This window comes from Lolium rigidum, chromosome 2, assembly GCF_022539505.1.
Source record: "Lolium rigidum isolate FL_2022 chromosome 2, APGP_CSIRO_Lrig_0.1, whole genome shotgun sequence".
NCBI classification, from domain to species: domain Eukaryota; kingdom Viridiplantae; phylum Streptophyta; class Magnoliopsida; order Poales; family Poaceae; genus Lolium; species Lolium rigidum.
In genome coordinates, this window is record NC_061509.1 from 8668470 (window position 1) to 8739147 (window position 70678).

At 45.8% G+C, this 70678-nt stretch overlaps 6 protein-coding genes and 1 pseudogene across 8 annotated transcripts; 1 reads left to right on the top strand and 6 right to left on the bottom strand.

Moving 5' to 3' along the window:
* The first annotated feature begins 10682 nt into the window (after positions 1-10682).
* LOC124689183 lies at positions 10683-15234 on the top strand. The gene is made up of 12 exons (XM_047222750.1): positions 10683-10753; positions 10844-10976; positions 11455-11541; positions 11659-11775; positions 11871-12065; positions 12185-12388; positions 12468-12955; positions 13527-13626; positions 13862-13921; positions 14009-14101; positions 14181-14300; positions 14473-15234. Exons 1-12 carry the CDS (start codon positions 10683-10685, stop codon positions 14821-14823), a joined length of 2019 nt encoding a protein of 672 aa, XP_047078706.1. The 3' UTR covers positions 14824-15234.
* A 1007-nt stretch (positions 15235-16241) lies between these two features.
* LOC124689184 (DNA (cytosine-5)-methyltransferase DRM2-like) lies at positions 16242-21448 on the bottom strand. The gene is made up of 7 exons (XM_047222751.1): positions 21323-21448; positions 21115-21220; positions 20986-21032; positions 20740-20892; positions 19977-20076; positions 19841-19896; positions 16242-17456 (listed from the first exon to the last, which is right to left on the bottom strand). Exons 1-7 carry the CDS (start codon positions 21446-21448, stop codon positions 16242-16244), a joined length of 1803 nt encoding a protein of 600 aa, XP_047078707.1.
* Positions 21449-25442: 3994 nt separating this feature from the next.
* On the bottom strand, positions 25443-28681 carry LOC124691247 (tyrosine-sulfated glycopeptide receptor 1-like). 3 transcript variants are annotated; one of them, XM_047224520.1, is made up of 2 exons: positions 26513-28681; positions 25443-26416 (listed from the first exon to the last, which is right to left on the bottom strand). In XM_047224520.1, the coding sequence occupies exons 1-2, from the start codon at positions 28617-28619 to the stop codon at positions 25464-25466; spliced, it is 3060 nt and encodes a 1019-aa protein (XP_047080476.1). In that variant the 5' UTR covers positions 28620-28681; the 3' UTR covers positions 25443-25463. The 3 variants fall into 3 exon arrangements, with proteins under 3 accessions (XP_047080476.1, XP_047080474.1, XP_047080475.1); XM_047224518.1 differs by having other exon boundaries at positions 25443-26135; positions 26199-28681; XM_047224519.1 differs by having other exon boundaries at positions 25443-25759; positions 25829-28681.
* Positions 28682-34953: 6272 nt separating this feature from the next.
* LOC124689186 (tyrosine-sulfated glycopeptide receptor 1-like) lies at positions 34954-38228 on the bottom strand. The gene has a single exon (XM_047222752.1). The coding sequence runs from the start codon at positions 38226-38228 to the stop codon at positions 35031-35033; it is 3198 nt and encodes a 1065-aa protein (XP_047078708.1). The 3' UTR covers positions 34954-35030.
* Positions 38229-40211: 1983 nt separating this feature from the next.
* Positions 40212-43586, bottom strand: LOC124691250 (tyrosine-sulfated glycopeptide receptor 1-like). Its single transcript, XM_047224522.1, has one exon. The coding sequence runs from the start codon at positions 43524-43526 to the stop codon at positions 40374-40376; it is 3153 nt and encodes a 1050-aa protein (XP_047080478.1). The 5' UTR covers positions 43527-43586; the 3' UTR covers positions 40212-40373.
* Positions 43587-54076: 10490 nt separating this feature from the next.
* Positions 54077-57678, bottom strand: LOC124691248 (tyrosine-sulfated glycopeptide receptor 1-like). Its single transcript, XM_047224521.1, has one exon. The coding sequence runs from the start codon at positions 57411-57413 to the stop codon at positions 54258-54260; it is 3156 nt and encodes a 1051-aa protein (XP_047080477.1). The 5' UTR covers positions 57414-57678; the 3' UTR covers positions 54077-54257.
* A 10458-nt stretch (positions 57679-68136) lies between these two features.
* The window catches only part of LOC124689187, a 10351-nt pseudogene continuing 7809 nt past the window's right edge, over positions 68137-70678 (bottom strand).

Genomic DNA, 70678 nt, shown 5'->3' on the forward strand with positions numbered 1-70678 from the left:
CTCAAAAACGAGAAAAAAAAAAAAGTTTTGACATGCACCACGGAGGGACCAAAATCGTCGGCCATGGTACACCAGCAACCACGGCGCGACTTCAACTTCGTCGGCCATGGCAACTTTTCTTGTAGTGTAGGTTCGCTAGAATCTCAAATGAATCGGTAATACATTTCTCAAATGAATCGGGTTACATACACTGATTCCTGTTACGGAGAACTTGCACAAAGATTGCAACTATGTGCACAGTGTAATATATGTAACTAAAAACTAAAAGAGATGTAAACTCGTGTTAGATAGCCATGAGCAGATATGGAGAACTATTAAATATGCAAAAACCATGAATCAGTCATGAAATTTTGATCAAGAAACAAAGGGGACACCTTCAAATGTTACTGAGCAGAGCTCTGCTCCGAGATTTTCCCTTGACAGTTGCTATTCAATAAAAGTATACGCTGTTAGATTCAGCAATGACGAAGCCGACGTTCTGGCAAATATCGGGTCACAGTGCTTACCAATACCACCTGACGTGTTTTGGGAGGAGATAAGCGAGAGATCAACTAAGGCGAAGAAAACACCGAAGCAGACGAAGAAAAAAGAGAAGTCTGAGTAAGACTTGGGGGCTCCAGTAGGTTCAGAAGCAAACACATCGGAAGATGAGGAGGAACCGCACGAAGTTACGATGGTACAAGTTCCTTGAATGCAGGTTTTTGTGGCATATATCTTGAGGAAAGAGATACCCGGAGATCCGGTGGAGGCAAGACGAGTCATCCGACGATCTAAATCTTTATTGTGGTTAAGGGAGAATTGTACAAACGAAATATATCAGGAGTGTTGCAAAGGTGCGTCACACCCGAGGAAGGAAGAGTTATACTGAAGGATGTGCACGCAGGAATATGCAGCCACTGAAGGATGACATCGATATTGCAAACTTGAAACTCCGTGACATATTCAAGGTCTTATTGTATTCTTTTATTTTAACTTACTATCGCATAGGACTAAACTACGATTTGATGCGGGCGCATCTTGAACCATCTCTGGAGGAACTACTATGGTTTGCTAGTTGGTACCATATCTAATTGCACTTTGTCAATCTTAAAGTTACGTGTTGAAGTTGATAGGTTTGTGCATATATGCATTTTAAATCATTACCGTGGCATCCGATATCCCTGTTGGTACAATCCAAGATCATCAATCAGCATAACAAGCAATTTTTTTTTCCACACGATCCACCAAGTTATCAGAGAGATAACAAAAAATACAACAGCATTCAGCAAAAGTAAAAAAGCAAGGGGGAGAGAGCGCCGCCTAATACTAACATTCAGAGAGTTTTAGTTACAGTCGAGACAGACCACAGAATAAACCTCCAACATAAGGCAGAGGAGGGGTAAGTATCAAGCTAGAACAGAGACACGCAAAACACGAGCAATTTTTTTTCCAAAAAAAGCTTGCTGCTATCATCTTCGGCGAAGACTTACAGCATAAGGGCATCTCCAACCGGGCGACCCATCCCGCGCCCGCGCGTCCGGATGGGTCCAGCCGGACAAAAATCCGGCCCAACGCGGGGACGCACCGCAAAAGCGGACGGCCGCGGCGTCCGGAACGACGCAAACATTGGGCCGGGTTTGCGTGGCCGCGGATGGCACGCGGCGTCCTCGCGTGTCCGCGCTGTCCGCGTGGCTGGCCCACCTGTCGGTGCCCCAGTTCTATTAAATGTGGACTGGGGAAGGGGACTGTCCCTATCCAGTCCCCACTTTCGACTCCGGCCGCACGCGCGAGCTCGAAGCTTCCGCGCCGCCATGGCCCCGAAGCGCGAGTTCTCGCCATCCGCCAACGACCACGAGGCCGGCAGCAGCCGGACAGTCGCGCCGGCGCCGTTCGCCATGGGGCCGCCGGCGACGCCCAGACGCGACCGGATCTACGTCACCGTAGCGGTGGCGCAGATGTTCTGGGACGCCGGCGTCCCAATGCCGTGGGGGACGTGCACCTCCCCCACGGCTGGCACCTGAGCCCAGATCGGGTTCCGGTGCCGCCCATCCCGGGCTCCGGCCGCACCCGCTACGCCGAGATCCGGAGGCGCCGCGCTCAACTGCCGGCGGACCTCCAGCAGGACCCCGCGTACGGCGACGGAAGTCCCAACTGGGACTTGTGGTTCGAGGTGGAGCACGACGCGCGCCGGCGCACGTGCTTCACATCCGCGACGGCGCGGCCTCGCGCGCAGCCGCGCACACCTGCTAGGCGGGCTGGCCGCCGCCCCGGCGGCCTCTACATCAACGAGCCCGCGCCCCAGCCCCAGCCACAGCCGCAGCCCCAGGAGGAGGAGGACGACCCGGAGCTGCAGGCGGCGCTCGCGGGGCTTTTGTTTCGTCGAAGAGAAAATGAGCGAGAGGAGTTCTTACTGTAAATATTGATGGTATTGAATTGTCAAATTTGGGTCGCAAATGCGTTGCCGCGGACATAGCCGGTCAGCACGCGTGTCCACGTCCTTTGCCCTCGGGCCCGCTTAGCAGTGACTCGCCTGTTTGGCTTCTGCAAGCCAGTACTGACAGACGGCGTCGCTGTGGACTTCATTGCACCGCGTTAATGGGGTTGCCTCGTCTTCCGTGCGCCGCAGGGCGACCTCGACGAGCTGGCCAAATGGCCGCACCTCGCCGAGACGCTGCGCGCCTCCGCGCTGGAGGAGGCGGCCAGGAAGGCCCAGGAGGACGCCCAGGCGGAGGCGTGGGCCTTCCTCGAGCTGGCGCGCCGTCAGGAGGAGGCTACGCGTCAGGCGGCGCTCCGGGAGGAGGAGGAGCGCCGGGCCGCACGCCTGGCGGAGGAGGAGCGCCTGGCCACGCTCCGGCTACAGGCGGAGCTGCAGGCCGCAGCGGAGGAGCAGCTCCAGGAGTCCGTGATGGCGTGTATTTCACACGTTCGTTGGGCAACCCCAAGAGGAAGGTATGATGAGCACAGCAGCAAGTTTTCCCTCAGAAAGAAACCAAGGTTTATCGAACCAGGAGGAGCCAAGAAGCACGTTGAAGGTTGATGGCGGCGGGATGTAGTGCGGCGCAACACCGAGATTCCGGCGCCAACGTGGAACCCGCACAACACAACCAAACTACTTTGCCCCAACGAAACAAGTGAGGTTGTCAATCTCACCGGCTTGCTGTAACAAAGGATTAACCGTATTGTGTGGAAGATGATTGTTTGCAGAAAACAAGTAGAACAAGTATTGCAGTAGATTGTATTTCAAGTAAAGAGAATTGGACCGGGGTCCACAGCTCACTAGAGGTGTCTCTCCCATAAGACGAACAGCATGTTGGGTGAACAAATTACAGCTTGGGCAATTGACAAATAAAGAGAGCATGACAATGCACATACATATCATGATGAGTATAGTGAGATTTAATTGGGCATTACGACAAAGTACATAGACCGCCATCCAACCGCATCTATGCCTAAAAAGTCCACCTTCGAGTTATCATCCGAACCCCTCCAGCATTAAGTTGCAAGCAACAGACAATTGCATTAAGTATGGTGCGTAATGTAATCAACAACTACATCCTTAGACATAGCATCAATGTTTTATCCCTAGTGGCAACAAGCACAACACAACCTTAGAACTTTCTCGTCACCGTCCTGGTGTCAATGCGGCATGAACCCACTATCGAGCATAAGTACTCCCTCTTGGAGTTACAAGCATCTACTTGGCCGAGCATCTACTAGTAACGGAGAGCATGCAAGATCATAAACAACACATAAGCATAACTTTGATAATCAACATAACAAGTATTCTCTATTCATCGGATCCCAACAAACGCAACATATAGAATTACATATAGATGATCTTGATCATGATAGGCAGCTCACAAGATCCGACAATGATAGCACAATGGGGAGAAGACAACCATCTAGCTACCGCTATGGACCCATAGTCCAGGGGTAGACTACTCACTCATCACTCCGTGAGGCGACCATGGCGGTGTAGAGTCCTCCGGGAGATGATTCCCCTCTCCGGCAGGGTGCCGGAGGCGATCTCCAGGATCCCCCGAGATGGGATCGGCGGCGACGGCGTCTCGCAATGTTTTCCGTATCGTGGCTCTCGGTATCGGGGGTTTCGTCACGGAGGCTATTTGTAGGCGGAAGGGCAAGTCGAGAGGCGGCACGGGGGCCCAAACCACAGGCCGGCGCGGCCGGGGGTGGGGCCGCGCCGCCCTAGGGTTTGGCCACCCCGTGGCCCCTCTTCGTCTCGTCTTCGGTCTTCCGGAAGCTTCGTGAGAAAATAGGCCTCTCGGGCTTTTATTTCGTCCAATTCCGAGAATATTTCTTTACTAGGATTTCTGAAACCAAAAACAGCAGAAAACAAAGAATCGGCACTTCGGCATCTTGTTAATAGGTTAGTTCCGTAAAATGCACGAATATGATATAAAGTGTGCATAAAACATGTAGATAACATCAATAATGTGGCATGGAACACAAGAAATTATCGATACGTTGGAGACGTATCAGCATCCCCAAGCTTAGTTCTCGCTCGTCCCGAGCAGGTAAAACGATAACAAAGATAATTTCTGGAGTGACATGCCATCATAATCTTGATCATACTATTTGTAAAGCATATGTAGTGAGTGCAGCGATCAAAACAATGTGTATGACATGAGTAAACAAGTGAATCATAAAGCAAAGACTTTTTATGAATAGCACTTCAAGACAAGCATCAATAAGTCTTGCATAAGAGTTAACTCATAAAGCAATAATTCAAAGTAAAGGTATTGAAGCAACACAAAAGAAGATTAAGTTTCAGCGGTTGCTTTCAACTTGTAACATGTATATCTCATGGATATTGTCAATATAGAGTAATATAATAAGTGCAATAAGCGAATATGTAGGAATCAATGCACAGTTCACACAAGTGTTTGCTTCTTGAGGTGGAGAGAAATAGGTGAACTGACTCAACATTGAAAGTAAAAGAATGGTCCTCATAGAGGAAAAGCATCGATTGCTATATTTGTGCTAGAGCTTTGATTTTGAAAACATGAAACAATTTTGTCAACGGTAGTAATAAAGCATATGCATCATGTAAATTATATCTTATAAGTTGCAAGCCTCATGCATAGTGTACTAATAGTGCCCGCACCTTGTCCTAATTAGCTTGGACTACCTGGATTATCACCGCAATACATATGCTTTAACCAAGTATCACAAAGGGGTACCTCTATGCCGCATGTACAAAGGTCTAAGGAGAAAGCTCGCATTTGGATTTCTCGCTTTTGATTATTCTCAACTTAGACATCCATACCGGGACAACATAGACAACAGATAATGGACTCCTCTTTTAATGCTTTAAGCATTCAACAACAATTAATTCTTTTCTCATTAGAGATTTGAGGATGTTTGTCCAAAACTGAAACTTCCACCATGGAACATGGCTTTAGTTAGCGGCCCAATGTTCTTCTCTCACAATATGCATGCTCAAACCATTCAACTCAGTGTAGATCGCCCTTACTTCGGACATGACGAACATGCATAGCAACTCACATGAAATTCAACAATGAGTTGATGGCGTTCCCCAGCAAACATGGTTATCGCACAACAAGCAACTTAATAAGAGATAAAGTGCATAATTACATATTCAATACCACAATAGTTTTTAAGCTATTTGTCCCATGAGCTATATATTGCAAAGGTGAATGATGGAATTTTAAAGGTAGCACTCAAGCAATTTACTTTGGAATGGCTGGAAAATACCATGTAGTAGGTAGGTATGGTGGACACAAATGGCATAGTGGTTGGCTCAAGTATTTTGGATGCATGAGAAGTATTCCCTCTCGATACAAGGTTTAGGCTAGCAAGGCTTGTTAGAAACAAACACAAGGATGAACGGGTGCAGCAAAACTCACATAAAAGACATATTGAAAGCATTATAAGACTCTACACCGTCTTCCTTGTTGTTCAAACTCAATACTAGAAATTATCTAGACCTTAGAGAAACCAATTATGCAAACCAAATTTTAGCATGCTCTATGTATTTCTTCATTAATGGGTGCAAAGTATATGATGCAAGAGCTTAAACATGAGCACAACAATTGCCAAGTATCACATTACCCAAGACATTATAGCAATTACTACATGTATCATTTTCCAATTCCAACCATATAACAATTTAACGAAGGAGAAACTTCGCCATGAATACTATGAGTAGAAACCAAGGACATATTTGTCCATATGCTACAGCGGAGTGTGTATCTCTCCCATAAAGTGAATGCTAGGATCCATTTTATTCAAACAAAACAAAAACAAAAACAAACCGACGCTCCAAGAAAAAGCACATAAGATGTGGCCGAATAAAAATGTAGTTTCAGGGGAGGAACCTGATAATTTGTCGATGAAGAAGGGGATGCCTTGGGCATCCCCAAGCTTAGACGCTTGAGTCTTCTTGATATATGCAGGGGTGAACCACCGGGTGCATCCCCAAGCTTAGAGCTTTCACTCTCCTTGATCATGTTGCATCATACTCCTCTCTTGATCCTTGAAAACTTCCTCCACACCAAACTCGAAACAACTCATTAGAGGGTTAGTGCACAATATAAATTGACATATTCAGAGGTGACACAATCATTCTTAACACTTCTGGACATTGCATAATGCTACTGGACATTAGTGGATCAAAGAAATTCATCCAACATAGCGAAAGAGGCAATGCGAAATAAAAGGCAGAATCTGTCAAAACAGAACAGTTCGTATTGACGAATTTTAAAATGGCACCAGACTTTCTCAAATGAAAATGCTCAAATTCAATGAATGTTGCGTACATATCTGAGGATCATGCACGTAAATTGGCATAATTTTCTGAGCTTCCTGCAGGGCAGTGGGCTCAGATTCGTGACAGCAAAGAAATCTGGAACTGCGCAGTAATCCAAATCTAGTACTTACTTTTCTATCAACGGCTTAACTTGGCACAACAAAACTCAAAACTAAGATAAGGAGAGGTTGCTACAGTAGTAAACAACTTCCAAGACACAAAATAAAAACAAAGTACTGTAGGTAAAAAAACATGGGTTGTCTCCCATAAGCGCTTTTCTTTAACGCCTTTCAGCCTAGGCGCGAAAGTGTGTATCAAGTATTATCGAAGGGTGGTACTTCTACAGCGGGGTGTGGGCTTTTCTCAACCAGGCATATTATATTAGATACATAAGTTTCAGCATCTCCCTTTTCATTAGTCTTAGGCGTGCTACTCTCATCAAACAAATTTTCAGGAACAAGCCAAGCATAGTTATTTTCTAGTGCATCATTCATAGCTAGGAGCTTACATGGTATTGGTGCTTTGATCTCCCCTCCATCATCAATATTATTAGTGTATCTTATTCTATCCATATCCATCTTTTCAAGGAGACTAACAAAATTAGTAGGAGAACCAAGCATATTAAATTTAGCAAACACCTTTCTAGCTTCTCTTGCTAGACCACCAAATTCTCTAAGAAGGGTTTCTAATACAAAATCTTTCTTTTCCCCTTCTTCCATATCACCAAGTGTGAAAAACATGTGTTGGATTATAGGATTAAGATTAACAAATTTAGTTTCCAACAAGCGAACTAAATGCGCAGCAGCAATTTCATAAGTAGGCGCAAGATCTACCAAGTGTCTATCTTCAAAATTTTCAATGGTACTAACGTGGTTGAAGAATTCTTCTATATTATTTCTCCCAACTATAGACCCACGTCCTACCGGTATGTTCTTTGTGGTAAAATCAAAAGGAAACATGATGAAATAAGTAAAGTAAATGCAAGTAAACTAATTTTTTTTTTGTGTTTTCGATATAGCAAACAAGATAGCAAATAAAGTAAAACTAGCAACTAATTTTTTTGTATTTTGATTTAGTGCAGCAAACAAAGTAGTAAATAAAATAAAGCAAGACAAAAACAAAGTAAAGAGATTGAGAAGTGGAGACTCCCCTTGCAGCGTGTCTTGATCTCCCCGGCAACGGCGCCGTGAAAATATGCTTGATGGCGTGTATTTCACACGTTCGTTGGGCAACCCCAAGAGGAAGGTATGATGAGCACAGCAGCAAGTTTTCCCTCGGAAAGAAACCAAGGTTTATCGAACCAGGAGGAGCCAAGAAGCACGTTGAAGGTTGATGGCGGCGGGATGTAGTGCGGCGCAACACCGGAGATTCCGGCGCCAACGTGGAACCTGCACAACACAACCAAACTACTTTGCCCCAACGAAACGAGTGAGGTTGTCAATCTCACCGGCTTGCTGTAACAAAGGATTAACCGTATTGTGTGGAAGATGATTGTTTGCAGAAAACGAGTAGAACAAGTATTGCAGTAGATTGTATTTCAAGTAAAGAGAATTGGACCGGGGTCCACAGTTCACTAGAGGTGTCTCTCCCATAAGACGAACAGGCATGTTGGGTGAACAAATTACAGTTGGGCAATTGACAAATAAAGAGAGCATGACAATGCACATACATATCATGATGAGTATAGTGAGATTTAATTGGGCATTACGACAAAGTACATAGACCGCCATCCAACCGCATCTATGCCTAAAAAGTCCACCTTCAGGTTATCATCCGAACCCCTCCGATATTAAGTTGCAAGCAACGGACAATTGCATTAAGTATGGTGCGTAATGTAATCAACAACTACATCCTTAGACATAGCATCAATGTTTTATCCCTAGTGGCAACAACACAACACAACCTTAGAACTTTCTCATCATCTGTCCCGGGTGTCAATGCGGGCATGAACCCACTATCGAGCATAAGTACTCCCTCTTGGAGTTACAAGCATCTACTTGGCCGAGCATCTACTAGTAACGGAGAGCATGCAAGATCATAAACAACACATAAGCATAACTTTGATAATCAACATAACAAGTATTCTCTATTCATCGGATCCCAACAAACGCAACATATAGAATTACATATAGATGATCTTGATCATGATAGGCAGCTCACAAGATCCGACAATGATAGCACAATGGGGAGAAGACAACCATCTAGCTACTGCTATGGACCCATAGTCCGGGGGTAGACTACTCACTCATCACTCCGGAGGCGACCATGGCGGTGTAGAGTCCTCCGGGAGATGATTCCCCTCTCCGGCGAGGGTGCCGGAGGCGATCTCCGGGATCCCCCGAGATGGGATCGGCGGCGACGGCGTCTCGTAATGTTTTCCGTATCGTGGCTCTCGGTGCCGGGGGTTTCGTCACGGAGGCTATTTGTAGGCGGAAGGGCAAGTCGAGAGGCGGCACGGGGGCCCAAACCACGGGCCGGCGCGGCCGAGGGTGGGGCCGCGCCGCCCTAGGGTTTGGCCACCCCGTGGCCCCTCTTCGTCTCGTCTTCGGTCTTCCGGAAGCTTCGTGAGAAAATAGGCCTCCGGGCTTTTATTTCGTCCAATTCCGAGAATATTTCTTTACTAGGATTTCGAAACCAAAAACAGCAGAAAACAACAAGCGGCACTTCGGCATCTTGTTAATAGGTTAGTTCCAGAAAATGCACGAATATGATATAAAGTGTGCATAAAACATGTAGATAACATCAATAATGTGGCATGGAACACAAGAAATTATCGATACGTTGGAGACGTATCAGTCCGCGCGGAGGGCACGACTGCGCAGGCCGGCGAGCCCGCCGAACCCGCAGTCCGCCTGGGAAAGGGCGCAGTGGGAGCCCTGGCCGGAGTCGCCGGTGCCCTCCGGCGTGTCGAGCCGGAACAGCGCGTCGCCGCCGGGGGGCGTCGTCGTCCCGACGATGACGAGTAGTACTGGGAGTAGTACTACCGGCGGCCACCGTGCTCGCAAACCCTGTCTAGGGTTTTTTAGTTTTTTAGTTTAAAGCCCATATAGGGCTTTCTTTTGTGTACAAATTGCCCAAAATAAGGCTAAGTTTAATTAACCACTACTTTAATGTTATTTTTGGCTGTTTTCCTTTTTTATTTTTATTTTTGTTATTTTAATTACATATGCGGTGCGTCCGCGCGTTGGGCGCAGCGTGCGACCCAAACGGACACGCGGACGCGGGCCGCTATCCGGGTGTCCGTTCGGCCACCCAAACGGCCCAAAACGGACGCCCAGCGCGTCCGTTTGGGTCGCGCGGTTGGAGATGCGCTAACAAGCAAATGAAAGGAGACACCACAAACCCATGCCATTGTTCGCAGCATCCCATGCATTGTCGAAAGAGCAGAAACAACAATCATATCGAAATAATGCGGCTCGCAACATTGGTGCTCACCTCACCCCCTTATTCAAAATGTTCATGCACCATTGCACACAACAAGCATACAAGTACAACAGATATATATAGAGGATGACCACGAAGATTGAGTTCACCATCAAAATTAGTAGGAGCACATGGCACCATGATTATGAGAGGTTGACCGTTGCAAAGCTGCGAACCGCACGCCCGCAGGTCATCATAGTCCCCATTCGTCACACCGGCGCCCCCAGTCGTCACCTTTCCTCCCCACCGTACTGCGCTCCCACTCGCCGCCCACTCCTCCCTCCCAAAGAAAGTCCACGCTTCCCTCCCTCCCTCGCTTGCCGCGCTCCCGCACCGCACGCCGCACGCCATAAAGCCCTTGTCGCGCCGCGCGCCCACCCAGCCCAGCAATGCAGCGCCGCCGCCGCGCCACGGAGCTCCAGCTCCAACCCGCGAGCTAGGGCCGCCGGTCCCGTTCTTTGAGGAGCCAGCTACCGTGGTGCCCCGCCCCATGCCGTGCGCGAGGGCCGAGGACGCGCTCCCATCCGCCGCCGCCGCCCCCGACATGGTCTCCGCCTCAGTGTGCGTGTCGATTGATTCATCGAGCCGCCACCGGAAAGCTGTTTCTGTCCCCCGCTCTTCCTGAACCCCCCCTTTTCTGTCGCGTTTCAGGGGCGGCCTGATCCAGAAGGTGGTCGGCGGACGCAGGTCGACGGACTCAGCGCGGACGCTGCAGCGCGCGCCGCACGTGCTGCCGCCCGAGGACGAAGCGCCGGCACCGGCGCCGGCGGCCAGCTGCTCCGGGGTTAGCTCCACCTCTCCATAGTCCATAGTACCTAGTACCGTCTCAGCGCCTAATCACGGCCTACATACAGAGATCACATTATTTCGGTTTGTCTGGATGGGTGTGGGGGAAAAGGCTAAATTCTTGGTAGAGAAAAGCGAAACCTCAGCACCTAATCGCTGTCCTCTTGCGGTGGTGCCGTAGCGACCAGGGCGGTCCATGGTCCATGATCCATGGGGGGTTCATTCAACTGCCCCGTACCACATCATTTGTCTCTACTTTCAATTAATTACCTGACTCAGGCCGTATCTGTCTGGTCAACCGCCAATCTTGTTGCTTAGTAGCGCTTCCTGGTTTGCCTTATCTCCTTCTAGATTGGATTAGTTGGTAACATCATTGTCTTGACTCTTGAGTGAATTGTTGGTTAGTGCTTCATCGACACCTTCATCTCTTCTCTGGATTGGGTTGGTTAATAGCATTGTCTTTGTTCTTGCTGTAGGATGATGGTAAGGGAAGTCGCAGTGGGAGGAGAGAGGAGAGCCGCAAGGGCAGGATGCGGAGCTACCGGTTGGAGCTCGAGCAGGAAGTGAGTGATCACTCTTCTCTTCTCATCTCCTGGGCTGTTTCATTTTTCGACGGTACGGCACCGGTGCTTGGACGCGCCATTTCTGTTCTCATCCTGTAAAAAATAACAATTGTGCAGGTCAAGAAGCTGCAGAGGCAGCTCGAAGAAGAGATCGAGTTGCACGTGGCGCTGGCGGACGCCGTCACGCAGAACGCGGCGCCTGCGTTGAAGTCGTCTTCGAAGATCCCACATGAGGTGCAGCAGCTGCAAGTTTCTTTGTTTCATGCTGTCATTTCCCAGCCAGCCAGTGCATTTACTGATCTTGTTTGTTTTAACCTTCAATTATGCAGACACATGAGCTACTCATCAACATTGCCTCCCTGGAGAGCGCCGTCTCCAACCTCGAGAAGGAGTTAAATGATCTGTATTACCAGCTTTGTCACGAAAGGAATGAAAGGCTGCTTGCCGAAAATAATCCAGGATGCTTGCCACCTGCATGCCCAGATGACCGGTCGTTGTCAACTTGCACGTGTACATGGGAAGAAGTAAGTTTTATCTGACAAAATTGTCTCAAGGATGGTGCATTTTATCTGATACAGGAGATTTTTTTTTTTACTTGAGATGCAGGGGATTCTAACAGTATCTTTTTTGTATTTCTCATCAGCACATATCATCATTAAGGGATTTGAAGTATGGAGGATCCGAGTCAATGAGATCAATGCAAGAAGATTTGTTCACTGAACTTGACTATGAGCAGGGCCCTGGAGAAGAGTCTGAAGATGGACAAATGGTTTCCCTAAACAGGCTGCTAGAGAAACACCGGGATATCTCCTTAAATGGACTGCTGGAAAAGCACCGGGATGAAGAGGTCCTTTTCATGCCTCTTTGTGTTTTCTCATACCTATCAGTACAGTAATAGTATCCAGGATTAATTTATGTTTCTGCAGATGCAAGAATCGTGCTCGGTGGAAAAGCATGGCAAAGAGGATGAGAAGGTCAATGCTCTATCATTTGAACAGTCCATTCAAAAGATAACTAGCATGAAAGGAGGGAATCTTTGGAACTATCCAAATCAGCTCTCAGAGGAGATGGTGCGATGCATGAGAAACATTTTCCTCCGTTTATCGGAATCCGCCAAGAGACCAGCAAAGACATCTTCTGATTGTTCATCCTCATCAGCAGAGCGGCTATCTGGCTCTACATTGGCGTCCTTCTCAGATTCATCCATATTACCCTCCATGCTTCGGAGTTCCTCAGTTGACTCAAACCACAATGATGTGATGATGAATCAAGCCAAAAACTTGGATCCTTATAAAGTTAATGGAAAGGGAACCCGGAGAGATATTGGAAACTATTGTTCAGCAGCTGAAGTATCTTGGATGTCGGTTGGAAAGGAGCAACTTGAATATGCATCTGAAGCTCTAAAGAAGTTCAGGTTTGCTGCTGCAACCTCTGCTACAGTTACGAATCTTGCTGTACATATGTTGTGTACTTACGAATATCACTACTGATTTCTGAAAAAATAGATCATCGAAGAAAAAATATGAATCAATGAATGTTAGTACATGGAACTAGTAGCATACGATCCACATTGTAATTGCATTTTACTGTTGATGCCCTAGGTAAATTTACAGAATAATTGACTGGGATGAATAGGATACTCCATGTTATCTAAAGATTGCTGGGAACAAACCAAGGCTGATTGTTATGATTTTCGGCACCACAAGAATTCCCTGTGGGCATACGATTTGCTTACATCTGAATGTGTTAGCAACCATACTTTTGCATCTCCATTTATTTGATTTATCCTCCATTCATAATCCCCAGATTTTGCTGAAGTGCTAGTGTTAGTACACCTTAGAAATAGAAGAATTCCAACATCTCACACGAAACTTCTTTTTTTGCGACAGTTTCCTAGTTAGTGTTATTTCTGGAGCATGTTTAAGTTCTTATTGTTTACACTGAATGGATTTGCTAAAGCATGTAGTCTTACAAATGCTTTGCAGATTTCTCGTGGAGCAGCTATCGAAGGTTAACCCTAATTGTCTGAACTCTGAGGAGCGGCTAGCCTTTTGGATTAACTTATATAATGCCTTGATAATGCATGTAAGTAACAGTTGTTGTTTGAGTCTTGAAAGGCTGGTTCTAATTTCAAAGAATTTCGACATTTCCCTGATTTTATATATCTGCTTCGGTATTTCCCATATTTCATTAGAAAATAGGACCATTCTGTTCTGGTATTTCCATTCGACATCTTTCTTCATGAAAAACCTTTAATTTTCTTTAACTCTATATCCCTTGCATCTTGAACCTTGTGCACTAACAATTTGGTGGCTACCAGTCATACCTAGCATATGGAGTTCCCCGGAATGACATCAAGCTTTTTTCTCTAATGCAAAAGGTTTGTCCAGTATCTACTCTCAGCTGAACGAAATGTATGCCATCTTTCTTCAGCGAGGCTGTCAGTGAAAACGTGTTAGTGATGCAGGCCTGTTACACAGTTGGTGGGCAGTCGTTTAGCGCAGCTGAAATAGAGTTTGTGATTCTGAAAATGAAGACTCCGGTGCACCGCCCCCAACTTGTATAACTTTTTTCTTGATCCATTTCTTCACCCTTAGTTTGATTACATGTCTCTTATTGCTGTCCCAACCTTTTTTCAGTCTTTGATGTTGGCTCTTCATAAGTTCAAAGTTTCTGAGGGGCACAAGAAGTATTCAATCGATGAAGCCGAGCCCCTTTTGCTGTTTGGACTCAGTTGTGGAATGTTCTCTTCACCAGCGGTAAGTACATGTGATTGTCATGATTATCTGGAAACATGTGTATATTGTATAGTGTCCAGAAAGATATGGCACCTGACACTTTTTTGCTAAACCTATTGGTACCACCCTCCTTTAAACATCTACGTTGTCTTAACCGATTAATAATCATAAAATATAATCTGCTGTCATGCAGGTAAGAATTTTTACAGCAGAAAATGTCAGGAATGAGCTGCTGGAATCATTGAGAGACTACATCCAGGCATCTGTCGGTATAAGTGACCGAGGGAAACTACTAATCCCGAAGTTACTGCAGAGCTACGCCAAGGGGGCCGTCGAAGACTCTCTGTTCACGGACTGGATCTGTCATCACCTCTCCCCTGACCAAGTTGCAGTCATCCGGGACTCCTCTTCCTCACAGAGGAAGCAGCGGCTCCTCGGTGCACGCAGTTTTACCGTGGTTGCATTCGACTCAAAGTTCCGGTATCTCTTCTTGCCTGACAGCAGCAGCAGCCCCCACAAGCCACAACCCAAACAGGCTTCCTGAGCTAATCCTACCAGCTGAGCGTGTCTAGCCCACATTGGGTAAGTTATTTGTATATGATGTAAATTTTGGGGAGAAAAAGTATACGACACGACAAAGCTCAGAAGCCGCTACAGAGAGGATATTTTGTTTGCGAAACTGGATTATCATCTCCACGGTGCCCGAAAGAATGCTATGCTGGACCTCATTGTGTTCAGTACTGCATGGTGTTCAGTACTACCTTTCATACCGGAGACAATATTTTAGTCTCCCTTCTCTCATATATTTCTCTCTTGTAAAGTTATTTTGTGCTGGTCAATCGATTTGTAAGTTGGCAGTAATAAACTGTGTGATGAGAAAGTTCCTTTTCCCCACTGAAATGTGGCCATAGCTGGAGTGAAATGAATACTGGATGCGTGCAACTCCTACTGATACTGAATGCAGTCAGATTCGTGCAGAACAGAACAATATTGAATAATTGTCAGTAATTTACAATGTCAGCAACTTGTGAACTGGATGGGTTTGATCCTCTGGGCATAGGCACATAGGCATGGTCTCCAAAACATCTTTGACCACAAATTATACTCCAGGTAGAAGGTGTTCTCCCCTGGCTTAATTGAAGCCAAAAGCGAAAACATCGTTTGGAAACATCCGTGCCATATAGAGTACGTGGACTAGGTAGCAAAATAAAAGGAAACAACAACATCCTCAAGTAACATGAATGATCAGACTAAATCTACTTCCAGACAACAGCAGTTTTTCAAAAGCTCCTGTGAGAGTGCCTAGGATAATCAGCTTGCAGGCTTCTGGTTGTCTGTCGACGAGCTCCAGGTCCAGATACACTTGACCACTGATTTATATTAAATATTACCTCCGTTCCAAAATGTAGTAAATTTATCTTTTCAAAACATACTATATTTCGGAACACAGGTAACATAGTTATATATAACTCAATGAAACTTTTTTTTATCTGTTTAACTCAATGAAACTTGGCTATAAATGACATGTTTCATTGTAGACAACAGCAGTTTTGTACATGAATGATCAGACTAAAGTTACTTCCAGAGAACATCAGTTTTTCAAAAGTGTCAGTGAGAGAATGCCCAGGATAATCAGGTTGCAGGCTTCAGGTTGTCTGTTGGCGAGCTCCAGGCTCACATACTACTTTCCCTAAGTGCCAGGGGACTTCTTCATTGGTCTTGCACAATAGAAGTTCCCTTCTTGGATGCCGCCACAAATTCTCTGAAGTTTTTATCATGATCCGGGCATCAAAGCTCTACAGAAAACAAATACACGTTCACGTCGAAAGTATGAGAAGAGCAAAATTATGAGAACGCAACTGTGTTCACTGGAATGCAGCAGCTAGAGTTATCCAAAAGGACGCAGCAGTAACACAGTATATGTAAGGCAACAGTTTTATTGTGGAGATTACCTTGAGAGAATCAGTAGCGTGTGTCGCCTTCCTCACGCATGGTCGCCATTACGGACTTGACAACACCCAAAATCCTGAAGTATTGGAAGAACAGACAACTCTCCTTGCCCTGTAAACCAACGCGGTGGTGTCGGTTGCTGCCCGCAAGGTTGTTGCATGGGCTGCCCCCGATCACCAAGTCGAAACCACCCAATCTTCTAGTATGATATTCGATCTCTTCCTTGCTCAAATTCTCCACATCATCAAACTCAATCAACGTTCCCTGCTGCTCAGTCTGACCCCACCAAGCTTTCAAAATTCTTCTGTTTACCTCCGATTTCTCAACAGAGACAACCGCCTTTAGGCGTATCCCAAGCCTCTGGAGAGCTACCTCTGCTCCTCCAATTCCACTGAAGAGGGACAACACAGTCATGCCATTAGGAAACATCCTTTTGAGCACCGATAAATGATAAGTGACGGTGTCAATCTGGAAAGAGTTGCCAAGAGATTTGTACTGGTCGGTCTTGCTGACTCCTCTTGTGTGGTTGACTGGGAAACCAAGCAGTTTCTCCATCTCATCCGCTTCCAGAGGAACAGCTATGTTTTTTCCAGTCCACACTAGATTCCATTTCTTGCACTGGTAAATAACCCTTTTCTGAACGCTTGGAGGTGGTGGGCTGCTTAAGGTTGCAAGGTCACGGTGAATCCACTCTGTCACCGTTGCAGGTGCCTTCACAGTTTGCAAGCAGTTGAACTTCCTTCTCGAATCCCATTTAGGCCACCACTTCTCATAATGGGGGAAGGTCTCAAGTATAGTCTGTGGTGGGAGGGGGAGACGAAGTCTGTTCTCGATCGGGAGATTGTGGATATAACCTCTCTTCCTAGCGGTTGCACAGATATATTGTGAGTCCACAAATTCTGGTTCAATTCCATACAGAGTATCCGAAATTCTCCTCCATGTGTCTTTAGGAGCCTGGGCCACGTTTTCGTAGTAGAAGAACGGGCGTCCTTTTGCTTCGTCGGGAAGCCTTCTGTTAACTGGCGGTAGCCTATGCCTGTCATTAGGCAGACTAAACCCTTTCATGGGATTAGGAAGGCGCATAGAGTTCACCTGGCTACCATCCAAGCGGCGGCGGGGTTGGCTTCCTTGTGCTCGACCTCCGTATAGCTTCCTCTTGTTCTTGCTCTCCTCCATGACTTTTGCTTTTTCTCTCCCTCCGAAGGAGTCAAAGCACCTGTTAGTAGCCTACAAAAATTATACATATTAAAAGCGTACATGACAGGCAACCATGAAAAAATATAGAAAGACTACAAAATCCCACAAAAAGGAAAAAAAAAAAAACTGGCTGTCGATATGTGTATCCTATCATAACCATCAGATTTTCGTAAATGTAGACCCTGTTAGATTTGTTCTTTTGTAATTACATCATCTTCAATATATCCCGGTCTTGCTCTGAATTTGTTTGCAAGGCAATGCCACAGTATATATGTAACAAAGGTGCGCCCTCTGTTGTTTTGGGGGGTTAGGATCCTGGATTGGAACATACTACCTGAGTGCCCATTACATCTCCAAGGACAAGACGGTTCACTCTTGGTTATTCATGGTATCTTCAAATTTCCAGGTATCGGAAGCAATGCAAGTATGAGCTTTCTGAAAAACAATTCTACCTGATTACTGAGGTACTTGGTATAATATTCCATGAATCATCATTTTCTTGCAAGATACTTTTTTTTTCGAGATACCTTTGCGTTTCATTTCGTTGAAAAGAAAGAGTTTGGGTTACATCCTCATAGGAGGGAGATTACAGGGATTAGACCAAAAATCAGTGCACGTCCAAGGTGGGAGGCAAAACTACTCTAAGCCCTTGTGCACCAGCCCGCGCCCAGAGCCTGCCTTCCTCCTTGATCCTTGTCACTAGAGAGTGGACAGATGGCTGGGCGCCTTCGAAAACGCAGTCATTTCTGGGCGACTTTTAGTTCTCATGTTAATGTTTTTTAGCTGAAAACTGCAGGGGAGGCCCTGACAGTAAATTTTATTAAAAAGAGAAACGTATTGTCCGAGCAGGTACTAGCCAACACCAGATAATCAGCTAGGTCTATTGAACTGACTATTATATTCTATTTTCTCTGTTCTTATAGTTATCTCTAACTAATTTAGCACTGGCAATATACAATGTCTTCACATTGGCAAAATTGAAAAAGCTTGCAGAGGGTGTAAAACAATATGAATACATGTTTCATGTGAACTTTCAGCTAGCGGCTATTTTAACATACAATACATCCTCATATCTTGAAGGTGTTTTGTACAATCTCTAACACCTGGGATCATGACGATCATCTTCTGGGATTGGCCATGGCAACCGCACAATTAGCAAGGCCGTTGTTAGATCCTTAACCTTTCTCTCTGAAGGTAGGTGTATGCACGTTATGGTGAATTTAGGTACAATAATATATAATTATGTATCATGAGATAAGGAGGTTTACTCTGTTTACTTCATAGATCATATAAGTAGTTGTCGGTCTCAGGAAACAAACCGGTTATCCTAAAGCATTTGTTGGTCTCAGGAAACAAACCTGTTATTCTGAAGTAGACGGATGGCTTCAAACTGTACAGTCTATTACAAGTTCAAATTTTAATGATTTTTTTAGATATTTTAGCTAGCATATTCCCTTTTATCTTAGCAGTTATAATGCAGTTTGCCATCAAAATTGAGTATATATATATATCCTTTAGTATGCTGACCAAGAAAAATTATATAGTTATTCTATAAGTCAATAAAGCTCAATCACATCATTATATGTACTCAACAAACATATTAGAAAATAAGTGAGAAAAATACTGGGAATGAAACGTACTTCTAACTAATCAGTTAGAAGAGTGTTCCAACCTACTCAGTGATGTATAAATGTATAATCCATATGTCACCTTTTCTTTCTCAACAAACATGACATAAAGAAATCTCTACAGATCCCCACAAGTGGGCGATTCTTGCTTAAAATTAAATATATAATGATCAATTACTTCAAATATTACTGATTCTTTAGTGCTAATTGGACCAATATGCTGATAGTGACTCAAGATGATGCCGAAGCCCTCATGAGGGCGGGAATAGTTTCCCTTTGGGGATTGCTCCTACATTTTTACATACAATATAACTAATTTTTTGACAATTTTAAGTATACATTCAACTTATCTTCTGTTCTAGGGGTTGAGGAGAGACCAATATCAGGAGAACTCAAGGAATGATTTTCCACACAAACAAATATACGTACAACTTCATTACATATAAAATTATGTCATTGTTAATTTCTTTCTCATATGATGAACTATTTATACTTTGTGGGAATAGAAGCAACCACGAACTATAAATAGTGGAGAAGTAAACATTAGTTGTTACAGAGCATTTAACTATGAAATGCAAAGTGCTTCGACTTTATTCTCATTCAAAGTAGTATAATACTAATATTATATATTTGTGATTTTAAATTACTAGAATACAAAATTGCAATAAATTTATTGCTCGTGCACTGCACAGGCCATGGTGCTAGTTATACATAACACATGTGTTTGCATCAAATTAAAAGAGCGAACTAATTTTCTTATTCACCCAGAATCAAAAGAAAATCTACCTGATGTTGTGATGCATGTATTGAATCGATTAGCACATCCATTGAAGCGTTGACACCTAAAATGTACAAAAAATATAGCATAAGTTCCATTTTCATCAAAGCATGATCAAATCAACAAATTGAAGAGAGAGGTTACCGCATCTGGTAATAGTTCTATCCACTTCATCTCCAGGAAAGCCCATTTCCTGTAGGAACTTGATCTTCTCATCCTTATCAACCATCTCTTGTAAGATGTCCTGCAAAAAGGCACAACAAAAATGTTTCATGTTCAAATGAATAAGAAATGAAGATAAAATAAGTGTACATGTACAGAACTTGTTTTGAGACGCTCGTGTGTAAGACTTTTTTTTTTCTGTTATAATAAAAGAAGACGTATGCATCATTGTGATGCAGAGGCTGGGGTGACCCATTTCGAAAAAAAAGATCAAAAATCAGGGTCAGAACAATAATGTACTCATTTGATTACTGTTAGGAGAGTATTGGTTTGATGTTAGTCAACCTCATTTTCTTGGATATTATACTTAACATGATAAAAAAAGATGAATGGAACTATGTGTGAGCGGACGCTTGTGTTTTCGTCATGAGGAATAGTGATACCAAGTAGAGAATAGCTTCAGTTGTTGAGCATGGCATTCATGAACTGGAGACACCTAGTAAGCACAACCTAACCAGATTTAACTTCTGAGTTAATGAGAAGGCAAAAAAACACACTTTACTCATGCCACAAAGGAAGCATATGCACCTCGCAGAAATTTAGATTGCTTCATGTCAGCTATCATGTTGTTTGTTTTACTAAGACCAAGTAATACTTAAACAAATAAACAGGGCAATACATGAATATCATCATACATATAACCAAACAAAACTTAATTACAAGCTGAAGATACGGAATAATGTACCTCATTACCAGAACCATCAGAGTTGGGTTCCCTTCCACCAGCATCCTCGTCGCTTTCCCAGTCAAAATAAAAGTCGTCATCACTGCCCTCTTCAACACTCAAGGGGGCGCAACCAGAAGTCGAGAAATTACTCACACAGTCATCACCTGGGAGCTACATTTCACATGACCAATTATAACAGTCCCGCCACCATGCAACATGAGTATAATTGGATAAACTTAGTAACAGAACCACATGGACAGTTACCTGATAGGTGAGAAGGTGATTGAGCAATTCATCTGCATCACTGTGCCCTGAAAGCATAAGAATCTGTTAAAGCAGAAGATGCAAACACAAACAGGGAAAATGAAATGAAATCGAATACTTTAGTCTTACCAACTTTTTCGATTCCTTTCAAGACATGCTCCTCTAGGAAACCCATTCCCACATATTCCTTGACTAAATCAAATGATGCTTTCCTCTTGACGCACTCATTGGCATCCTTTATTACAGGCACGTGACACAGCATCATAATCATAATAATAGCAAGATGAAGCTCATATGCTAAATGACACGCTTTTATATCATATACCACTCGTCGTACCAGTGTGGATGGCCCAGGAGCATCAAAGTTCCTCAAGGCCGCAACCGATGAGGGCTCAGCCTCGCCATCAGTGTCCCACTCAAACGCATCACTATCATCGCTATCGCTAATGCAGATCTGCGACATGATTTAAGCATGATTCGATTAGTAACAGTATAGAAAAGAAAAGTGACTTATACAAAATAAAAGTTCTACCACTCCATGTCCTACCCGTGATCTTCTCACGATCCTCGTGTCAAATAGACGTCTTTGTACATTTTTGTATTATAGGTATACTTTTAAGAACACATTGGGATGTTATGTTTAGCTTCATTACAGAAATCTGGTAATACCTTTGATTTTCGAAATCTTGTTCCTTGTTGTAAAAAATAAAACGACTGCAGAGTTCTGCCTACTATAAACGCCTTGTATGTGTGTAATTTAGAGAGTAGATTGTCCATACAAGAGAACCAACACAGATAGTTATATAATAATGACAGAAATAACACATCGACTGTTGGGGAACATACTTTCAGTGGCTCCTTGCATTGTCACTTCAGTCGAAAGATACACTACTATGATGCACATTTTCTCACATCTTCAGTGCTATGTGCTATGTGCTGTTGCTGTTTCTGTGAGCAGTAATTTTAGCCCACACCTTCATATTTGCAGGGGGTAGGGTTTGCTTGGCTTTCTATGAAAAGGTCAATTCGGATCTCAAACTGCTCTTACTGAAAGCCATGTTATTATCTATACTTAAACAGTACTTGTAGGTTAAGCCAGACAAAATCGATTCCAAGGTGTCCAACATCGTTCAAAATTCAACTTAACATGGAGTACAATGAGGGGACTAATGCGCCGTACCTACGAATGGAGCGCTGGATATGTGATATCTGCGTCATCTAGTCTACAAAGTTGCGAACTAAGAGCTTCCTCAATCGTATCATATGCGCTGCATGTATAGTCCATTTTCTATATATAGGAGTTTATCCCATGCTGGTAAATTTGCAGTGTAGCTTATTCTGATTTTGATTGCAATTTATCTCAAACATTTAGTACTTGTATGCACCCTTATCGATGGTAAAGGTGACGACTTCCTTGCGAAGAAGTGTGCTAAGGATCAAAACAATAACTAAATTCTTATACAGGGAGTATGAGCTTTTTTCAGTTCAGAACTAAATTTACCTGGGTAGGATTTAGGTGTGAGACCTTTTACATCCCTAGATCCTAACTATTCATCTACATGTCATCTATGATCCATTGCATTGTTACTAGAGGTTTCATGGTAACAGATATATTTCATTGCCGCCTCCGGGCACATCTTATAAGGCAAGGGCTGGATAAATCCATTTGGGCAATGGTTTGCGTTTCAGGCCCTGGATACACTAACTGTTTGTTCATCCGGGGCTTGACAAGGCAATATTGTGGCATGGAAAAGCAAGTAGTAAAAACGATGCCAATAAAAGAAATTAGCATAGTTTGGAAATGCTCTTTGTGAATGCCAACAAAAGACACAGATGGTTATATAATAATGACAGAAATAACACATAGACTTTTCGGGAAGATTCTTTCAGTGGCTTCATGCATTGTCACTTGAGTCAAAAGATACAGGCTTCTACATGTCAACTGTAGCCTGTAGGGAGTATGAGCTTTTTCAGTTCAGAACTAAATTTTCTTAGGAAGGTTTTAGGTTGAAGACCTTTTGCATTCCTAAATCCTAACTATACATCTACATGTAATTATGCTCCATTACATTGTTACTAGAGCTATCATAGTAACATATATATTTCGTTGTTGCCTCTGGTCACATCTTATAAGGCAAGGGCTGGATAAATTCAGTTGGGTAATGGTTTGCGTTTCATGCCCTGAATACACTAATTGTTTGCTCATTCGTGGCTTAGCAAGGCAGTATTGTGGCTTGGAAAAGCAAGTGGTAGTAAAACGGTGCCAATAAAAGAAATTAGCATAGTTTGGAAATGCTCTTTGTGAATGCCAACAAAAGACAGTACAGTATATTCAGAAATACTCTTTGTAAACTTCCTTAAGAAATAGCATGAGATCCAATTAGACCAAGGCCGACTAGTTTTCATTACCAAAAACCTATTTTTGAGCATGTTTTCAGATACCTCAAACTCACTGATTGAATTTTCACTTAGCAACATGGTTGGTTCCCAGTTGATTATAACATGTAGACATGACTGCAAAATACTTTTCAATCTACTTATCTCCTCATTCATGGACACACGACTTTGCTTCAATATCTCCAAGAGTTCTCACTGCTCATTTGTTGCGATCATGGGCCAAATCTATCTACAGAGGAAATAGCCAACACAGGGAACATGCAATTGCTGTACTGACGGAGAGCGATTCCTATGAACATAAAAGGAATGACAGGGCAATTTCTGTACTGACGGAAAGCCCGCCCCCTCTCGTCCAGAAAAAAGAAGGAATCAATTTGGAAAGCACGGATTTTTTCTTACTTGTCACGGGAGGAAGCGGAAATAAATTGCGATTACGTACGGACTGAATGCAGGGCGGAGATGCGAGGCTTACCACCATCGTCGTCGATGTAGGAAGACGCGGCCCCTCCTCTGTCTCGCGCGCGGGCCCTCTCCGCGTCGTTCGTGAGGCGGCGGCGGCGGCGGAGGAGGAGGAGAGAGGAACTTGGCGACGGCGCAGGAATGCAGGATCCTTATCCTCCGCCTTGAGACGAGAAGGGCTCGCTGCGACGGTTCCGGCGGCAGGGGAGGAGAGGAGGGAGAGCGCTGGCTTCCGATGGCGGGCGACGGTGGCCTCGCCGGGACGAAGCCTCCGGTTGGGGTTTTTGCTGGTTTCTTCCGGAGAGCTCTTGCTCGGGTGCGTGTAGCAACTGCTCCAAGCAAAGCTCAGCAAGTGACGCTCCTCTGCTCTGCTTTCCAAGAAAAAAAAAGCGTTCTCCTTCTCCTCTTGTGGGCCTCCAATGTCTCCCACGGCCCACGGCCCACGGCCCACGGCCCACGGACGCGTGCTGACATGTGGGACCGACGTGTCATCGTCGTGCGCTTCTTCATTTCCCCCTTCTGCTCACTTCCCTCCGCCCCTGGAACACTCGCACCGGCGGCGAACGGCGGCGCCGCGCCGTCACCTCGCGGCCGCGACCGATACTGCCAGGTGATCACCGCGCCTGACCTCCCTGTCGTTATTCTTACTCCGCGAATCATAGGTACATTTTGGTTCGCTCGTTTCTTGCCGTGGTCGCGGGAGTTGTTCCGGCGCCGCCGGCCTTCCGCAACCGCTGCGCGAGTGGTTTTACCCGGTGATAGTGCCGCCTCAGTGAGCGAACCGCTGTATGTATGGATTGCTCTAGGATTCGTTGCCTGGAGCGAGGCTCTCGTGGCGGCATTCAGAATTCAGAAATAATTAGGTCACTGAACATGCCAGAACCTGCTGTGGTTTAGCATAATCTCAATCTGACTTGCAACTTCAAGCACAAGAGGTCGCCTCAGACAGTCGATTGCTGTTTTCTAACTATTCTCCTTGCAATTGTTTTTTTTTTTCATTTCGTTATGAGATGATGTTTTCGAAAAGCATTTGTTTACTAACTTCACTATTTGGATCATCCATTAATTATACTTTCCTTCTTGTTATGATCACTCTATTTTTGCTCAGCCTGTGCTGACTGCAGAGTGGCATCTCTGTTTATGCCATTGTGCTCCTACAGTTGTCTCCTAGCAGCAAGGGCTGAAATAGTTTCAATTTGCTGCTGATCTTTTAAAGTGTAATTTAGAAGGAGAAGGCTGAATGAATCAACCGACTTCTCATAATTATTACTCATGAATCATGTTACGCATAATTTGTCTTTTGAAAATAGAAAGGAAAAAACAGAGATGAATTACAAGAGTTCCGCAGCAGCGGCATGTTACAATCTGTACAGAAGAACTAATGAGGCCAGTGAGAACATGACTAGTACTACCTCTGTCCATAAAAGGATGTCGCAAGTTTGTCTAAATTTAGATGTATCTAGACACTCTTTAGTGTATTGATACATCCGAATTTAGACAAACTTCCGACATGAGTGTATAGACGAATTTAGACAAACTTCCAACATCCTTTTATGGACGGAGGGAGTAGCTCTTTGCAAAAATTAAACATACATCTACTCTGTGTACTGCACTATAACTTGCTAATTACATTGTGTGCTGACTAAATTTTGCTTCTGAAGGTTAGCATCTATGCCATTCAGGAAAGATACTACCTCCTGTATAGTTGGCCTCATGCCAGGATTACGGTCGACACACCGGCAAGCAGCTTCAAGCACCTCCAGCATCTGCTCTTCATATCCTGTACCTCTCAGTGCTGGATCCAGGACTTCAATCTGCTTCCCTTTGGATCTCATCTCCTGTACCCACTGGACAAGCTCTTTTGACTTGGGACACATCTGAACAGGCCGCCTCCCCGTTAGCAGTTCAAGCAGAACCACTCCAAAACTGTACATGTCACCTCTCAGTGTAGCCACCCATCCTTGCCCGTACTCAGGGGGGATGTAACCGAGTGTACCAACCAACTCAGTCGAGACATGAGTATTGTTGGGAAAGATCAATCTGGATAGCCCAAAGTCTGCAACGTAAGCTTTGAATTCTTTGTCTAGTAAGATGTTACTGGACTTAATGTCACGGTGAACAATGTGAGGCTTGCAGACATTGTGGATGTAGGATATACCCTGGCTTGCTCCTTGGGCAATCTTCAGCCGCATCGGCCAATCGAGAAATGAGCTGGCATCATAGTCCCTGTTGTGAAGCCAGTCGTCCAGGCTGCCATTCTCCATGTAGGAGTATATCAGGAGTCTCGAATGTCCCTGTATGCAGTAACCCCAGAATGGTACAAGATTGTCATGCTGTGCCACAGAAAGTGCATCAACCTCTGCACTGAACTCCCTTTCCATCAGACACATTTCACTATTGAGCTTTTTTATGGCAACCTTTGAGCCATCAGATAGCTCAGCCTTGTAAACTAGGCCATAACCTCCGGAGCCAATGATATGATCCTTGTCAAAGTTCTTTGTAGCCTTCAGGAGATCAGTCAGTTTGAGTTTGTTTTCTTCTCCCTTGCCTTGTGGAACCATCACCAAGGAATATTCTGAATTGAAGTCTGAAGATGTGTCTTCCATGTCATCATTGCTGCTGCTCCTCTTTTTTTTCATGAAACTTTTACGCCTGAACAAGACAAGGAGACGAGCTAGCAAGAAAAGGATGGCCACCCCTCCAAAAAATACACTAAATGCAAGTGCAAAGACACCCTTCTTTTTCCGTCGATTCTGGGTTGTCAGAGGTGTTTCAGCTGAACCACAATTGTTTACAAGCATAGGACCACACAATTTTGGGTTGCCATCATAGCTGGAATTAGGAAATGTGCTAAGCTGGCCTACAGTTGGAATAGGCCCTTCTAGGTCATTATTCGAAATGTTGAATTTGGAAAGGAAGTGCAGGTTGTTCAGTGCAGCTGGAATTGCACCAGTAAGATGATTGCCTGACAAGTCGAGCACCTGCAGGTTCGTGAGGTTGCCGATCAGTTCCGGGATCTCTCCAGATAATTGGTTGGAGCTCAAGTTGAGGGAACTGAGTGCTTTCAACTCACCAATCTTCTCGGGTATCAGACCAGTGAAGTTATTGATGCCTAGATTCAGTACTTTAGGAAAAGCACTGGGCATGAGGTATTGCATAGATGGACCCTTATTATAAACAGGAAGCTCAAAGATCTTTGGTGCCGTCTTGTTTGATTTTAGCATTGGCATATCCATTAAGGAATTTGAAATTTCCCCTGTAAGGCTGTTGTTTGATATGTCTAGATAGAAGAGGAAGTTTAAGTTGCTGATCCAGTCAGGTATTGGCCCAGTGAGTTGGTTGTTGTGTAATAGTAACATCCCCAAATTTGGCAGCTTTGATAACCAATCAGGTATTTTCCCAGACAGTGAACAATCATTTATGGAAAGAACCTGTAGACTTTCAAAACCATTAATGCTGTCATCCTCTGGCATGGTCTCATGCATGAAGTTGAACCCAATAAGAAGGGTGGTGAGGCTCCTGGTTCTATTAAGGATCTGAAGTGTTCTTGTGAGATTTGTGAGAGAGTTGTCAACAAGTGATAGGAATGAGAGAAACTTCAGATTGCCTATCTTTTCAGACAACTGGCCATGGAAATTGTTGTGAGATAACCGTAATGCACTAAGCCTGCTGCAGGAGTATATGCTTTCTGGAATTGTGCCAGTGAAGTTGTTGTACAGAAGATCTAAATTTTTTAGATTGGGCAGGCTTGTAAAGTTGACCTTGGTAAGCTCCCCACTGAAGTTGTTGCTCTTGAGGTCAATGGTTATGAGATTTGTGCAGTTGCTCAGAGTTGATGGCAGCTCCCCTGACATGCGGTTGTGTTCCAGATGCAGCTCCTCCAATTTCTTCAGCTCACCTATAGACTCTGGAATATTGCCACTGAGCTCATTCCCCCCAAGATCAAGGGTAACCAGATTTGTGAGCTTGCTGATGCCATTGAGAGCTCCTTCTAACCGATTGCTAGGCAACAAAAGCTGCTCCAATGAGGTAACCTTGAAGAGTTCATCTGGAAGTGTCCCACTGAGGTTGTTGTAGCCAGCGCTGAGCAATTTCACCATGGAACAATTACTGAACCCTGGAGGGATGTTTCCGCTCAATTGGTTAAAACTGAGTTCAAGCACAGCAAAAGACGGCGCGCTAATACATGGTGTAGTTGGTATCTGCCCAGTAAAGCTGTTGGTGCTGGCATTGAGCACGACCAGACTCTTCATCACCTCCCATATCGTCGTTGGAAACCTTCCTGAAAACAAGTTGCTCGAGATGTTCAGTACCTGCAGAGGTCGCACAGGGGTTGAAGCTGGCAGCTCGCTCAGGCCTCCTGTCAGGCGGTTGAAGCTGACGTCAAGGATAATGATGCTGCTTGATGACACCAATTCCGACGGCAGGCCACCGGACAGCGAGTTGCGCGACAGGTTGAGGCGCAACAGGCCGGTGAGGTTTCCAAGGAACGGAGAGATGTACCCCTCGAGACCTCGAGAAGCCAGCGAAACATCGGTGACCGTCCTACTGGGACCGCTGCAGGTGATCCCTTCCCACGTGCAGCAGTCCGTGTCGCTCCGCCACAACGCCTTGAGGCCGCCGTCCCGCGAGAGACCCGCAAGGAGCTGGAGAAGGGAGCTCTTCTCCTGCTCCGTGCAGGAGCTGGTTGGAGAGGCCAAGGAGATCAGCAGCACGAGTGCCAAGCCGAGAAAAGGTATGGGTGATCCGCTCCTGTTTGAGGAATGCTGTGGCTGCATGGCTTCCACAGAAAGCTAGCAAGGGAACCTATGGGGGGCTGGTGAACAGAGAGAAGGAGAAGAAGGGAACAGCTCATGCCTCCGCTTTGTTTCATCCTTTCTGGTCATACTCAGGAAAATAAAAGAAATGGTTCAAGGATTGGCTGCTACTGCCTATGTGTCACAACATTTTCTACGTTCACACGATGACATTTTCACCGGGGCCGCCCGCCTGCTATCGTGTTATTGGTAAGTTGACTTCGTATGCATGGATTGGTGTGTATCCTTACTAGTTATTAGCAGTCATCCGTGCTATGACAGCATGCATTTGATTAGCTTGACCCGACATCACTTATCTTACCTGCTTTACCATGCCTTATGCTGTTGTTATTTAGTGACAGATACCGAAGAATAAACTCATTGATGCACCTATTATTTTTCATGAGCAGGAAAAGACGTGTTTAAGATCGAGCCATGTAGGATATGTGATCAACGAGGCAGCAGCATCCCGAGGGACTGCGTAATTCAATGCTGTCATCGATGTCTCGGTCAACTCGTGCACATGATTTGGGAGAAGAAGCAAGTGGAGGTCCATTATGTGAACATGATTTTTTGGAGAAGAAGAGCAAGTGGAAGGCAACATGTGAACATGATTTCGGAGAAGAGCAAGTGGGAGGGCAAGACGACAGGAACAGATTAATGGAGGGGTTGCCTCTCTCTATTTCATAGAGAGGCGATTTACACAAAAATAACCCAAAAGTGGAAGAAAAGCACAGACTGACCCTCCGGCGAAACTATTTCACCAATCTAACCCTTTTGTGTGGCGCCCCTCCCACGGGCGCCACACATGCCCATGTGGCTTCCCTCCCGCCGGCGCCACACACCCAGCCCGACGTGGCCCCTCGCCGCCGAGCCGGTGCGCCCGTCCGACGTGGCAGCATGTGTGGCGCCCTCCCAACGGCGCCACACATGCCAACTTATATCATGTTTTCGGTCGAAAACATCCAGGGCTCCGAACGTCCGGGACTTAGCCGTTTTGCGAGGCTCGATGTGTGGCGCCGATGCCACGGGCGCCACACTGGCATGTGTGGCGCCGATGCCACGGGCGCCACACATCCACTTAAGTGTGGCGCCCGCGCCCGCGCCCAGCCCGACCCAGCCAGCTTTCTTCTCTTCTCTCTCGTTCCTCCCAGGAAACCGCCGCCGCCGCCCGAGTCCCCTTCGCCCCCCCACCAAATCGACCAAGCAATCGTCAGATCCGGCCGGCCAAGTCCTTCCTCCTCCATTCCTCAAGGTATTCCCCTTCGAATCCCTCACATTCATCCACTAATTTCATAGATCTTGCTAGATTTGCACATGAACCCTAGACATGGAAACTAGATTTGAAATGGCTATGTATGTGTTGAATGTGTATGTGTAGGAACCCTAGATATGTAGGAACCCTAGATATGTAGGAACCCTAGATATGTAGGAACCCTAGATGTGTTGAATGAAATTTTACATGTATGTGTTGAAATCCTTATGTATGTATGTGGTGAAAGGCAAAATTGGAGCTTAGCAAATGCATTCTATTGTCTTACATATGTCTATTATGTGCCTAGGAATGGTATGTCTTACGAAATTCATATGTGTGATGTATTTGGATATGAACTCTCATGTATGTGTGATGTATATGTGATTCGAAAGTTAGATATATTCTCATGTATTCTTGATGGAATAACTCATATTTGTTAGGAATGTATGTGTGATGGCTTATTTGGATATATTCTCATGTATGTGATGGCTCATAATATGTTGTATGTGTTGCTCATACATGTAGGATGGTGTGGCTTCTGGATGAAGAGTACGACAGGGAGCACCGGGCTGTTCATATGACGGAGAGGGGAACGGATCTTCACCCTTTGAAGATTCGTTACCATGGCACACCGGATATACCTTATGACGAGAGGTACACGGAGTTCATCCGGCCTACCGGTCTTATGCCGTTCATATCCCTTGTAAGCCGTGGGGGCCACACATGAACCCCTCGGCACTCACCGCCCTTGTCGACCGGTGGAGGCCGGAGACTCACACCTTCCACTTGAGGGCCGGCGAGATGGCCCCTACTCTGCAGGATGTTTCCATGATCCTTGCACTACCTATTCAGGGCGAGCCACTGTGTATGAACACAACTTCTGATGGGTGGCGCCAGCAGATGGTGGGGCTTATTGGCAGGGCTCCTCCGCCGCCAGAAAATCCAAAGGAGAGAGTTCCCGCCGGCGCGTCTTTCACTTGGATCGAACTAACTTTGCGTAATGCCCCATAGAGGCCGACGAGGACACTCGGAGGACGTACGCCCGCGTGTACTTATGGTACATGATTTCCGAGACTCTCTTTCCGACAGTGGGGGTAAGCTGGCCCATTGGTGTTGGCCGAAGGCGCTTACGGTGTTGGACGCCCGGTGGAGTTGGGGAACAGCGGCACTTGCCTACCTCTACCGGCAGGTGATGATTTGTTCTATGTACTATTTTCCTATAGTAGTGCGCTACACAAAGTAGTAACCAAATATCTTATGTACGCAGTTGGACGAAGCTTGTCGCAGGACTGGGAGCAAGACGGGTAGCGGCGGTATTGGTGGATGCATGCTCCTACTTTCCGTATGGAGCTGGGACCGCCTATCGCTTGGGCGTCCCAGTGGTACTCAACGAGACACCATGGCCTCATTTCCCTCACTTTCCCGATCGGGAGCCCACTTGGGCATACCTTTGGGACAATGTCTCGGAGATGACGAGCGATCCAATGATCATGTACAGGCAGTACACTCGCGGAGTTGGACACTCTTACCGCTGAGCAGGTAACCGATCACTGCGGAGTTGCAATCCTAGTTTTGATTGATTCTACTGGCATCTACTAAATAATTGTATGCTGCAGGTGGAATGGGAGCCATATGGTAGCTACATCCTCCTCTTCTGAAGAACATGTATGGACTATTTTGTTGCTGTGAAACATGTTCTTACTAATTTCAACTTTTGTAATCTCATGTGTTCATGTTTGTGCAGATTCCTCCTGAGGACGACCTAATTCTGAGTCAAGGCGTACTTCCGAAGCGTACCTCCAAGCAACGGTCAGCTTACCAGTTGAAGCCAAGGGGCAAGGCTCCAAACCGGTACACTCCGGAAGATTATGTCAACCGAGGAAAGAAGGTTGTCACTGAGGAGGATGATGGGCCGCCGCGGAGATCAGCTATGTCGAGGATGAGGAACGACGAGCCGTTCTCTTCAGAGGAGGAGGAGGAGGAGGAGGAGGAGCAGGAGCAGGAGCAGCAGCAGGAGCAACAGCAGGAGCAGCCAAGGCAGCGGACGAAGAGGATGGCCGTCCGGAAGCAGCCCGTGAGGACGACACGTCGAGGACGACACTAGGATGTGCTCCGTGTTGTTGTGAACTATATCTTCATAAGTATCGATTTGTGAACCCTATGTCATTTCGAACCATGGTCTGTAATGCTACTTATTGTCTCACAGTATGTTTTGGGGGATTACAAGTGCATGTGTGGCGCCGTTGGGAGGGGCGCCACACATGCTGCCACGTCGGATGGGCGCACCAGCTCAGCGTCGATGGCGCCACGTCGGGCCGGGTCGGTGGCGCCGGCAGGAGGGGAGCCACATGGGCACGTGTGGCGCCCGTGGGAGGGGCGCCACACAAAAGGGTTAGATTGGTGAAATAGTTTCGCCGGAGGGTCAGTCTGTGCTTTTCTTCCACTTTTGGGTTATTTTTGTGTAAATCGCCTCATAGAGAAGAGGCTCAAAAGCCTTTTTTGGAACTTCGGATCCCCTACAGGCTAGCTATAGGACTGCCATGAGCTGCATTCCTTTGCATTTCTAGATTAAGATATATATGAAGTAAGCATGCTTGTTGTTTAAAACGGACAATTATTGTTGATATGATAAGTGAGTGGTCGGTACCATTGAGCAGTGAGCTGGCGCTCAAAATTGCACGGACTCAAGGATTTACAGATAATGCATAATAGTTCCAATTGTTTACTTTGCAAATAGCCTATCGGATCTGATTGATGTGATTATCCTGGCAAGTTGTTATTGGGCTGGCTAGTTGTTAAATGTCAACATGACTGGCTCCACGCTGCTTGCTCTTGTCCGAGGGTGGCTTGTGAAATGACGAACAGGGCCTCCTGTGAGCTATCAGTCAAAGAAAAGAAAAGAAAAGGAGAGCAGGGCTTCCTTTCTTTAAAACATAGGGTAAGACACATATATGCATACAAGTGTTGCAGATTTTTCTAGATACATACTGTATATACTTAAACGTGTTTTTGTGTGTAGTGTAGATACATGTAATTCTAGATAAATATATGATATTTATTTTAAAATGGAGGGAGTATACATCAATGAGAATATGTCAACGCTGTAAGACAGTAGAGCACCAAAAGAGTTTCTTGCCTGGTGGACAATCACCTTCTGGAACCTTGTCCACGGATAAATGAGCACGTATATTTTTCCCATGGTACCAAGACTATATTTCATGTTAGCGTCCACTCAGCTTAAGAAAAGTCCATTCCATCCCAAAGCCCTGACCGAAGGGAGGAAGAAAACTCTTCCTTATAAGCTGGTCACAGCCTCTTTCCATAAGCGAGTTAGGCCTAAACTTGAGTAGCCTCCATCAACGCTAGAAGCAGCCCTAACATCACACCCCCCAGGAAGTCCCAGGAAGGCATCCTTCTTCGGTCATGGGGATAGCGAGGAACAGACGGTGGGGGATCCTAGTGTTGGTGGCGCTTCGGTTTTGGCAACTCCCAGATAGTGTTTCGGAGGCCTAACTTGGGGACAACGGGCCGCTGAGTTCTCGGATATGGTGTGCAGATGCTTCCAGGTGAAAGTTCAGCGCCTCGACGCCAACGGCGGTGATGCCTGCGAGTGTTGTAACCCTCTTGGGGGCGTCGTTGTGGGTATCCGCCCCGCGGTACAACTCCAGGTGAAAACCCCAGACCCCACGGTCTCGACGACGGAGACGCAATGCGTCAGTCGTGGAGTCCCGATTGAACTCGGTTTCGTGCCAATGTCCTCGGTGGCAAGTTTGGGTTTTTGTGGTCTTTTTTTTTGTCTTTTCTTTGATCTACTTTGTAAAAAGGTTCTCCTCTCCACCTTCTATCGGTTCTGTTGCGGCTTCATTTATAAAGCGGGGCAAAAGCTTATTTTCGTGGAGAGGGATGTGGTCAGTGACTTATAGTCCTACCTTACTAGCGGGAGGGGCAACGAGCGGCTTATAAGGGAGAGTAGCCATCTTGTGGGCTGAGTTGAATGTGTCAAATGTTTGGAACACAACACAAGTCTGTGGAGCTGGGCCTGGGATCCTAACACATCATTTGTCATGTTTCCTTTTTTTTTTTCTTTCTTATGCATTCAACAACAATGGACTATCCTTGTTGATTGCTTTACCATCACAATATATATGGTGAATATTCCGCCACATAAAATTCATGAACGTTTCAAATTCAAGTTTTCAGCACACAACTTCCAAAAGGAAAAAAAATGAACTGTGGCAGTGCCACTTGGCAGATTGCCTATTTTGGGCCGCGCTGTTGTGGCCTCTTTTTGTCGCCACTGGGCCAGCCTTTCTCGATGCCTGCGTCTCTCTCTCTCGCCGCCAGATGAACCCCCACAAGCCGGAACCGGCGAACGGCGGCCGCCGCCATCTCTTACCCGAGCACCGCGTAGAGAGCGGAGGTCAGCGATCGCCGCTCCATCTCCTATATTTCGTTAGTCTTGCTTGTAGACGCTGATTGCGCGTTTTGGTGTGGGAGATTTGTGGTTCCGGATGCTGGCCTCCATGATTATCGATCGCAGATCGCCCACCTGGCGCCTGCTCAAGAATTTGCCCAGACCAAGCTATCAAACTTTTTAGGTAGAAAAGGATAGGAGCAAACTCCCACGTAGACTTCGATTCAGAAAAATGCCATAGCAGGGTCAACTGGTCAGCTTCTTGGCCTAATGTTGATGTTTTTACTTTTTACAGACCCAGGCCTTAATATGAACCTTAACATTTGGTGGAAATTTGGTGTCCTCTTAATTGTTATTTCTATTTTTATTTTCATTCTATGTGCTGTTTCGGAAGCATGTATATGAGTCAATGAGTTACGAGTGTATGCTTGCCATAGCATTGAGTTAGTATTGCTTCATTACAAGGGTAATTTTCCCCACACAGTCGAAGCCCCATAACGTGTACTGATTTTGCACCTCAACTCTCCACAGTGTGGAATTCTTAAGGAACGTGATGGGGATGAACTGTGTAAATATAGTTATAATCTGTACACTTGTTTACCATAATATGGAATACAACTGAAGGGAGGGGGGGATTACAGAGTTAAAAAAATGGTAATCTGTCAGAAGCTTTGTCAAAATAACTGTAACATCTTTCAGTAGTAATTGTATGGACCTACATCTGCTATGTGTAGCGGCATTCTATCTTAACTGAATTTTGCATCTGCAGTTTGGCGTCTACACTCTCCAGGAAGGAGACTAGTTCCTGTATCGTTGGTCTCATGCAAGGATTACGGCTGATGCACTTGCAAGCTGCTTCAAGCACCTTCATCATCTGGTCTTCATACCCTTTACCCTGAAGTGTAGGATCCAGGACCTCAAGCTGCTTCCCTTCTGATATCATATCCTGTACCCAGTTGACGAGTTCTTTTGATGAGGACAAGACCAGGACAGGCCGTCTTCCCGTGAGCAGCTCAAGCAGGACCATGCCAAAACTGTACATGTCACCTCTCAGTGTAGCAACCCATCCTTGCCCATACTCAGGCGGAATGTAGCCCAGAGTACCAACTAACTCAGTTGTGAAATGGGTTTTACTGTCAATCAATCTGGAGAGCCCAAAATCTGCGACATAAGCTTTGAATTCTCTGTCAAGCAGGATGTTGCTGGACTTGATGTCACGGTGGACAATGTGAGGCTTGCAGACACCATGGATATAAGAAAGGCCCCGGCTTGCTCCTTGTGCGATCTTGAGCCGTGTCGGCCAGTCAAGAAACAAGTTGGCATCACCATCGCTGTTGTGAAGCCAATCGTCCAGGCTGCCATGCTCCATGTAAGGATATATGAGGAATCTTGAATCTCCCTGTATGCCGTAACCCCAGAGTGGTACAAGGTTGTCATGCTGTGCCATTGAGAGTGCATCAACCTCTGCAGTGAATTCCCTGTCCATCAGACACATAGCATCATTAAGCTTCTTGATGGCCAGCTTAGAGCCATCAGGTAAATCAGCCCTATAGACCAGCCCATAGCCTCCGCACCCGATGATGTTCTCCTGGTGAAAGTTATTTGTAGCCTTCATGATGTCAGCGAATGTGAGGTTACTGTCTTCTCCCTTTCCTCGTGGCACTATCACTAATGATTCTTCTGAACCAGTCTCAATTGAATATACTTCCACATCTCCACTGTTGCTGCTCCTGTGCTTGATTGTTGCAAGGAGACACCCGAGCACGGAAAGAGTAGCGGTTCCACCAAAGAACACACCGAATGTAATTGCAAAAATGGATTTCTTGCTCCAGTGTTTTCTAGAGCCTGACGGTCTTCCTGCTGAACCACAATTGCGATGGAGAATACCGCCACACAACTTTGGATTCCCTTCAAAGCTAGAACTTAGGAATGTACTAAGCTGGACTCCATCTGGAATTGGGCCTTCGAGGTCATTGTGGGAAATGTTGAATGCTGAAAGGAAGTGCAGGTTCTTCAGTGCTGATGGGATAATGCCTGTAAGATTGTTGCTAGACAAGTCGAGCACCCACAGATTTATCAGGTTGCAGAGCTGCTGTGGTATGTCTCCTGATAAGCTGTTGGAGCTGAAGTTCAGTATAACAAGTGAGTTCAACTGACCAATCTCCTCAGGGATCACACCAGTGAAGTTATTGTTTCCCAGATTCAGCACTTTAGGGAAAGCACTTGATATACGATATTGACGTGATGGAGTTGCATAAACAGGCAGCTCAAAGGCTCTTGGGTCCAAACGGGGTGCCTTTGTCTTTTCTGAATTTAGCATTGACATCTTCATTAAGGCTCTTGGAATTTCGCCTGTAAGGCTATTATTTGATATGTCTAGGTGGAAAAGTAAGTTTAGGCTATTGATCCAGCCTGGTATTGGTCCACTGAGTTGGTTATTTTGCAAAAACAGCATCTCCAACTTTGTCAGCTTTGATAGCCAAAGGGGTATGTTTCCTGACAATGAGCAACCAGCTATGGAGAGAACCTGAAGATTCTGAAAACCATCAACTATTTCATCTTCTGGCATGGATTCACCCATAAAGTTTGTCCCTCCGATAAGCAAGGAAGTGAGGTTTCTACAGTTCTTGAGTATCCGAATCGTGTTTGTGATATTTGTAAAATTGTTGAAACCAAGTGATAGGAAAGTAAGGGCTTTCAAACTGGCTATGTTTGGTGAAAGCTGCCCATACAAGTTGTTGCCAGATATGCGCAGTGCGGCCAACTTGGTGCAAGAGTATATGCTTTCTGGAATTGTGCCGGTGAATTTGTTGTACAGAAGATCTAAACTCTTAAGATAAAGCAGGCTCGAGAAGTTAACCTTGGTAAGTTCTCCATCGAAGTGGTTGCTCTTGAGGTCAACTGTTATGAGATTAGTGCAGTTGCTCAGAGCTGACGGCAGCTCCCCTGACATGTTGTTGTGGTCCAAACGCAGCTCCTCTAATCTCTTGAGCTGACCAACTGAGTCGGGAATCTTGCCGCTGAAATTGTTCCCTCCAAGATCTAGAGTAGTCAGATTTCTGAGCTTGACTATTTGTGCACCATTGATCACTCCATGTAAACCATTGTCAGGAAGGGAGAGGTACTCCAGGGAGGAAGCGTCGAAGAGTTCATTTGGTAGAGTCCCGCTGAGGTTGTTGTGTCCAGCCTTGAGCACTCTGAGCATGGAGCAATTACCAAGTCCAGGAGGGATGCCACCTGTAAATTGGTTGTAGCAGAGTGCAACCACGGCTAGCGATGGTGAGCCTGTGCAGAAATGGCTTGGTATCTGCCCAGTGAAGCTGTTGTTGCTGGCGTTGAGGGTGACTAGATTGCTCATCACCCCCCACGTGGTGGACGATGGAAACCGGCCTGTAAACAGGTTGCTCGAGATGTTCAGTACCTGCAGAGGCCGGACAGAGGTTAAAGACGGCACCTCTTGCATGTCTTCCTTGAGGCGGTTGAAGCTGACGTCGAGGACGATGATGCTGCTGGACGACACCAGCTCCAGTGGTAGGCCACCAGAGAGTGAGTTGTGGGACAGGTTGAGGCGCAGCAGTCCAGCGAGGTTGCCCAGGGACGGCGAGACGTGCCCCTCAAGGCCCTTGGAAGCCACCGAGACATCGGTGACTGTCCCATCCGCGCCACAGGTGACCCCTTCCCACACGCAGCAGTCGGTGCTGTTTTGCTTCCATGACGCCGAGAGGCCGCCGTCCTGTGACAGCCCAGCATGGAACTGCAGGAGGGAGCCCTTCTCCTGCTCCGTGCAAGAACTGGCTGGAGAGGCCATGGAGAGCAGCAGCACCACCACAAGAGCACAGCCAAGGAAAGGTACAGGGAATCTGTTGCTGCACTTCTTGCATGAGGAACGGAGCTGCTGCTGCTGCTGCTGCTGCTTCTCCATGGTTTTCCTGATCAAAGCTTTAGCATGAAAGCCAGATGGTTAAAACCTGATTCTGACTGGACCTGGTCAGGAAAGAGCATGAGGAGGAAGGAGGAGGTTTTGGGTCAAGGGTCAGAGGATCCACACTGGTGTTGTGTGCACTTGCCTCGGCAGGCAGCAGCTTCCTGGTTCACACCAAAACATGCACGTTTCGGTTGAGGCCACTCTGCAAATCTGCAATTATTTATCGAATCTGCAATTATCTATCGAAAAGCGCAAGCCCTCTTGCGCCAAAAAATAGCTGCTTTTGGTAGCCACCCTTTGATTCGTGATTATTGAATTGGTAATGGTACATGATGCACTTGTTTAATTGCGTTATGATCAGGTAGATACGATGCAATACGACATGACACGCAGAGCTTTTACCAACTTGACTATATTGTTACAGTCTTTATTTTATGGCATGGCAGCGATTCCTGAGTGCTATTCTGGACAGTGATGACCATGTTTTGGTTAACTGTATTTTTATTGCTAGTCCATTCACTCTTCTTTGTTGTATTTCACATGCGCAAAGTTTTTGTTTTAACTCAAGTTATTTTCTTATTTATATGTTCTACTTAGTATCTCTTTATATGTGCTTGCAGTTGTTAGGCCATGAGATTCTCTTTCTAAACTAGTCTTTAGTGGCTTATGTGCTTGGTTTAGAGACTGGGTGGGCAATAATATCTTGTCTTTTTGATAAAGATATTTATTTTATTTATTTTGGGGGTAGTTGGTTTATTTTTCTCCTCAAATCTAACCCAGTGTTGGTTGGCTTCCAATTTGGCATACTTGAGTCTCTCCAGTTTCATAGGCCGTAGGCTTGCAACAGCTCTCCTTCGGGAGATGACATTTTTTAAAAGATATTGTTGTTTTGATCTCGTTAAGTACTCCGTACATAATGATATTCAAGTAGTGCTTCTTAGTTGCGAACACATCTATTAAGTGCCAAGTTGCCGGCCACCTTTAATTTATTTATTTTTGAAGTTTTTTTTTTCTCAGTGGGCTGTACTGTAGCTAGACTATGGTGAGGTTTTGCCATACGTGGACGTGGGGCATGAATTATTTGTTGGGCTTCTTCTGTAGTACAAAGCAGACCGATAGAGCCCATGCGGACTGAAGGCTACATTTCCGAGCCCAAAGCCCACCTATTTAGCAACGGAGTGGAGTGGGGGCTTTTCCGTTTCCATAGCCTTCTGCTTCATCGGCACCATCCCTCCACTCTACACTCTACACTGCTCTCGTCGGAACTGCCTCCTCCTCCACCGCTACCGTATACGGGCCGCCGAAAACTTCCGCCCAACTGTGCGCCGGTGACTATCCCTCTGCTGCAATGGCGGTCTTGGGGAGCCGCCATGGGGAGCGGCACGCGCCCAAGCTGCGGTCTCGGCAGTAGCGAAGCCCGCTCAACCTGCTTGACGGAATGCCGACCCGGTCGTCGTTGCTTGGATGGCGACTGTGGCCGTCGAGGATCTCGGGACGGCGTGTCGATCATGCTTGCGGCGCGGCCTTGCATGTAGGTTTCTTCACCATGATAAATCGTTTGATGTGGTTGGTTCTTCTGATCCCCATTCGGCCATTCCCCCCTGTACTCCTAGTGGTGGTATATTGTTAATCACTTGATCTGTTATGCATTCCTGACACTCCATACACCGTAGTGGTATTGCATCCTCAGTTTACCATTCCAATCAATTCCATTCTTAGACCAAGCATTCTATAGTGTCTACCAAACCAACTCCAACTCTGTTGGTTTTTAGTGCATCCATTGATCCGGGGAAAACACTATGTTGTATCTACACTTGAATGGAAAAAGGTTTCACTCTCTATCTGAGAAGACAAGGCAATTGTTTCACATCTTTATTCCGTTTCCCACGCTTGTCAAGCTTAAGCACACAATGCTTCAAGAAACATCGGGAAGAAAAATGAAATAGAAAAAACTTTCCAAAAAAAAGTACTAGTACTTTAAGTTCAAATTGACAACCTGTTGTGTGCTGTATAAAACAAACTTTATGGCTACTAGGCTAGTCAGAGTAGTACTTCTAGTGAATCTGGGGAAACTGCATCTATCCTGTGCACCAAACGTACAATATTATGTACCATGTAAATTCATCCAATCTTAGCTGAATTTTACTTCTGCAGGTCAGCATCTATACTTGCCAGGCAGGAAACTACCTCCATGATAACGGGCCTCCTGAATTGATCATGATGAACACACCTGCAAGCGGTTTCGAGCACCTTTAGCATTTGCTCTTCATACCCTGTTCCTCGAAGCGCTGGATCCAGGACCTCTGTCTGTTTACCCTCAGACCTCATCTGTAGAACCCATGGGACAAGTTCTTTTGATTTAGCCATGACTGTAACAGGTCGCTTTCCTGTGAGCAGCTCAAGTAGGACTACTCCAAAACTGTATATATCACCTCTCAACGTAGCAACCCATGCTTGCCCATACTCGGGAGGAATGTAACCCATAGTGCCAACCAGCTCGGTTGTGACATGAGTTTGGTTGGGAAGGATCAGTCTGGATAGCCCAAAATCTGCAACATAAGCTTTAAATTCTTTGTCCAGTAGGATGTTGCTGGATTTGATGTCACGGTGGACAATATGAGGCTTGCAGACATCATGGATATAAGAAAGGCCCATGCTTGCTCCTTTTGCAATCTTGAGCCGCATTGGCCAGTCAAGAAATGAGCTAGCATCATCATCCCTGTTATGGAGACGATCATCTAAGCTTCCATTCTCCAGATAGGAATATATGAGGAGCCTTAAGTTTCCTTGGATGCAGTAACCCCAGAGTGGTACAAGATTTTCATGCTGTGCCATGGACAGTGCATCGACCTCTGCACTGAACTCCCTTTCCATGAGACACATTTCACCGTTGAGCTTCTTGATTGCCAGCTTGGGGCCATTATGTAGCTCTGCCTTGTAGACTAATCCATACCCTCCACATCCAATGATGTTCGCCTTGTCAAAGTTGTTAGTAGCTTTCAGAATGTCAGCCAGTTTGAGCTTGCTTTCTTCTCCCTTACCCTGTGGCATATGCATCACCACAACTGTTTGCTCTGCACAAGAGTAGGATGAAGTTTCTTCAACATCTATGTTATTCTCCCTTCCTTTTTTTCTTGTAAAACCGTTCATCCTGACTGAGACAAGGAGACGCACAAACAGCAAAAGAACAGTGATGCCTCCAAAGAACACGCCAAATGCAATTGCAAAAACAGCCTTCTTATCTCGTTTTGTGGAGGACGGAGCTATTGAATCTGAACCACATTTATGAGTGAGCACAGAGCCACACAGCTTTGGGTTCCCATCAAAACTAGAATTCTGAAATGTATTAAACTGGCCTCCAGATGGAATAGGTCCTTCTAGGTCATTGTTTGAAATGTTAAATGCTGAAAGGAAGTTCAGGCTGTTCAATCCAGCTGGTATTGCACCTGTGAGATTGTTGCTGGACAAGTCTAGCACCTGCAAATTTGTAAGGTTGCAAGTCGATCGTGGGATCTCTCCAGATAACTTGTTGAAACTCAAATCAAGTACAACAAGCATTTTCAACTGGCCAATCTGTTGGGGAATCACACCTGTGAAGTAGTTGTGGCTTAGATTCAACACTGTTGGGAACGATGTAACAACACGGTATTGAAGTGATGGACCACTATAAACAGGCAGTTCAAAAACCCTTGGGTCCCAATGAGTTGCGTTTTCCATTGACGTTAGCATTGGCATCTCCGTCAATGATAATGGGATTTCTCCTGTAAGACTGTTGTTTGACACATCCATAAAGAAGAGATGGCTTAGGGAGTTGATCCAGCCTGGTATCGGTCCAGTGAGTTGATTTCTATTTAAAAGTAACATCTCCAAGCTTGTGAGCCTTGATATCCATAGAGGCACTTTTCCGGATAATTGGCAATCTTGGATGTCCAAAACCTGAAGCTTCTCAAAGCCATCAATTATGTCATCCTCTGGCATGATCTCTCCCTTGAAGTTATCGCCGATTAGAAGAGTGGTAAGATTCCGGCAGCTCTTAAGGATGTGAAGTGCATTTGTGATGTTTGTGAAAGAGTTTGTAGCAAGTGATAGGAAGGTGAGGTACTTTAGACTGCTTATTCTTGGTGAAAGCTGCCCATCTAATTTGTTTGTAGACACCCGCAGTGCTGTCAGATTGGTGCAAGAGTATATGCTTTCTGGAACTTTGCCGTTGAAGTTGTTTAAGTAAAGATCTAAAGTTCTTAGATTTGGCAGGTTGGAGAAATTGACCTTTGTAAGTTCTCCACTGAAATTGTTGCTCTTGAGGTCAATTGTTATCAGGTTCGTGCAATTGCTCAGAGCAGATGGCAGCTCCCCTGACATGTTGTTGTTGTCCAAATGCAGCTCCTCCAATTTCCTGAGCTGATCTATGGAACCTGGAATTTTGCCACTGAATTTGTTCCCTCCAAGATCCAGGGTTACAAGATTTCTGAGGTTGGTCATGCGTGTACTATCAAGACTTCCATGTAAAACATTGTTAGGAAAAGACAGGTACTCCAACAAGGTAGCATCGAAGAGGTCATCTGGGAGAGTTCCACTGAGGTTGTTGTAGCCGGCTCTGAGCTCTCTCAGCCTGGAGCAATCACCAATTCCTGGGGGGATGTTGCCACTTAATTTGTTCAAACACAGATCAAGCACAGCGAGAGATGACGAGGTGTTGCAGACATCAGTTGGTATCAGCCCTGTAAAGCTGTTATTGCTGGCATTGAGGGCTATCAGATTCTCCATTGCTTTCCATGTGGTGGATGGAAACTGTCCTGCAAATAAGTTGCTTGAGATGTTCAGTACCTGCAGAGGCCGGGCAGGGGTTGAAGATGGCAGCTCTTGGATTGATCCATCGAGTTGGTTAAAGCTGACATCAAGGATGGTGATGTTGCTGGACGACACCAATTCCAGCGGCAGGCGACCAGACAGCGAGTTGTGGGAGAGGTTAAGGTGCTGCAGCCCAGTGAGGTTTGCAAGGGACTCCGAGATGTGCCCCTCAAGGCCCTTTGAAACCAGCACGACATTGGTGACCGTCCCATCTAGTTTGCAGGTGATCCCTTCCCACTTGCAGCAATCTGTGCCATTACGCCATGAGGTGGCGAGGCCACCATCTTGTGAGAGCTCGTTGAGGAACTGGAGAAGGGAGTGCTTCTCCTGCTCCGTGCAGGAACTGGTAGGAGAGGCCAAGTAGATCAGCAGCACAAGTGCAACACCAAAGGAAGGTATGCGCAGTATCTTGTGGTGTATCTTGTTGGAAAAATGGAGTGGCTGCATGGTTTTCTGGTGAAACTAGCATGGAAACCAGAGCTTAAATTGTGCCTTGACCGGAGAAAGTTCAATGGTGGTCTAATCACGAAACAGCGTCAGAAGAAAGATCTTGGTTCCATTTTGTTTTGTTCTTTGCCGTCGTAATCAGCACAAAGAAAAAAGTGGTGGGTTCACACTATGACGTTTCACTCGTGGCTGCTTGCTATAATCTACTGACAAGTCAATTTCCCAATCTTATGAAAACTAACCGTACAAAATATTGCATTGTAGTCATCCACTCGTTATCAACTCAGTCATATCGGATTTTTACTGCAACCTGACATTCCTTCTCTTACCGGACAAATCTTATCTTTTCCACTAAGACTGACTAAAAACATCACTTGTTAATGCATCCTTTGGTAAACAGGAAAGGCGTGCATGCGAGGAAAGAAACAAACAGTTGGTGAAGATTTGAAGGAACAGGAAAGGCCGCATTCGAAAAAGAAACAGTTGGTGGAGATTTGAAGGAACAGGAAAAGGCGCGCATTTGTGAAAGAAACAGTTGGTGAAGATTTGCGAAGATAATATGGGGATATGGTACACGCCTAGATCATACCGAAAGGCATTTTTTGATCTAGAACAATCATCATGTGAGAAAAAAAAATCTTGAGCATGAGCAGTCGTCGCTGTTAGCGTGCAGACAAGGCAAAGTGGAGGGCAAGAAGAAGTTCAGTTTTCTAGCTTAATGGACGGGGTGGGTGGGTGGGTGGATGGATGATCTGTGCTCTCCTCCATCCTCTTGACCTGAGGCGTTTACTTGCCCTTATGACGCAAGCTTTGCCTGATGTTTACATCTGATGCTGTTTTCCATTCTCCCTGGCTCCACTGGCGCACTATTATGGACCATGGACCGTGACGTTTTGGGGCTACCTTCTGAATTCTGAAGCGGTTCAAGTAAAGTGGTGTAGCGTGTGAGGGTTGGCAGTGGCCCCTTTTTGTCTGATGCTTGTATGATGTTATGTTTCTTTGAATGATGTTTTTTTGATGCTCGTTAGTGGGTGTAGATGTACACTCTAGTTTCTTTCCCGTTGTTGCAGGATCCCGTCTCTAAATTTTGTACAGGTAGCTACTAATATTCATTATCTGATTTCGTTTCGATACAAATGTTCTCGATACAAATGCTCTGGTTTAGAGAAAAAAAAAGTGGCACTGACATTGATCCTGTCTCTGGGGAAATCGAGAAGTTCTTTTAATTTAAAATTCTTAGAAAAGACACTAAAATGTAATATTAAATAAAATAGAAAGTAGAAACTCGGTACTTTGCCAAATTCCATGGTTTTCCTATTTTTTGGATTTTAGAAATTCCTGCAGTCTTTAGTAACTTTACTAGAATATTTTTGCAATTTATAAATATAGTTTCTTCAGATGCTTAATAGTGCTACATATATTTTTTGTTTTGTAAATTGTTTTATGTTGAATGGATTGTCAAGTGTGTCAAATCGTCACCACGTCATCATCAAAGCCAGTTTTCGGGGAGCAAAAGGACCAAATCTAGATGGGTTTGAGACTTCAGATATTAAGAATTTATGATATGAGAGGTTATAGACCAAACTTAGAATTTGGGAATAGTTGAAGTAGTGCCAAAAATTGTTGGATAAATATTAGATGAAAATTTTGGACCAGGTATCTTTGAATTTGGAATAAATTTCTTTGAATTTTTTTCGGTCCTCAAGTTGGACATGTAAGCTTACATGAAGCCTCTAATTTAATTAGAGCGAAGAGGGCACACCCTTACCTGTTGGACACAAACAATGTTCTTTACAATTTTTGTTTGTAGAACTTTACACAAATGCTCTCCATGTAAATGTGTAAGTGAAGGATCAAAGTTGTCAACTAGGAAGGTGGTGCTGGTGATGGGGTGTGTCTGTGTGTGTGTGTGTGTGTGGGGGGGGGGGGGGGGGGTGTAGACGAGTATAAAATTTAATTAACTTAGTAGATTGTATGGATAAATAATGTTCTCTTAAAGTAAAACAAGGTGAGCCATCCTATATGAAAAGATTACACTAACAAGTAAGATAGAAGCAATCTAATCTCAAGCAAAGGCAGGAACAAATTTTACCAAAGATGATGAGTATAAAATTTAATTGAATTAGTAAGTTCTAGGGATAAATAATGTTCTCTTAAAGTAAAACATGGTGAGCCATCCTATATGAAAAGATTACACTAACAAGTAAGATAGAAGCAATCTAATCTCAAGTAAAGGATGACGAAGAGATCACATGGTGATATTCCCTTGGTTCCTATAACTACACACTCTTTTCACTGTCATGGCACAAAGTCCACAATGGTCACACGGACTTACCGTGCTTCTCCCTTGAGCTCACCATAAATACCGTGCTTCTCCTCTTAAGACAAATGTAATTTGATTTATCTCCTCCGATCAATTGAGTCTCAGCTGGCCATCTTCCTCAAAATGGTTCTATCATACTATGTCCTAACCACCTACAATCACAGAAGAATTTGTCCTTCCATCATAATCCCATTCCTAATCCTAAGGGCAAGTTCGGAACATGAGTTATCTTCGTCAAATAATGATTGTAGAAAGTTTACTGAAGTACCAAAAATTTACTAAAGATATCAAAACTCAAAACGTGTATTGATGCTATTTTTCAAAAAAAAAAAATGGTCATATAGCATGTTTGTTTGTCCACTGATATTATGAGTAAATCTGATAGAAGAAAAGGAGGAAAACTCAATTCAACATAAATAAGTGAATGTTCATGGAATTCCGTCATGCGTTATTGGAGTGAGTTTATTTTCAATAAATACAAAATATACTCTCTTGAATGGTGGAAGATATTCTAAGATATTTTCTATGGAATATTATTATCTGAAAATTTGTACTCCTTTCGGTACATATTACTTATGCTAATATAGATGTATCTAGACACATTTTAATGTAGATATGTCCATTTTAGCATCAAGTAATATGGATCGGAGGGAGTATATTATATTTAATAAACAGTTTACAAACTTTTTATTATACTTATTTGATTTTTTGAGGAACTTTAAAGTTTTTGAGCTTTTTTTTTTTTTGAGAATCTTTAAAAGTATTTTCTTCCGTGAGGAGGACTAGCTGAAGCTAGGCCGCTACCCCGTAGGTGATGAATGGCCATCACATAGCAAAGCGGAAAACCAGAAAAGCCTCTCCAGTCTCCACCTCCTTCTGCTCCTCGCTGCCGGCGAGTCGCAACTCCACCGCTCTCGCCGGAAGTGCCTCCTCCTCTTATGCCAAGGAACTCCGCCGCACGCTCGCTTCCAGCCTCACGTAGGTCGCAACTCCACCGCTCTCGCCGCAAGCCCGGAAGTGGCTCCTCCTCCATGTGCTCGCCGCTGGAATCTACCCATCGGACGTCCTCAGGTCGTTCGGCGAAATGCCGGCCCGAATGTCGTGTCTTGACCACGGCCGCAGCTGTAGAGAAGCTGGGTCAAGCTCGTAAATCAGGCTTTGGACGCGTTTTCACGAGTACTTGTATTCGCCAGAGGGTGATCTTGAATGCGAGGCCCCTGGTTTCCTGGCAGTGTGAATGCCTCGACATGGTACGTAGGTGCTTCTAAATTCTGATCACCATTCCTGTCGTTGTACATTTTAAACATGGTAGTCGATTAGTCGTATTACATTCAGAATTTCTCATGCATTCCATTCAACGCTTTGGACCAACCAAACACTTGTTGTATCACCTCCGATGCTCCAACTCTGGTGGTTTCAACATAAAAGAAAAAGCTCTGGTGGTTTCTTAAATCAACCGATCCGAAGCAAACAGGTGGAAGCACTTATGTTGATTTTTATGTTGATTTTTTTCCTATGATTGTGGAACTTTTTTCCCATTGAAAGAAAGACGATTTTTAATGATAACTTATGGCTCAAAATGGCAATCGGCAACCTGTTAGGCTTACAAAACAAACTCGAAGATTATCAGAAGTAGTAGTTCTAGAGAAACTGAAAATGTCACAAATACACCGGGCACAAAAATACAAGATTATCTATCATATGTAGTTCATCGTACCTTCACTGATCTTTATATCTGCTGGTCAGCGTCTACACTGGCGAGACAGGAGACTATTTCCATGATGGCGGGCCTCCTGAATTGATCATGATCAACGTACTTGCAAGCGGTTTCGAGCACCTTCAGCATTTGTTCTTCATACCCTGTTCATCGAAGTGTTGGATCCAGGACCTCAACCTGTCTACCCTCAGAGCTCATTTGTAGGACCCATGGGACAAGTTCTTCTGATGTAGACAGTACTGGAACTGTTGGATAACTGTTGGTGTATCTGTTGGGCTATCTTCTTGTTCTCTGTTGTGGCCCATTTGGCCCAGCCCAGTCCTGACCTATATAAGGTGCTTCTATCTCTGTAACCCTAGAAGAGAGAGTTCCTCCCTGCAGCCTCCTTCTACCTCAGGTTAGGCCCTCACCTCTGTCCACATGGTATCAGAGCAAGGGGCAGTGAGGGCAACGACGGGAAGGATTGCCGATCTAGAAGCCTAGTCTGCTGTGGCAGCTAGGAGGAAGAGGAAGAGGAAGAGGAAGGGAGCAGGCTGCTGCGGCGGTAAGGAGGGGAAGGCAGTGACAAGTAAGGAGAGGAAGAGGCTTCCTGCGGGTAAGTCCTTTGGTGGTTCTGAGAAGTTAGTTTGGTGTCAAGCATGGGGGACAACAGGGATTTGGCCAAGGCTCGCGGAGAAGCTAGCAGAACTTATCACTACCAAAGGAGATGGAGGAGGATCTGCTGGAGGGGGAGCAATCGTTCCCCATACCAACATCGGTCAGAAACTTGAGCTGCCGGCGAACGAAATCAAGTTGGAAGGAGTGGCCAACTATCTCCGATGGTCAAGGAGGGCGTTGTTGATTTTGAACTCGAAAGGGCTGGATGAACGTGTGAGTGGTGAAGTTGCAGAACCAGCAGACAAGACCAGTCCGGAATGGAAACAGTGGAACGCCATAAATTCTCTGATTGTGGCATGGTTGCTTAACTCTTTGGTTCCTAACATTGCTGCTTCTGTAGAGGCACTCACAAAAGCTTCAGAGGTATGGGACACCCTATCAAATCTTTATTCTGGAAAGGGGAACATTATGTTGATTGCTGAGATTGAGGATAAAGTGCATGACTTGCAACAAGGAAACAAAAGCTGTGATGGCATATGTGGCTGAGTTGCGGCATCTTTGGGGAGATTTGGATCATGTTGATCCTCCGGAACTTGCCCATGGGGAATGTGTGAGTGCTCGTCGCAAGCTGGATTGAACGTCGGCGAGTCATGAAGTTCTTGAAGGGTCTTAATCAAGATTTTGAGGGAGAAGGGCTGCTTTACTCGCATCAAACCACTACCCCTTCTCTCAAAGAAGCCATTGCAGCTATGTCCGGAGAGGAAGTGCGTCCGAATATGACAAAGGGAAGAGATTCTCGTCCCTCATCCGACCTTCTACACTACCGACGGACCGAGAGATGAGAGACTCGCTATACTTGTGGGCGAAGGGACACTTGAAGCATCGGTGTACCTCCTTTGCTACACCCGAGTAGGGGAGAGGAGGATACACACATGGCAGAGGAAGCTACAGAGGAAGAGGTGATGGCAGAGGTAGTGGACAACCATATGGACAGCAGTATGGAAGAGGTGGTGGACAGCACTATGGCAGAAGTGGTGGACAGCCATATGGACATCAGTATGGCAGGGGTGGAGGACAGCAGCACGCTATATCACCCAAGGCGCATATGGCAGCAGCTTCAGAGTCAACTACCAGTACCTCTCAGGGACAATCAAAGGAAGAAGGACAAAATGAAGCAACCTTTGGGAACTTTGCTCACTATGTCTACAAAGATGAAGGTAATATTGATAGAGTTTCTATAGCCACTCATAATGCTAATTCAGATTGGATTCTTGATTCTGGAGCATCCAAACATGTTACCGGAAATATTAGTGAGTTTGACTCTTATACTCGGTATCCTCCCACACATAGAGGCACTATCCAAACAGCAGATGGCACAACACAATCTATAAAAGGGGAGGGGTCGGTGCAATGTACACCCAACATAAAATTGTCATCAGTTCTACATGTTCCTGCTTTTCCAGTAAATCTGCTATCTCTAAGTGCCCTGATTGATCAGCAGGACTACCGTATAATAGTTGATAGATATACGTGTTTAATTCGGGAAAGGGAGAGCGAGCAAGAAGATTGGGACTGCAACCAGGCATAGAGGTCTTTGGCACATAGATCGTGACAAGATGGGGCATGATGCTAGTTCTGTGCTTGCTGCGATTGTTGGAGGAAAGGAGAGTATGGCACTAGTTCATCATTGTCGAATGGGCCACATGGCGTTTGATAAAATGTTTCGAGTTTTTCCCGATGTAATGAATGGAGTGGACAAAACCAAATTATGTTGTGATGCTCGCGAATATGCTAAGCATACGAGAACCTCTTATGTTAGTAGAGGGATCGAAGTGTATCCCCATTTGTGTTAGTGCACTCGATGGACGTGTCCTGTTGTGTCGATAAGTGGCATGAAGTACTTTGTGACTTTTATTGATCGCTATTCCAGAATGACTTGGATTTATCTTATGCGTCACAAAGATGAAGTGTTCACTTGTTTCCGCAGTTTTTGTGCCTATGTGAAAAACCAATTCAATGCTCGGGTGCAAGTGATCGAAGCGATAATGGTACCGAATATATCAACAAACCTTTTGTCTGCCTTCTTATCTTCGCAAGGTATACTCGCACCGGACTTCATGTCCCGACACTCCTCCCCGGAATGGAGTTGCCGAGCGGAAGAATAGGCACATTCTTGAAGTGGCTCGATCTCTTATGTTTACCATGAATGTTCCCAAATTCTTATGGAGTGAGGCGGTTATGAGCGCTACATATTTGATCAACAGAATGCCTTCAAAGATTCTAGGTATGCGGTCTCCTTGCCAACTCCTTCTAAATAACAATGACTTTGTTGTACCACCCAAACTCTTTGGCTGTACATGTTTTGTAAGGGATCACGAGCCATCTGTTGGCAAGCTAGATCATCGGGCTATCAAATGTATCTTTATTGGCTATTCCTCCGGACGTAAGGGTTACAAGTGTTGGAGTCCCACCGAGAGGAGGACATTTGTAAGCATGGATGTTACGTTTCGGAGTCGGAACCATTTTATGACGGTGAGAGTGATCTTAGTGGCTTGTTCCGAGGGCTTGACCATCTTGGTGATGCTCAAGAGGGGAGCAGCAGCAAGATGGTGACCAACAAGCAAGATGGTGACCAACAACAACATCAACAAATTCCTATTGTTGCGGAGATTCCCGCAATTCCTGGTACACCTACACCACCTAGACTCGTACCACCACAAAGATGGTCTGCAGAATCCACTTGTGTACTCTAGAAGACAAGTACAAAGGGAAAAAGTAGATGCACTCGGAGGAGCAACAAGACCGAGGGCGGGGGAGCAACCCTTTGGACCAGAAAATCAAGAAAGCACAAGTGTAGATTCTGCAGAGGAGAATCAATCTCAGACTGAGTCCAATAATAGCCTAGACTTGCCGATTGCAATAAGGAAAGGGATAAGGAAAGTTGGCCCCCCAAAGCGACTGAGTTATGATGACTATGACGTAGGAAATTATATTTCTTACGAGGCATTGTCACCCTCTTTTCGGGCTTTTGTTGCTTCATCGCAAATTGTATCTCGTTCCTAAGGATTGGAAGGCAGCCGAGTTGGACCCGAGATGGTGCAATGCTATGATGGAACAATTAGAGGCCTTGAAGAAAAATAAAACATGGGAGTTGACAGATCTCCCTAAAGGAAAGAATACAGTAGGCTGTAAGTGGATCTATTCTGTAAAACAAAATGCAGAAGGAAAAGTGGAGAGATATAAGGCAAGACTTGTGGCAAGAGGATATAGTCATACTTATGGCATTGACTATGATGAGACATTTGCACCGGTGGCAAAAATGAGCACTGTCAGAATATTGATCTCTTGTGCAGCAAATTTTGGGTGGCCCTTGCATCAACTTGATGTCAAAAATGCATTTATGCATGGTGACCTTCAAGAAGAGGTGTATATGGAGATGCCACCAGGATTTGTCAGACCTGAAACTAAAGGGAAGGTATGTAGACTGAAGAAATCTCTATATGGTCTCAAACAATCTCCACGGGCCTGGTTTGACAGGTTCAGACAAGTGGTGTGTGGCATGGGATATGGTCAATGCAATGGAGACCATACCTTATTTTACAAACGTTCGGAGCAGAAAATCACTATCCTTGCTGTGTATGTTGATGATATTATCATCACGGGAGATGATGTTGTGGAAATCGCAAAACTGAAAGGATGCTTGAGTCAGGCCTTTGAGGTGAAAGATTTGGGAAAACTTAGATACTTCCTTGGAATAGAAGTTGCAAGATCATCAAAAGGGATATCACTATCTCAAAGAAAGTATACTTTGGATCTCTTAGATGATATGGGCATGCTGGGGTGCCGTGTGGCTTCAACACCTATTGACCAGAACACTAAAATCACAACAGAGTCTGGAGAACCCATAAACAAGGAGAAATATCAAAGACTTGTTGGAAGACTAATATACTTATGCCACACTAGACCAGATATATCATTTGCAGTGAGTGTAGTGAGTCGCTATATGCATGATCCGAGGGATGGACACTTGGAAGCAGCTCAAAGAATCTTGAGATACTTGAAGGGCACTCCGGAAAAAGGAGTGTTGTTTAAAAGTAATGGACACCTAAATGTAGATGGATATTGTGATGCAGATTGGGCTAGCTGCTTAGATGATCGAAGATCCACCTCAGGGTATTGTGTTTTTGTTGGAGGAAATTTGGTGTCATGGAGAAGAAACAATCTGTTGTATCGAAATCAACAGCCGAAGCAGAGTACAGAGCTATGTCACGGGGCCTGGGTGAAATGTTGTGGGTACGAAACCTTCTAAGAGAGCTGAAAATTTTAAGGCAAGGAAGCTTGAAAGTGTGGTGTGATAATATGTCTGCCATAAACATAGCAAATAACCCTGTCCAGCATGAGCGAACTAAACATGTGGAGATAGACAGATTCTTTATTAAAGAAAAGATTGATGCAGGGATTATCTCATTGGCTTATGTGAGATCAGGACAACAAGTGGCAGACTGTTTAACAAAGGGACTGGGCTCAAAGGAGTGTAATCTTGCCTGTGCCAAGATGGGGATGATTGACATTTATCACCCATCTTGAGGGGGAGTGTTGGATAACTGTTGGTGTATCTGTTGGGCTGTCTTCTTGTTCTCTGTTGTGGCCCATTTAGCCCAGCCCAGTCCTGACCTATATAAGGTGCTTCTATCTCTGTAACCCTAGAAGAGAGAGTTCCTCCCTGCAGCCTCCTTCTACCTCAGGTTAGGCCCTCACCTCTGTCCACAGGAACAGGTCGCTTCCCCGTGAGCAGCTCAAGCATGACTACTCCAAAACTGTATATATCACCTCTCAATGTTGCGACCCATGCTTGCCCATACTCGGGGGGAATGTAACCCATAGTGCCGACCAGCTCAGTTGTGACATGAGTTTGGTTGGGAAGGAGCAATCTGGCTAGCCCAAAATCTGCAATATAAGCTTTATATTGTTTGTCCAATATGATGCTGCTGGATTTGATGTCACGGTGGACAATATGAGGCTTGCAGACATCATGAATATAAGAAAGACCCGGGCTTGCTTCTTTCATGATCTTGAGCCGCACTGGCCAGTCAAGAAAATGATCTAGTATTATCATCCCTGTTATGGAACCGATCATCTAGGCTGCCATTCTCCATATAGGAATATATGAGGAGCCTTAAGTTTCCCTGGATGCAGTACCCCAGAGTGGTACAAGATTTTCATTCTGTGCCATGGACAGTGCATTCACCTCTGCACTGAACACTAGCTATCGTAGTCCGACGGGAGCAAATCGACGGACCGATTCCCTACCGTCCATCTTTGCTTCATCTGATGGCCCACAAATAGCTTGATTCATCACCAAAAAAAGGACATTTATTCCCGCACTATGCCAGCCAGGTTACCCCAAATCACGCTGCTAGTTTAAGGATGGCTTTGGCTTCTTCCCTGAATCAAGGACCACGGCCGCAGCTGTAGAGAAGCTGGGTCAAGCTCGTAAATCAGGATATGGACGCGTTTTCACGAGTACTTGTATACGGCGGAGGGCAGGGTGATCTTGAATGCGTGGCCCTTGATTTCCTGGCCGTGTGAATGCCTCGACATGGTACGTAGGTGCTTCTGATCACCACTCCCATCGTTATACATTTAAAACATGGTAGTCCACTAGTCGTATTACATTCAGAATTTCTCATGCCATTCCATTGAACTCTTGGACCAACCAAACATTTGTTGTATCACCTCCAAGGCTCCAACTCTGGTGGTTTCAACATAAAAGAAAAAGCCCTGGTGGTTTCTTAAATCAACCGATCTGAAGCAAACAGGTGGAAGCACATAGTACACAGGGAAAATAATACGATCGTTTCTTATGTTGATTTTTTCCCCATGATTGTGGAACCTTTTTCCCATTGAAAGCAAGACGATTTTTAATGATAACTACCGGCTCAAAATGGCAATTGGCAACCTGTTAGGCTTACAAAACGAACTCAAAGATTATCAGAAGTAGTAGTTCTAGAGAAACCGAAAATGTCACAAGTACACCGTGCACAAAAATACAAGGTTATCTATCATATGTAGTTCATCGTATCTTCACTGATCTTTACATCTGCTTGTCAGTGTCTACACTGCTGAGGCAGGAGACTATTTCCATGATAGCGGGCCTCCTGAATTGATCATGATCAACACACTTGCAAGCGGTTTCGAGCACCTTCAGCATTTGTTCTTCATACCCTCCTCCTTGAAGTGTTGGGTCCAGGACCTCAATTTGTCTTCCCTCAGAGCTCATCTGTAGGACCCATGGGACAAGTTCTTCTGATGTAGACAGTACTGGAACAGGTCGCCTCCCTGTGAGCAGCTCAAGCAGGACTACTCCAAAACTGTATATATCACCTCTCAATGTTGCGATCCATGCTTGCCCATACTCGGGAGGAATGTAACCCATAGTGCCGACCAGCTCAGTTGTGACATGAGTTTGGTTGGGAAGGAGCAATCTGGCTAGCCCAAAATCTGCAATATAAGCTTTAAATTCTTTGTCCAGTAGGATGTTACTGGATTTGATGTCACGGTGGACAATATGAGGCTTGCAGTCATCATGGATATATGAGAGGCCCAGGCCTGCTCCTTGTGCGATCTTAAGCCGCATTGGCCAGTCAAGAAATGAGCTAGCATCATCATCCCTGTTATGGAGCCAATCATCCAGGCTACCATTCTCCATGTAGGAATATAGGAGGAGCCTTGAGTTTCCCTGGATGCAGTAACCCCAGAGTGGTACAATGTTTTCATGCTGTGCCATGGAGAGTACATCAACCTCTGCACTGAACTCCCTTCCCATCAGACACATTTCACCATTGAGCTTTTTGATTGCCAGCTTGGAGCCATTATTTAGCTCTGCCTTGTAGACTAATCCATAACCTCCACATCCAATGATGTTTGCCTTGTCAAAGTTGTTCGTAGCTTTCAAGATGTCAGCAAATTTAAGCTCGTTTTCTTCTCCGTCGCTTTGTGGTACCCGCATCACCACTAATGTTTCCTCTGAACTAGAGTAGAATGAAATTGATTCAGCATCTTGGTTATTCTCCATTCTATCTTTTGTTGTAGTGCCCTTTGTCCTGATTAAAACAATGAGACGCCCCAGCAACAAAAGAACAGCAATGACTTCAATGAACATGCCAAATGCGATTGAAAAAACATTCTTCTTATCTCGATGTTTTGTGTATGATGGAGGTATTGAAGTTGAACCACATTTGTGAGTGAGCATAGATCCACACAGCTTTGGATTCCCATCGAAACTAGAATTCTGAAATGTATTAAACTGGCCTCCTGATGGAGTATGCCCTTCTAGGTCATTGTTAGAAACATTGAATGCTGAAAGAAAATTCAGGCTATTCAATGCAGCTGGGATATCACCTGTGAGATTGTTGCTAGACAAGTCTAGCACCTGCAGTTTTGTGAGATTGCATATCGATTCTGGTATCTGTCCTGTCAAGTGATTGAAGCTGAAATTGACTGAACTGAGGGCTTTCAACTGACCGATATCCAATGGTATCTCTCCACTGAATTTATTGTTGCTTAGATCTAGCATTTTAGGGAGTGCAGCGGGTATAAAGTATTGAAGTGACGGACCATTGTAAACAGGAAGCTTGAAGACCCTTGGGTCCAAATTAGCTTGAGCCTTTCCTGACTTTAGCATTGGCATATCCATCAGTGCTTTTGGAATTTCTCCTGTAAGGTTGTTGTTTGATATATCTAGATAGAAGAGGTATTTAAGGGTTTCTATCCATGCTGGTATTGATCCATTGAGTTGATTGCCAGATAAGACTAACATTTCTAAATCTGCTAGCTCTGATATCCAAAGAGGTATTTTCCCAAACAATGTGCAATCTGAGATGTCCAAAACCTGAAGTTTCTCAAAACCACTAATCTTGTCGTCCTCTAGCAGGAGCTCTCTCCTAAAGTTCTGCCCGATAAACAGGGTGGTAAGGTTTTTGCAGCCCTGAAGGATCCGAAGTGCATGTGTGATGTTTTCGAAATAATTTTTAGCAAGTGAGAGGAAGGTGAGGTACTTCAGATCAACTATCCTTGGTGAAAGCTGCCCATCTAAGTTGTTTCCAGACAGCCGCAGTGCAGTAAGATTGCTGCAAGAGTATATACTTTCTGGAATTGTGCCAGAGAAGTTGTTGTACAGAAGGTCTAATGTTTTCAGATTGGGCAGATTGGAGAAATTGACCTTGGCAAGGATTCCACTGAAATGATTGCTCTTGAGGTCAATTGTTATAAGATTTGTGCTGTTGCTTAGAGCTGATGGGAGCTCCCCGAACATGTTGTTGTGGTCCAAGTGGAGCTCCTGCAATTTCTTGAGCTCACCTACAGAATATGGAATATGGCCACTGAAGCTATTCTCTCCAAGATCAAGGGTAGCCAGATTTCGGAGGTTGATTATGCGTGCACCATCAAGTACCCCATGTAAATCATTGTTAGGAAAAGAGAGGTACTCTAGTGCGGTAGCATTGAATATATCAGCTGGGAGTCCCCCACTGAGGTTGTTGTGGCCGGCCTTGAGCACTTTCAGCATGGAGCAATTACCAAATCCTGGAGGGATGCTGCCACTGAAATGGTTGAGACAAAGCTCAAGCATAACAAACGATGGCGAGCTGTTGCAGATATGAGCTGGTATGTTCCCAGTGAAGCTGTTGTTGCTGGCGTTGAGGGCAACCAGATTGTTCATGACCTCCCATGTGGTGGATGGAAACCGTCCTGTAAATAAGTTGCTTGAGATATTCAGTACCTGCAAAGGCCGAGAAGGGGTCGAAGATGCCAGATCATGCAGTTCTCCATCCAGACGGTTGAAGCTAACGTCAATGACAAGGATATTGCCGGAGGACAGCAACTCCAGTGGAAAAGCACCGGACAGCACGTTGTGGGAGAGGTTGAGGTGCTGCAGTCCGGTGAGGTTACCAAGAGACGGAGAGAGGCGCCCTTCAAGGTGCCTTGAGGCCAGCGAGATATTGGTGACCGTCCTGTTCGGGCTGCAGGTGATCCCTTTCCACTTACAGCAATCCATGCTATCCTTCCATGAGGCAGCGAGGCCACCATGGTGTGAGAGTCCTGCTAGGAACTGGAGAAGGGAGCGCTGCTCCTGCTCCGTGCAGGAGCTGGTGGGAGAGGCAAAGGAGATCAGCAGCACAAGAGAAAGGCCAAGCAAAGGTATGTGCAATTTCTTGCTCTGTGTCTTCTTTGAAAACTGGAGTGTCTGCATGGTTTCCTGGTGAAACTAGCACGGGAGCCGGAGCTTATGCTGTGCCCTCACTGTATAAAGCATCAATGGTGGTTTAATCATGAAAGAGCATTTTTCCCAAAAAAAAGGAAAATCATGAAACCGCATGAGGGCACAGAAAGATCGTTGCTCCCATTTTGTTTTGTTCCTTGCAGTCGTAGTCATCACAAAGAAAGAAGTGGTAGGTTCACACTTCGCACTATGACGTTTCACTCAGGCTGCCAGCTATAATCGGCTGACAAGTCAATTTCCCCGAATACTTACTGCATGCCAGATTACCTGACCTGGCACCACTTCTCTTACCGGCTTCTCGAAACAAATCTGACCTTTCCCTACTAATACTGACCAGAAATATCACTTCTTGATGCATCCTTTGGTGAACAGGAAAGGGTGCACATTCGAGAAAGGAACAGTTGGTGAAGATTTGTGAAGATACCTCGGGGAGATAGTACTCGGGGAGATCATACCGAAAGGCGTTTGGGATTGAGAGCAATTATAATGGTTTCAGTCAGTGTGTTGGATAAGGCCGAGTGGAGGGCAAGAACTTTGACAGAAAAAAATTGGAAGGCAAGAAGAAGTGCAGTTTTAGTTTAATGGACGGGTGATCTGTGCTCTCTTCCATCCTCTTGACTCGAGGCGTTTACTTGCCCTTATCAAGCGAGCTTGCCTGATGTTTACGTCTGCTGCTGTTTTCCATTCTCCATGGCTCCACTAGCGCACTATTATGGACCTTTGCTTTTATGGCAATCATCTGAATTATGCAGCGATTCAAGTGAATCAGAAACATCGCGTTGCCACACTAGGAAATATCAGCGCAACCGTGGAGTGCTCGTGCCAATCGAGTACCTAGTATGTCCAGCTATTTCATATCAGACTGGATATGCTGAACCACATGATCCGAGGACTTGGATACTATGTTGACAGAATCACAAGCGAGCGAGCTCACTCAGGGTTCTTCGTTCGGATCAATATTCCGATACATCCCATTCCTAGTCCAGTGTGACGGTACCTGCCAACGCTATCGATCCCCCTGAGCCCCACATTCCTCTCATCCTCAATTCCTCATATGCACTCTCCCACTGACAAATCACAAATGTGAGTGTGCTAGCCTCCACCATTCCAGTCGGGTGTTGGTTTTTATATGGAGATTGGTTATTTATGAATGGACCAACCAAAACAATGACTCCCGATCTCATAGTACTGTATTATCACAATCGAAGCACCAGCCCGATGTGTATATCTATTGCAACAATCCCACAATTTTACACGGCTTGCAGGTGGACAATGCGGGAACATGGTGCACGTTGCACTAGTCACGAGCATATACACGTGCTAGTTTTTAAAAGTAGTGTCAGTATTATTTTCACCGCGTTTAATCTAGATGGGCATTTGTAGAAATTTAAAAGGTAAGAAAAAGGCAACGAATGTACTTGTAAAACATTGCTATGAACTATGTACCCTTGTCCTCGTTGTCCGTAGGAAAAATAAATTATAAATCAAACACCTTGGCTTTGGAGTACATTCTTCAATCGGATAAGAATAATCGCATATGTATGTAGATTTTTCAAATAATTTCTTTCTGCAGTTTTATGTGTAATTTTGAGTTGTCTTATTGCATTATAAGTTCACATATGCGAAAGTGCGTGTTTGTTCTCACGTACTCGTGTTCGCAGAATCTATTCCCGGGTTTACAAGTTTCTTCTGCCTACAACTGAAATTCGTGTTTTTTTTGTGAAATTATGAATTTTCGTTGAAAGTTTTAACCAAATAAAGATTTCAGCATCTAAAATGTTGGTGATATTTAGATTAGAAGTCAGGAGGCTGTGTCATCCAAACTTCAGAGTTGAAGCCTACAGGGTTTATGATAGCTCTCCACGTGGTTATAAAGGTGAAAACGTTTCTGTTGTGAGTTGAACGGATTCGATGCGTCGGTTCCAATGGGCTCCCCAAAGAGCATTGCCGTTTGTTTCAAGAAAACATTCCCGTGACAAAATATGTCCTCCTAATAAACATAGGTAGGGGGTAAAGACGGAGCGGAAACGGACGAAACTATGTGAGACCATATTTGTTTTCATTTTTTTTTACAGAAACGTAAATGAATATTGAAACTCTAGAAACAAATACAGATGCAGATATCCTCATAAACAGATATGGACCGAATACGCTGCAGATGTTCATCGATACCAAGAGAACCCTTGGTTCATGCAAAAAAAATCTCAAGCATTCAAACAAACTAACAAACTTGTTTACTTATTCTAGCGAGGTGCTCGAATTACTAGGGAAAGGGGAAAGGTTGAACCGTGAAAGGCTCCATGAATAGTTGAGGGGATAACATGGTCGCCATTTTTTGAGATGTTCCTCTTTGAAAGTTTAGCTTGAGAAGGTGATGTAATGAGTCTCTTGGATTGGGCAATGAACATCAACCTTAAAATATAAATTTCAAATTAGCCGGAAACGAAAATTTGGTTTCCGTGGCTGCTCTGCTAGAAAACATTGTTCCATTTTCGTTTCCATTTTCTAAAATTCCTCTGTTTTTTTTTAAAAAACTCCGTTTTCATTTCTATATTTTAATTCCTTTCATGATTCCGCGAAAAAATCAGAAATGTTCCGCTCCACTTTCATCCCTAAACATAGGGAGAAAACTGTGGCAATGTATACCTTCCAAGCTGAAGGCTCATTTGATTCATAGGAATTGCATAGGAATAGTGTAGAATTTGAATTCTATAGGAAAATTTCCTACACATGTTGTTTGATTCATAGAAAAATCTTGTAGTGTATATCCTATAGGAAAAAAAATATGAGGTTATACCTCATGGAAAATTTTCTTTGCTACAATCAAACACACTTCATTTTCCCATAAAATTTAAGTAGCCATGACATTTCAATCATATATTTTTCCTATTCCTATGATTTTCATATCCTATAAATCAAAAGATGCTTGAGTAGGGCACTTGTATTGTGTGGTTCATTATTTCATTGTACTCGCAAACGTGAGCCCTCTCCACATAGTCGAAGGCGGTATCACACCGTGGTATAGACCTTTCCTCACGATCTAACCTCGCCCATTCAAGCAACTCATGTTGACGATGCCTTCTCAATTGTTGATACTGGTACCAGCCGCACTCCCGTCATTCTCCTCCTTTTGTTGTGGTTGCAGATCTTCCATCGTGTAGTCACGGATAGCCACAAATCTTTGGCTGTCATTTAATTATGAAGTGTCATTGTTTTATCCTCTCCCATCTCAATTGATTGCATGCTGGCATCTTTCTCGTCAATAGTCAATCATATTCTAGAACCCTAACAAAAGGATTTCTTCGTCCATCGTCAACCCACTCCTTGCCCAACCGAAACCCCAAGGCATGTGTTGGAAAATGAATATATATTGAAAAATATTACTCCAAAATAAAAATAAATTATTAAAACTATAGGAACTAATTATTTTCGCATATTCAAATGTATCAATTCACAAAATATGCCTAGTTACATCTAAATTTGCGACAAGAGTTATGAAACGGAGAGAGTACTATACCGCCATAAAACCTCTTGATAAGTTCCAATTCCAATGCATAGCTCTTTCATGCACTATTTTACAGAAAAATGTCGTGTAACATATTCGTTTTTCCCTCCATATTTATAGTTTGATATCATTGCAAAAATAAAAAATTGATCAACACAAATAAATTTATCATGCTTGTTTGTGGAATATTGTAATGAGTTGCGTGAGTACTTTTATTAAGTACAAAAACATACTTCAAGATATTTTCTATGAATTTTTTTTACTGCCAAATGTTGTATCATGGAGTATAAATTATAAGAGCATCTTCACTCGTTGACGCTCCCCAGGCTGAAATACGGCGTCAAATAGCGCTGGATGGATGAAATTTTCGGCCTTGGGAGATCCAGATTCCCAGCGGCATGCCCAGGGGGAGGTGGCGATTTTTTTTGAAACGCTAATGAAATTTGAAAGAACACAAAGAAATTAGGCTAAATTTGTACATATTAAAGGAGTTCGAAGTTCTTACATATATATGAAATATATATGAATTCGACGTGCATACGATAAATAAAAACGAAATATACCGGCATCTAGGGCGGTAGAATCGCCGCGTAGTCGTCGTCGTCGGAGCCGTCCACATACTTCAGCGTCGTCTCCAGCGATGGGGGCCGGCGTATGCTCCCCTGGACCGGGTCCCCGATGCGGCGAGGAGGAGGCGGCGTTGACTCCCAGTGGTCGTTGTTGTCGCCGAGGACGACGAAGGCATGGCGCTGCGCGGCCCTCTCGAGCAGACGCCGCTGCCGTTCTGCCTCGGCCTGCTCCCACTCCGCCGACCAGGTCAACGCCTGGTCCAGCGGCATGGGCGGGACGTCGTTCAACGACCGCGCCATGACCACCTCGAGGACAAAGTCGTCCTCGGCATCGGGGGAGGCCCATTCAGCGGGCCCCATCTTCGGCGTGCGTAGGTGCTCTCCACAGGTATCCGGCTCATGCTTCGGGCGGACGAGACGGAGGCAGCCACGCGGAGGTGAAGGGTCGCGCCGTTCGTTGAAGACGATCCCGCTGCGGTGGGCTCGGCTACGCGGCAGCGACACGGGTTCGGGCTTTGACGAGGCGCAGCTGATGGGATTCGTAGCATAGAAAACAAAAAATTTCCTACCGCAAGAACGAATAACAAGCCAAGATTCAATCTATAAGATGGTAGCAATGAGAAGATCATGAGACTAACCCTCGAAGATTTCCAAAGCCTACGAGATTAGATCTCGTTGTTGCTGTAGTCGATCACTTGCCGCTTTCGAAAGCGCGTAGAAGATCTTGACGGTGCCACAGTCGGGCAGCACCTCCGTACTCGGTCACACGTTCGGTATTGATGACGACGTCCTTCTCCCCGTTCCAGCGGGCAGGGGAAGTAGTAGATCCTCCTCGGAATCCCGCCAGCACGACGACATGGTGACGGTGGTGGTGGAGATCTCCGTCAGGGCTTCGCCGTAAGCGCTACTGGAGGTGTATGAGGAGGGAGGTGTGCTAGGGTTTTAGAGAGAGGGGCACCGGCTTGGGTGCCTTGAGGGGTGCGGCCAAGGTGGTCTTGATGTGGCCGGCCAGCCCCCCTCTCCTCCTCTTTATATAGGTGGAATCCCTAGGGTTTGCCCAAAGTCTTCGAATAAGACCCCAATTCAAAAACTGCCATATGGACGAAACCTAGAGGGACAGGGACTCTCCCCTTCCCCCCTTTCTTTGGCCGGCCAACGAGGTGGAGTCCACCATGGATTCCACCCTCCCACTTGGTTGGCTGGTTAGGGTTGGTGGGACTCCACCTTCCATGGTGATTTCTTCTGGAAGGTTTTAGAACATTCTAGCGCCTTCCATAAATGCACCGGATCATTTCCAAACTTGGAAAGTGACTTCCTATATATGAATCTTATTCTCCGGACCATTCCGGACCTCCTCGTGATGTCCTGGATCCCATCCGAGACTCCGAACAAAATTCGAACTCCATTCCATATTCCATATCTACTTAAAACGGCATCAAACCTTAAGTGTGTCACCCTACGGTTCGTGAACTATGCGGACATGGTTGAGACTTCTCTCCGACCAATAACCAATAGCGGGATCCGGGAGATCCATAATGGCTCCCACATATTCAACGATAACTTAGTGATCGATTGAACCATTTACATACGATACCGATTCCCTTTGTCTCGCGATATTTTACTTGTCCGAGGTTTGATCATCGGTATCTCCATACCTTGTTCAACCTCGTCTCCGACAACTACTCTTTACTCGTACCGTGACATATCATCTCTTGTGAACCAGTCACATGCTTGCAAGCTAATCAGATGACATTCCACCGAGAGGGCCCAGAGTATATCTATCTGTCATCGGGATGGACAAATCCCACTCTTGATCCATATGCCTCAACTCATACTTTCCGAATACCTAATCCCACCTTTATAACCACCCATTTACGTAGTGGCGTTTGATGTAATCAAAGTACCCTTCCGGTATAAGTGATTTACATGATCTCATGGTCGAAGGACTAGGTAACTATGTATCGAAAGCTTATAGCAAACTGAACTTAATGACGTGATCTTATGCTACGCTTATTTGGGTGTGTGTCCATTATATCATTCACCTAATGACATAACCTTGTTATTAATAACATCCAATGTTCATGATCACGAAACCATGATCATCTATTAATCAACAATCTAGTTATACAAGAGGCTTACTAGGACTCCTTGTTGTTTACATAACACACATGTATTAATGTTTCCGGTTAATACAATTATAGCATGGGGTGTAAACATTTATCATGAACACTAAGATATAACAATAACCAATTTATTATTGCCTCTCGGGCATATCTCCAACAACAGCTGGCTCCTTAGCGTCGTTGGAGGCGCCAATCCGGAGGAGTGTGACACCCGAGCTGAATCCGAGGAGGAGGTCGACGCCATGCACCGTGGAATCCATGAGCTCCTATTGCACCGGGAGACGGACAAGACCCTCGGCGGCATCTGCAGGACCGGGAAGTTCCCGGCCTGGATGTGCTCGAGGACGGCCAAGAGGGTGCGCCCCGCGTGCTCCACCAACGGTGCCGACCAGTCGCGTTGTTGCGCAACGTCGCCGGCTACGGGCCGTCGTACGAAGCGAGCTCACGGATGGGCCGATCGCGGAGGAACCGCATCCACGCCCCGTAGTTGTCAGGGTAGCACTCGGGGTTGGTGCGCTCCTTGTCCGTCATGCCAGCGAGGACGTCCTAGATCGCGTTGTCCAGAGTGTCGCCCTCAGGCGGCGGCGGGACGGGCACACCTCCAACGCTAAGGCACCATCCCGGCGGCCCACGGAAATCCGACGATGCTAAGTAGCCTGCCTCGTACAGGAGGCGCACCTCCCAGTCGTGCAAGGAACGTCGGCCGAAGCCGTTGGCTGCCGCACCGTGCACGGGTAGCTCTCGACCATCTGCTCGTGCTCTCAAGGGGAGAGTTTGGGCGAGGAGAAAGCGAAGCGAGGGGGAGGAAGGAGAAATCTTTGGGGGATAAATAGGCTGGGCGCAAGGTTGCTGGCCGGTTCTCGCGCTTACTCCACCGCTTCGTTTGAAAAGTTGTTGCTCCAGCCAGTTATGGCACGCGGAAGGCGAGACGATGAGGGCATGCGCCGCATTCGCTGGCAGAACGGGGTCACTGGCAGGGAGGGTAGTTTTCGCACGCTTTCTCTCCATTCGGAGCTCGCAGGCGCTCCTCGGCGCGTTGGATTCGGCATGCGATGGCCGGATGGAAATATGGCCCAATCCGACGATTTATGGTCTGTTGGGGGCGCGACTGAGAAATTTAGTCCATCTGCCGATAAAAATCGGTCTGAGAAGGGGGTGCTGGGGCGCCGAATGAAGATGCTCTAATGGCTTATTACACATGGTTCACAAACTGTTTTATTTATTTAATTGTTTACTTATTAAATTTACCGGAGGCTCTATTGTGGGCTGGGTCGCTTGCCCATACGACGGCAGGCACTTCAGCCTGAAAAAGGCCCGTCACAAATGGCCATATTTTAGACAGCGCATTAAGAGGTACCACTGAAAAAAGATCAACCTTCGCAAAGAGAATTGTCCTCCCGCAACGTGGAACGACCTGTTGACGCGTGTCAACTCGCGAACAGCCCCACGAGCGAACGTGAGGGCTTTCCTCGTGAGTAGGTAAGCCAGTTGTCCGCGCGCGAGCCGATCCATACGTGCGCAACCGCGAGTACGCGGCCAAGCCGATCCGTAACGAGTACGCGCGCAGCTGAAACTACACAAGGGAAGTACTAGTAGCTTGAAACCATAAGCACAGTACCGCGCACTGCCGCTCTACCGCGAGTACGCGCGCGAGATCGCTCGATGGCTAGAAAGATCAAGTGTATGTGCTCTTTAAAAAAAAATCAAAACATAGGTACAATTGCGTACATGAGGAGGTACCGTCGCACACACAAATACAGTTGTGTACGATACACGAGTACAGTTATGTATTACACACGAGTACAGTTGCATACAACACACGAGTACAGCTGAAACGCACACGAGCAGGTACAGTCATGCACAGGACGAAATACATGTATGTAAGTACAGTAGCGTACACGAGCAAGTACAGTCACGCACATGAGCAGGTACAGTCACGCACAACACACGAGTACAGTTGAACACACAGGCGAGTACAAGTACAGTCACGCACATGAGCAGGTACAGTCGTTCACACGAGCAGGTACAGTCACGCAGAACACACGAGTACAGTTGAACACACGAGCGAGTACAAGTACAGTCATATAGACGAGCAGGTACAAACGTGCATACGAGCAGGTACAGTCGTGAACACGAGCAAGTACATGTACATAAATACAGTGGCGCACACGAGCAGGTACAGTTGCGCGTAAGTACAGGTACAGTCCCGCACACGGGCGAGTACAGTTAGCGAGTAAAGGGGAAAATTGTACCAAAAACACTTATCAGTTGAAACACGAGTACAGTTAGGTACACACCACATGTACAATCATAATATTATTGGAAGTACGGAAAAAAAATATCTCCAAACCTATCAACATGGGATCTAGTTTTGAAAATCTCGACGCGAGGATCTCAAAAGTGAAAACGGTTGGCAATTTGGACTTACGGTTCTCAAGATATTTCATTTTGAAAAAACGAATCTAGAAGAAAAAGGGGAAAACTAACACAGCCCAGTCTTCTCTCTCCTCCCACATCCCCATCTTGCTTCCCCTTGCGACACGTGGCGAGCAGGGAGACCACTTCTCAGGGATTTTCTGGCAGCACAGCGCGCCACTTGTCGCGTGCGGAGCGAGTTGCCTTCCCTTCGCGAAGATCGGCCTTTTTTAACAATTTCGGCATTAAGGACATCTTCAACCGGGCGACCCATCCCGCGCCCGCGCGTCCGTATGGGTCCAGCCGGACAAAAATGCGGCCCAACGCGGTGACGCACCGCAAAAGCGGATGGCCGCGGCGTCCGGAACGACACAAACCCGACCCAAATCTGGGCCGGGTTTGCGTGGCCGCAGATGGGACGCGGCGTCCTCGCGTGTCAGCTTGGTCCGCGTGGCTGGCCCAGCTGTCGGTGCCCCAGTCCTATTAATGTGGACTGGGGGAGGGGACTGTCCCTATCCAGTCCCCACTCTCCACTCCGGCCACACGCACGCGCGGGCTAGAGCTTCCGCGCCGCCATGGCCCCGAAGCGCGAGTTCCTCCCGTCCGCGAACGGCCACGTGGCCGGTAGCAGTCGGCCAGTCGCGCCGGCGGCGTTCGCCATGGGGCCGCCGGCTCCTCCCAGACGCGACCGGATCTACGTCACCGTAGCGGTGGCGCAGATGTTCTGGGACGCCGGCGTCCCAATGCCGTGGGGGGGGGGGGACGTGCACCTCCCCCACGGCTGGCACCTGAGCCCAGATCGGGTTCCGGTGCCGCCCATCCCGGTCTCCGGCCGCGCCCGCGTCGCGGAGATCCGGAGGCGCCACGCGTAGATGCCGGTGGACCTCCAGGAGGACCCCGCGTACGGCGACGCAAGTTCCAACTGGGACTTGTGGTTTGAGGTGGAGCACGATGCGCGCCGGCACACGTGCTTCACGTTCGCGACGGCGCGGCCTCGCGCGCAGCCGCGCACACCTGCAAGGCGGGCTGGCCACCGCCCCGGCGACCTCTACATCGACGAGCCCCAGCCCCAGCACCAGCACCAGCCCCAGCCCTAGCCCCAGGAGGAGGACGACCCGGAGCTGCAGGCGGCGCTCGCGGCGTCCCGCGAGCAGCGCAACCTCGACGAGCTGACCAAATGGTCGTACCTCGCTGAGACGCTGCGCGCCTCCGCGCTGGAGGAGAAGGCCAGGAAGGCCCAGGAGGACGCCTAGGCGGAGGCGTGGGCCTTCCTCGAGATGGTGCGCCGGCAGGAGGAGGCCACACGCCAGGCGGCGCTTCGGGAGGAGGAGGAGCTCCGGGCCGCGCTCCGGCTAGAGGCGGAGCTGCAGGCCGCAGCGGATAAGTAGCTCCGGAAGGAGTCCGCGCGGAGGGCACGACTACGCAGGCTGGCGAGCCCTCCGAACCCGCACTCCGCCTGGGAAAGTACGCAGTGGTCGCCCTGACCGGAGTCCCCGGCGCCCTCCGGCGTTTCGAGCCGGAACGGCGCGTCACCGCCAGGGGGCGTCGTCCTCATCGACGGCGATGACGACGAGTACTACTGAGAGTAGTACTGCCGGCGGCCATCGTGCTCGCAAATCCTGGCTAGGGTTTGTTTTTTTTTAGTTTAAAGCCCATATAGGGTTTTCTTTTGTGTAAAAATTGCTCAAAATAGGGCTAAGTTTAATTAACCACTAGTTTAAATTTATTATTTGTTGTTTTCCTTTTTCCTTTTTCCTTTTTGTTTTTTTATTACATATGCGGTGCGTTCACGCGATGGGCGCAGCGTGCGACCCAAACGGACACGCGGACGCGGGCCGCTGTCTGGATGTCCGTTTGGATCGCTCTGTTGGAGATGCCATAAAACCCGTCCCACATAAGCCCAAAAACCAGAAAGCCTCTCCACTCCAGTGTCCACCGCCTATTTGCTTTCCCAACTATCGCCATAGCTGCTCGCTGCCGGCGAGTGGCAACTCCAGCGCTCTCGCCGGAAGTGCCTCCTCCTCTTACGCACCGCATACTCGCTTCACGCGTGCCCCCTTTCACTTGCATGCCTCCGGGATCTACCCAGACCGTATCGGCAGCGACGCACCCAGGCCGTTCGACGAAATGCCGACCCGGATTCTTGAACCGCGGCCGTGGCCGTCGAGAAGCTGGATCTGGCTCGTATACCAGGCATTGAGCGCGTTTTGACGGAGGCGCGAGCTGCAGTGCAAGGCCCGTGGTTTCTTGGTCAGGTGAATCATCCCACATGGTACGTAGGTGCTTCTGGTCGCCATTCCTCTCGTGTTGTGCCAGTGGCGTCGTACTGATGTGCACTGATGTGCGTGCTGAGTTATATAGATTTCAAAGATGATATCGTATTACATTCTCAATTTTCTCACTCCATTCTATTTGACGCTTGGAGCCTTGGACCAACCATTTGTTGTACTCATATCTAGTAATTGCGCAATTCATCCCCAACAATAGCGGTTTTCAAAAACCAGCTTAGCTGGAGCAAACAGCTGATGGCAGTAATAGCTGCACTTGAATGGAAACGGTTTTCAACCATTCACCATGTAAAGTTCACTGTATGTAAAGCTCAAAAGTGGCAACCTGTTACCGCCGTACAAAGTAGAAAACAAACTTTAAGATTATCAGAATTACTAGTCCTAGTGAAACTATAGAGGTTACAAGTACATCGTGCACAAAAACACAAGATAATCTATCATTTGTAGCTCACTGTATCTTGTCTGATCTTTGCAGCAGCGGGTCAGCGTCTATGCTGGCCAGACAGGAGACTACTTCCATGATAGTTGGCCTCATGAACTGATTGTGGTTCACACATTTGCAAGCAGCTTCAAGAACCGTCAGCATTTGCTCTTCGCATCCTGTACCTCGAAGTGCTGGATCAAGGACCTCAACTTGCTTTCCCTCAGACTTCATCTCCAGCGCCCATGGGACTAGTTCTTTTGATGTAGATAGGACTGGAACAGGTCGCATTCCAGTGAGCAGCTCAAGCAGGACTACTCCGAAACTGTACATGTCGCCTCTCAGCGTAGCAACCCATGCTTGTCCATACTCGGGAGGTATGTAACCCATAGTGCCGGCCAATTCAGTTGTGACATGAGTTTGGTTGGGACAGATCAATCTGGCTAGCCCAAAATCAGCAACATAAGCTTTAAATTCTTTGTCTAGTAGGATGTTACTGGATTTGATGTCTCGGTGAACAATTTGTGGGTTGCAGACATGATGAATATAAGACAGGCCCAGGCTTGCTCCCTGTGCGATCTTGAGCCGAGTCGGCCAGTCAAGAAATGAGCTAGCATCATCATACCTGTTATGAAGCCAGTCATCCAAGCTGCCATTCTCCATGTAGGAATATACGAGAAACCTTGAGTTTCCCTGTACGCAGTAACCCCACAGAGGTACAAGATTTTCATGTTGTGCCATGGAGAGTGTGTCAACCTCTGCACTGAACTCCCTTTCCATCAGACACATCTCACTATTGAGCTTTTTGATTGCTAGCTTGGAGCCATCAGGTAGCTCTGCCTTGTAGACTAATCCATAACCTCCACATCCAATTACATTCTCCTTGTCAAAGTTATTGGTAGCTTTCACAATGTCAGCAAACTTGAGCTTGTTTTCGTCTCCCTTGCCCCGTGGCATCCGCATCATCACTAATGTTTGGGCTGAGTTGGAGTAGAATGAAGTTGCTTCAACATCTTCTTTGTCCTCCCTTTTATTATTTGCTGTCAAACACTTCATTTTGACCGAGACAAGGAGAAGCCCCAACAACAAAAGAATAGCAATGCCCCCAAAGAACACGCCAAATGCAATTGCAAGAACCGCCTTCTTATCTCGCTGTTTCGTGGGGGGCAGAGGTATTGTGGATGGACCACATTTTTTATTTAGCATAGAGCCACACAGCTTTGGATTCCCATCATAACTAGAATTCGGAAATGTATTAAACTGACCTCCAGATGGAATAGGCCCTTCAAGATCATTGTTCGAAATGTTGAATGCTGAAAGGAAGTTTAGGCTATTTAATGCAGATGGGATTGCTCCTGTGAGATCATTACTGGACAAGTCCAGCAACTGCAGATTTGTGAGATTGCATATTGATTGTGGAATCTGGCCTGTCAAACGGTTGAAGCTGAAATCGAGTGAAAAGAGGGCTTTCAACTGACCAATTTCCAGTGGGATCTCACCAGTGAATTTATTATCGCTTAGATCCAGCACTTTAGGGAAAGCAATGGGTACGCGGTATTGAAGTGACGGACTTATATAAACAGGCAGCTCGAAGACCCTTGGGTCTAAATGGGCTTCAGTCTTCTCTGACTTCAGCATTGGCATATCCATCAGTGTTATTGGAATTACCCCTGTGAGATTGTTTCTTGATATATCTAGATAGAATAGTTTGCTCAGGGTTTGAATCCATGATGGTATTGATCCCTCTAGTTGATTGTTTGATAAGAATAACGCCTCTAAATTTCCAAGCTTTGATATCCAAAGAGGTATTTTACCGAGCAATTGACAATGTTCAATACCCAAAACCTGAAGCTTCTTAAAACCATCAATTATATCATCCTCTGGTATGGACTCATTCTTGAAGTTGCCACCAAT

Bases quoted from the DNA above. Each gene is read 5' to 3' on its own strand.
- LOC124691248 (XM_047224521.1), bottom strand. From the start codon at position 57,413: ATGCAGACACTCCAGTTTTCAAAGAAGACACAGAGCAAGAAATTGCAC.
- LOC124691250 (XM_047224522.1), bottom strand. From the start codon at position 43,526: ATGCAGCCACTCCATTTTTCCAACAAGATACACCACAAGATACTGCGC.
- LOC124689184 (XM_047222751.1), bottom strand. From the start codon at position 21,448: ATGTCGCAGATCTGCATTAGCGATAGCGATGATAGTGATGCGTTTGAG. The intron at 20,077-20,739 runs GTACATTATTCC...GCCTTTTTGCAG, and splicing joins CTGATGGTTCTGGTAATGAG to GACATCTTACAAGAGATGGT. The intron at 17,457-19,840 runs GTAGATTTTCTT...TAATTTTTGTAG, and splicing joins TACATGCATCACAACATCAG to GCTACTAACAGGTGCTTTGA.
- LOC124689186 (XM_047222752.1), bottom strand. From the start codon at position 38,228: ATGGAGAAGCAGCAGCAGCAGCAGCAGCAGCTCCGTTCCTCATGCAAG.
- LOC124689183 (XM_047222750.1), top strand. From the start codon at position 10,683: ATGCCGTGCGCGAGGGCCGAGGACGCGCTCCCATCCGCCGCCGCCGCC. The intron at 12,956-13,526 runs GTTTGCTGCTGC...AATGCTTTGCAG, and splicing joins GAAGCTCTAAAGAAGTTCAG to ATTTCTCGTGGAGCAGCTAT. The intron at 14,102-14,180 runs GTATAACTTTTT...ACCTTTTTTCAG, and splicing joins CGGTGCACCGCCCCCAACTT to TCTTTGATGTTGGCTCTTCA.
- LOC124691247 (XM_047224518.1), bottom strand. From the start codon at position 28,619: ATGCAGCCACAGCATTCCTCAAACAGGAGCGGATCACCCATACCTTTT. The intron at 26,136-26,198 runs GTTGATGCACTT...TACTGCATACAG, and splicing joins AAAGGGAGTTCAGTGCAGAG to GGACATTCGAGACTCCTGAT.